General features: G+C 37.6%; 1 protein-coding gene and 1 long non-coding RNA gene across 2 annotated transcripts; one reads left to right on the top strand and one right to left on the bottom strand.

Moving 5' to 3' along the window:
• Nucleotides 1-6,778: 6,778 nt before the first annotated feature.
• uqcrfs1 (ubiquinol-cytochrome c reductase, Rieske iron-sulfur polypeptide 1) lies at nt 6,779-9,300 on the top strand. The gene is made up of 2 exons (XM_026215344.1): nt 6,779-7,079; nt 8,063-9,300. The coding sequence occupies exons 1-2, from the start codon at nt 6,869-6,871 to the stop codon at nt 8,671-8,673; spliced, it is 822 nt and encodes a 273-aa protein (XP_026071129.1). The 5' UTR covers nt 6,779-6,868; the 3' UTR covers nt 8,674-9,300.
• Nucleotides 9,301-26,657: 17,357 nt separating this feature from the next.
• Nucleotides 26,658-65,526, bottom strand: LOC113051517 (uncharacterized). Its single transcript, XR_003276912.1, has 2 exons — nt 65,060-65,526; nt 26,658-27,116 (listed from the first exon to the last, which is right to left on the bottom strand). It is a non-coding gene; the product is annotated as an uncharacterized LOC113051517 (long non-coding RNA).
• Nucleotides 65,527-72,089: the final 6,563 nt, after the last annotated feature.

Genomic DNA, 72,089 nt, shown 5'->3' with positions numbered 1-72,089 from the left:
ATGAAAGAAAAAAGCTTGCTGGAAGACGTCTTAGGTTACGAATGAAACCATGGTTCCCTGAGTAGGGAACGAGACACTGCATCCTCTAGGGGTCACTATGGGGAGCACCTCGTCGTGACCCATGTCTGAAGCATACATTAAAAAAACACCAACTTGTTGTCCGGCTACAGCCTCTGATGTCACTACCGGTGCAAACTATAAACAGGCACTGGCAGAACATGTCATTCACTTCCTCGTCTGAAACTTGCGTCCGAAGCTTGGCAGGGAGCTAGAGGACGCAGTGTCTCGTTCCCTACTCAGGGAACCATGGTTACATTCGTAACCTGAGACGTTCACTTTCAAGGGAACTTTGAACTGCGCCATTTAGGGGTCGCTATGGAGAACTGTATACCCACACCGCCATGCTGAGGGGAGTGCAGGCCAAAATCATGGCTAACACTAAGTACCAACTCTACCATTTCCACGGGAGTTGCCCCTGGGATGTTTAGATGGCTGTCTGTAACAGTACCTCTTACGGCCAAAGGCCGAAGCTACATACTCAACTTAATTGTTAGGGCCTCGGCCCAGGGTAGAGCTGGAGGCTTTGAATCAGGAAAGATTCCTTTAAAGGGATATGGCTAAGAACTTAGCATTTTATACTAAGTCTTGCCTGTCACACAGGGGCTACCGCTAGCTTTCACATAAACTTGCTGAAAGAGATGTCTCAACAGATCTCCAGTAGCAACACCCTGTTTAGATAGGTATCCGAGGTGGAGTACCATACAGGATTTCAGAAAGTGTGCAGAGTCTTGCGTGCACACTTACCACTTACATGGATTTTAGAAAGTGTGCAAAGTGTTCACGTGCACACTGAGCACCATGTGGTTTTCAGAAAGTGCACAGAGCTTAGCGTGTGTACCTAAAGGTTCCTAAGCATTGCAGAGGCACTGAATCAATTGGGAGAGGCAAGCTCAAATTTTACAAATCTCGGGCAAGGGGAGCATCACCTGAGGCAGCATATGCAATAATACTTCTGTAACTGCCAACTCCACTTCATGATGGATGCAATAGCACAACTAAGTGTCTAGGAGACCCCTCAGGTGACCTGGCTGGACATCCATGAAATTTCCTGCAGTTCTGCGCCAGGCCTGATGATCAAGGAGGCTTCCGCAGAAACCTGTGATCTAGGCCGCCTAATACTGGAACATGAAGCCGGATGGCTGGTGCTGACGAGTGTTTAGTAAACACTGTAACTGAGCACTGCAAAGGAAACTCACAGAGTTTATTAGTAGACACATAACCACCAGCAATTTAATACACATAAGTTTATACAGAAAGGGTTACATACTCACCCACCCTCCTGCGCTGGAGCCCCGCTCAAAGGGCACTTCCTTTTAGTCCCGATCTTCAGTAAGGTGGTTGCTATGAAAATGGAACCAGTCAAAAACATTATAGGTCCAGCATAGGAGACTGTTATGTGAGAGGTTTCCACTTAACCTCGGTCAGGTGGAGAGCTGGTGGTTACAGGGGAATTAGGAAGGGGAGGATAAAAGCAGAAGTTAAAAATCCCTAAAGGGAACGAGTAGATACCTTGGTATCACACTGATTCAACGAAGTATCTGAAACCAGCAGAGCGTGCCTTCGTCTCCCCGAACCTCCCGGTCACCATCTCAACGGAAATACCGAAAAGTTCAGAAGAGAAGAAAGCCTTTTCTTTTTTCCTGATGTCTGCCAGGTTCATCCACAAATGTCTCTCTACTACCACCATGGTTGCCATAGTCCTGTCCATGGCGGAGGGAGCCTGTTTGGTAGCACAGAGAGAGATTTGTGGTGCAGCGCAGCTCGGCTACCTTATCAGGAGAAAGGCTCTCGCCTCTATCCAGGTCTCTTAGCAGATCAGTCTGATATGCTTGAATCTTCACCATCGTGTGTAATAAAGCCACAGCCTGACCTGCTTCTGTGTATGCTTTGCCATTTAAGCTATATTAATTTCTTGAAGAGGCTTAGATGACAAGGAGGGAGATTAAGAGAGGATGTCTCCCCCGCAGAAAGAGTTTTCTTTTTACCACTTTCTACTTTCTACTATGGGCATCCTCCCATAGCCATTTTCGTGCATCGTCTCGATGTCGGCACAACTCTCATGCCGAAACTGATGGATGCAAGAAGAAAACGGCCTCTCTCTGTATGGAGATCATGCAGAAATGGAAGGCTAACCTGAGCTGGAGGGCTATGGTCAGAAAGATAATGTTCATCGAGGTTTTTTTTTTTTTTTTTTGCCTCACAGCGTCACCTAGTTAGCTCACTCTCATGGCAAGTCCAACTTCGCAGTGGTGCGATCCATAACCTCCAACAGCTCAACATACACAGGGCAGGAGAATTGAGAAGGCTCAGCCTCAGCTTCTTCACCATCCTAAAATATCTCCTGCTTTTCCTGGGTAAAAAACCCAGCAGAGCACTAACCTCAGGATCAGAAAATGTTAAAGATATAACATCATCCTTCTGAGGCTCTCTCTCGTCCTCCGCCATTACGAGAGCAAAAAGGGAAAGTCCATCTTTAAACCATTCAGACAGATCCACCTGTATTCTCACGAGCTCATTCTCCTCCATGCCTCAGCGGCAGCAGGTGCTAAACCGCGGGAAGCAGATGGCTGCCTTTTGTCCTTTTTATTTCTAGGAAAGAGAGACGAATGAGAGCTGAACTTTTTTCACTGGAAAAACACTCACAATGAACGCACTTTGCCTCCTAATAGACATAGTGTTCATGCTCTTTACCCAAACAAATGACGCAAAGATCGAGTGTGTCATCGGGTGTCAAATAACGCTGACATGGATGCACATATTGTCTAAACATTTGCTAGTAGTCGCCATGATGTATAGAGAAAGATCGCTCTGACCGTTTTTTTCAAATGCGTGCTTCAAACAGAACAGTCAGTGAAGACGAAGAAGAGAATGACGTGTTCTCCTGGTGCCTGTTTATAGTCGCGCCGGTAGTGACGTCAGAGGCTGTAGCTGGCCAACAAGTTGGTGTTTTTTCAATGTATTCTTTAGACACGGGTCACGGCAAGGTGTTCCCCATAGCGACCCCTTGAGGATGCAGTTCGAAGTTCCCTTGAAAAGGAATCACATTTACTGCTGCTTGGCAAAATTTCATTGGTAAAATCCAGACAATTAAATAGGAATCCACATGATCTGGAGTTCCGCATAACAACAATTACATTCCTATGTCCTACTCCCTTCAAAGGGCAGAGCACTTGAAGTGTGTTCTTTGAAGGGTGTAGGGCATTACTGTCTCGTGTAAGCATTTGAAACTCCCTTGGTGAAGAGAAGGACTAAACAAATGTTACCTTGACAACACTTTGTATGCGTGCGTGCAGCATTCAGTTGTTGCAAATAAATATTTATTCATATTCTTATATTATTTCAAATGTTGTCTAATTGTGTCTTATGTACTAATAAACGCTTACAAACTGAGCTTGCTTAAACTTGCTTATACTTAAATTCTATCACTGAGAGCACATGATCACAAATGGAATTCACTTCCGTGAAGTGGCCATCGCATGTTCTATTCGCAAACGGATGTCTGGAAAGGCCCCGGAAAAAGGCGTCCCCTTCCCGAAGTGCCCTTCAAGGGCACAAAAAAAGCCATTTGGAATTTGCCCCTAGTCCATACCTGCATCTGATGATTTTGCTAAACTATACAACAAGACAAAGCAATTTGCTAACACACATTTTAAAAAGTTGCCAGAGTTAGCACATTATCATAGTTACCACATAATAAAAAGACAGACAAACACATTATCCAGTTTCTTTGGGAATGTAAATTTCAGCAGTTTTTTACAACCAGAGGCTGTGCAACATTATGGCATCTTTGAAAATGAATTCAGTTGCACTGTGAGTAACTTTACATTAATAATTCCAATATGCTGAACAAGTCGACATTTCTGGAGAGGACGAATGTGGCATCTACCTATACATAAACTTATCTATGCAGGGATGGGTATCTATCAGTTAAGGGTTAAAAAGGGTGAGAATGTTGGAAAAGGGGAGATATTTGCTATACATGCAGGGCTGGACTGGAACAAAATAATAACCTTGGCATTTTTGGTCCAAGCAGCCCACCACTATGATCAGACCACCATATATATATATATATATATATATATATATATATATATATATATATATATATGGTGGTCTGATCATAGTGGTGGGCTGCTATATATATATATATATATATATATATGGGTGATGGTATATATATATCGTTCTGCTCAAATTATTCATACTATTGGTACATATGATCAAAGAAGGCTGTGAAAATAAATATGCATTGTATATGCATTTGATCTTTCATTCAAAAAACAAAGGGGGGGGGGTCACATTATGAAATAAATATTTTTCTCTAATACAGTAAGAAGACGTGTGTCTATATCGTCCTAATTCATGGTGAGGAGGAGAGTTAGAGTGGCCAAAGACTCCAAGGATCACAGCTGGAGAACTGCAGAAAATTGGGGTCAGAAAGCCTAAATAAATAAATAAATAATCTAGAAATAAAAACTCTCTCATCCAGAAACAAACTCCAGCATATTTATTTGCTAGACATGACTGGAACTTTAAACGGGACTTGGTTCAATGTTCAGAAAATATTCTATAAAAAAACACCAATGGATAAACTGTCTGTCCATGCTAGAAATCTTATAATGGGCCGTGGCTGGATCGTCCTACAGGACAATGATCCACAAACAAACATCAAAATCAAAACAAAAATGGGTCACTGAGAACAAAGTCAAACTTATGCCATGGCCAACCCAGTTCCCTGAGCTAAACCCTATAGCAAATGAGTGTGGTGAACTAAAGAGGAGAAGCATCAATATAGACTGTGAATCTGAATGATCTGGAGAGATTCTGGTTGCAAAAACTGTTGGATAAAAGGGTATGATAAATTGTAACCAGTGTGCTCTGCTTCTATTTTAATGTGTTTATTTTAATGTTTCCTATTATGCTTTTTATATATTGTTTTGTTGTACAGCACTTTGGTGTAACTCTGTTGCTTTTAAATAAATGTGCTATAGAACTACATTTTAACTTGACTTGATGTCTATTAAAGAAACAAATTAACACTGTATATACCAGTTTAAGTGGACCAGTGTACTCACTCGCTCTTGACTTTTAATACTCAGTCAAAGTTATGACTGTTTGAGGAAACCAGTTACCAGTATAGGCTATCTACAAAAACTAGGCATGCACTGATCATAATTTTTCTTCACAAATTCCTATTGCCATTTTTTTTCATACATATTGGTCAATTCTGATACTAATTGCTGAATATTTTATTTTTTATTAAATTATTTTTTATTAAGAGACTTAAAATAAGTAAGAAAGAATAAAATACTACATGAACAAAATGGTTACTTGCTTTATTGCTGGCTGAACTGACCTGAAATTAGAAGAAACCACTTAAACCCTCGTGTGTCAGTTAAACATTTTTTTTTTTTTTTTTACATGTCCATTGTGGACAAAAATGTACATGCCAAAAAACTGTCACAAAAAAATTTGAAGCTTGGCAACAGAGTTAAGTTTGGTCTCATTTTAAAGAAGACCCATGGCAAATTGTTGAAGTAAAAAAAAAAAAAAAAAAAAAAAAAAACAAAGTGAAACCAAAAAAGGTTAAAGAGGTTTAAGCTTATGAAAATTATTTATGAACAATATTTTATATAAAATATATATTTAATGAAACATGTTGATCCCTATACCTGCTAGAAAATCAAAGCCGTAAATCTAAACAAGTTCCAAATTTGAGGTTGATATGTCAACAAATTAGCTTTCAGTAAAATGTTGTTTGGCCGCAGTACCAAATTTTCCCTATTAGATGCCAGCAAAACTCTGCTGGTGCACACAGTGGTTGGATTTGTGATTTGCAGTAGAGCTTTTCTCTCTCCGATTTTACAAGAACACATACGCTTACACACAATTATTATTATTATTATTATTATTATTATTATTATTATTATTATTATTATTATTATATATATATATATATATATATATATATATATATATATATATATATTTTTTTTTTTTTTTTTTTTACGATATATACAAACCACTCTGACATACCAACACACCCACACAATTGTAGCTGCATTATTTATCCAATTAGCTCATTTTACAGTTAAATGGCACTGCGATTAAAAATAGCAGTTTTAATTTGTTTCAATGGGAAAACATATTTATTGAAGGAAATGGAAGTGAAATGCAATAATAAAATAATAATAATAAAAAAAAAAAAAAACACATGTACCAAAAATGTATGCAGTTAGCAATAACACAGGCAAAATAATAATAATAATAATAATAATAATAATAATAATAATAATAATAATACTAATAATACAAAAAAAAAAAAAACACTGAAAAGGACAAACAAAGCAGCACTGCACATATAAAACACTTTATTTTACTGTCTATGATAAAACACTATCATGCTATTTTAAAGAAGGCCAAGAAAAAAAAAGAGAGAGAGAGGAAATGCCTTCTGACAATTTCATCCATCTCTGTTGTGTGGAGAGGGGAAACATTTTTGTCGAATATTTTAGGTGACCTACCTTGGTCTAAAAAAAAAATAAAAATAAAAATCTATGCTGACTGAGTGGATGAGAAGAAGATTAATTAAGTTTAGTTAATTTAGCCATAACAGCAATTATAGTCAAACAGTGGCTTACAAACAATTTCGATTTTATTTCAATCCTTAAATGACGTCTAAACCTGTGAAAGGCTTTAGACGTGACGCCATCCCGTCGCTGTTACGTCGACGTTAGTGGAACGCGCGTGAGTCAGCGGCGTCGGTGGATCAGTTCGCGAAGGTCGATCGCTGCCCGTTACGACGAACATGATGTCCCTAGCTGCCCGATCGGGGGCCTTATCCCCGTACCTGCAAGCTACAAATTATGCTGTGGCTGGTCCCCTGAAGCCTCTCATACCCGGTGTCGTCATGAAGACCGATAAACTGTTGATGGACACCAAGAAACCGTTCCTGTGCCGTGAGTCCTTATCCGGTCAGAGCGCTAAGAGCGGCCTCGCCGTGTCCGTCAGCCTCAACGGTGAGTCTCAGTGCGGGGTAGAGTGAACTCGAGAGTCCCGGTCTCCTCGGAGCGAGAGGAGGCCGTGCAGCGGCGCTCTTCAAGGGCACTATGAGTTCTCATGTGTTTAATGTATATCCGAAAATCTTTAAGCCGTATGTAGTGTTGTATGTAACTAAAACTGTGTTATTATTAATTTGAGCTTAGTTTATACTTTATAACGAAATAAGTAAGAGATCACCTGCTACAACTGTTAGCATCACCGAGGACTCGCTGATGTCCTTACCGCAGCTGTTAGCATATCAGTCTGTGGCTTTAAAAAAAAAAAAAAAATAATAATAATAAAAATAAAAAACATTGCGACAACACCATAAAACAAACGCCAGCATGTGCTAGAAGGCATTTTTTGGGGGACAAAGATAGTTTCTTAAGATAGGCCTAAAGTTACATGTTGCTGACGTAGATCAATGTATTGAGTTTATATTCAACGTTAGTGTGTCAATAGATTTAATGTGCTGAATGAGCTGATAGAAGACTGACGGTTGAAAAATAATATGTATTTAATATTTACAGAGCAAGACAAGCAGCCCTGCTCTGTAAATAAGACACTTTTTATTTTATACTGTTGTTAAGAATATGAATTAACATTACTAAACTATATGATGTTTAACAGTTATTTTGCGAGGTGGAGAGTATCTAACGTTACTGTCTTTTCTTTATGTCATAAATACAGCAGTGTTAAGAATTGAAATCCAACGAGGCCAAATTGGAAATCTGTGATTATCATGCAGATGATGTTGTGTATTCTTCTCAGGAGTCAAAATGAACTTTTCCAAATATTGAGAAAGGTTATATTTACTTTTTGTATAAAGATACATTTAAAATCAGCTGCATTATCATGTCATTTGACATTGTGAATACATTTTTTTCATAAAAGTTTTTTTTTGAATGAAATATATTTATTTATTCATCTGTTGTTGTTGTTTTTTTTTTTTTTTTTGTAGCTTGCGCTTCAGTGCGTTTCGCCCACACAGACATCAAGATCCCAGATTTTTCTGACTACCGGCGGCCAGAGGTTTTAGACCCAAAGAAGTCTTCACAAGAGAGCGGCGATACCCGGCGGGCATTCTCCTATCTGATCACAGGTTCTACCGCTGTGGTTGGAGTTTATGCAGCCAAGACCGTTGTCACACAGTTTGTCTCCTCCATGAGCGCCTCAGCTGATGTGTTGGCCCTGTCCAAGATTGAAATCAAGCTATCAGACATCCCTGAGGGTAAGAACATGACCTTTAAATGGAGAGGGAAACCCCTGTTTGTCCGACACAGAACAGAAAAGGAGATTGCAACTGAGGCTGATGTCAATCTCACTGAGCTTCGGGACCCCCAGCACGACAAAGACCGCGTTCAGAACCCAACCTGGGTTATTGTCATTGGCGTGTGCACCCACCTGGGCTGTGTGCCCATTGCTAACGCTGGTGACTATGGTGGCTATTACTGCCCATGCCACGGCTCTCATTACGATGCATCTGGTCGCATTAGGAAAGGCCCTGCTCCGCTCAATCTGGAGGTGCCCTACTATGAGTTCCAAGACGATGACACCGTGATTGTAGGATAAAGGACTGTACTCTTAAAAACTGTGATCAACCCTGAGCTTGTGCTTCATGTGCTGTTTTGATTTTTGTCCATCTTGTTTCAGACTAATAATCTGCATTTTCTTGATTCGTAACAGGTTAATTGTAAGTAATAAAAGTGTATTTTATCTGATGGAAACCTTACGCAGCTCTATTTATTCAGTCTCAATTCAATGTATACACATCTATGTGTTTCATACATAATCACATGGGTTGTTAAATTGTATGCACATTCTGCATTGGTTTACTGATAAGGAACAAATTAGATCTCTACTTTGCTATAGCACATAAGTGTTTAACTGATAAAGGCAAAGTGTACATTTGAACAGCAGAAAGTCAGGTAGGTGATGTTTGCAGGGTGTAAGTGAACAAAACTGTGCACATGACCATACACAAGCAATGACATTGCTTCTGCACTCTTGTTTTGTAATAGTGTTAAAGGTGACCACTGTCTAAATGTTGTTAGGTTTCAGTGGAATCTGATAAGAACAGTGAATGTGAAATATGGACATATTAAAAATGCTCTATTCCTAATGATCTGTGTGTAAACAAAACTAAAAATGTGCTTACGGAGTTGTGAATTGAATAAAACCTAAATGAATACAAGAAAACCCTCTGTGTTGTCACTGATATTTTTAATCCCTCTTATACTGCCATTCACATTGTGTGGCACAGTGCAGTGGAATTTAAAAAACAGTCAAGGCCACTTTTTGGTTTAATTACAGCTTTTAGTCTGCTGGGATGTGTCTCTAATAACTTTGCACATCTAGATTTTGCAATATTTGCCCACTTATCTTTGCAAAACTGCTCATGTTCAGTTAAATTTGATTGTGACTGTTTATAATCCGCAGTTTTCAAGTCATTGCACAGATATTTAATGGGGTTTGAGTCTGGGCTCTGACTAGGCCATGCAAGAACATTAACCTCCTCCTTCGATCACTGTGTGCTCAGTTTTGCTTTGTGCTTTGGGTCATTGTTATGTTGGAAGGTAAACCTTCTTCCCATTGACAACTTTCTGGAAGAAGGCAGCAGATTTTACTCAGGAATTTAATGTTATTTTGTCCCGGCCATTTGTCCTTCTATCCTTACAAGTGCTCCAAAACCAGCTGCAGAGAAACACCCCCAGAACAGGGCATTACCCCCTCCATACTTTACTGGAGGAATGCTGTTATTTGGATGGTGAGCTGTATTGGATTTCTGCCAGACATATCGTTTGGTGTTGAGGCCAAATAATTCTATTTTAATCTCATCTGCCTCCAAATCTTCAAGGTGTGTTTTGGAAAAGCTCAATCTTGGCTGCATGTGGTTTTACTTGCAACCCTCTCCCATACAAGCCACATTTGTGGAGAATTTGATATTGTTGTCACATGCACACAGTGACCACTCTTTGTCATAAATTCCTGCAACTGCTTCAGAGTTGCTGTAGGTCTCTTGGTCGCCTCTCTGATCAGTTTCCTACTGCTGTTTCATCCAGTTTGGAGTGATGTCCCGATCCAGGAAGGGTCTGTGTTCAACCAAATACCTTCCACTTCTTATAATAGAACTTACTGTGCTTCCAGGCATTGATAAATCCTTTAAAACATTTTTGTCTCCATCTCCTGCCTGTCCACAACTTTATCCCGGAGACCTTTTGACAGTATCCTGCAAATCACAGTTGATTGTTAGCTTGATCCTTTTTCCAACTTCATTATTAAGGTTAACTCTGATTTGTTTGTGTGGCTCAGCAGCATTTGAAGAACTCTTAATTCAGAAATGTTGCATTGTGTAGGTTAATCTATTTTGAGAGAAGCTCTTCACATGGACAAAAACAATGTATTTTTAAGGAATATAGACTTTATCTTATAACGTTTCCTTTATTGTGCAGATATATTTGTATGGAATAAATGTATGTATGTGTTTGTATATATATATATATATATATATATATATATATATATATATATATATATATATATATATATATATATTTACAGACCATGTTCTATGTGGGTGCATTTTCAGCAAAAAGAGTAATAAAAAAGGAGTAATTGCAACAATACCAAGTAGAACAACTATGTCATTCAAACAAGACTTAGTTACAGTGAGCATTTTAAGCTACCAATTACACATGAGTATGTAAAATATAATAGCTTGCCTATTAATTGAGATGGATCATGTGGTGTTGGTAGTTCAAAAAGTATTTCCACAGTGCCCAGGGAAAGTACAGAAAATGTGCCAACATAAATGCAGTGGCGATTAAAAAAAAAGTAAAAACTGGCCGACACATCTGTCCTTATCACATTTCAGTGAATAATTGCCAGCTTTGTAGAGAAGTATGTGCTGTCACTAGATGTGGCTATAGAGAGATGGCGTACTTTATTCCCATCTTTCACTCTGTGAGCTTCAGCAATGAATAGATGAATTGATGAATCAAAATGTTCATAAGAAGTAAAGGCTCTGAGGTTTTACTACAATGTATGCTTCAGAAACGAGTTTCCAGCTGCAGTGCATTGCTGTATGCTGTAGTAATGTGCTCTTGTGAAGCAACACAATGACAGGTAAACAGTAGCATTCCTATCATCCAGATATTATTTGAATAGATGTTGCAGGGCCATATTATCATATAGAGTAGCTTTTCTTTGTGGGTGCATTTCTGTTTGAATGTATCACAGGTCTGAGAAAGACATTGGACATGTCTGCAGGTGACACAGGCAAACATCATATGCTTTAGCTGGATCATTTTAACCTAACAAATTCCAGATTCTGGTATGCCTTTCATTATTGCAGTACTGATACTACTTCTATTAGCCATTGATTTTAAAATGTCAACCTTTTCTGATTGTGTCTGAGTACATGCATTGATTTAATTTTCTGGTGGGTTTGGGTATTTTAATACATTTAATGCACAGGACCGCTGTCCTAGCTTCCTCTGGAGCATCCGCAAATTATGACATGCAAACTGCTCAGTCATCCTGAAGCCCTCAGCTCTTGCCAGGTTTTGCTACCAGCAGCTTGGCAGACATTCAGGCCTGACTGATAAAATTATGATATCCCAGGGGTTGTCAGGGAACCACTGTGTATCAGCTGAAGATCATGGAGATTCCTGGCTCCAACATATGTGTGTAGCATCCAAGAGTAACCTTTTTATTTAGCTAATGTCTAGTCAAGTATTCTATCTGAAAGGCAAATTTCTCAAATTCAGCTCAGGAGGGTTCATCAGTCACTCTGGGCTGGTTGAGATCCTTGTATATATGAAACGCAAATTCAAGTTTTCAATAAATGCATTTCAGCATAACAGACTGAAGTAGTGTAACCCATATTGTTTATTCAGTCACTTCATTAAGGGAGGTTTTTATTTGTATTTGTTTTTTACCTGTCTCAGTTGGATTCCACTAGTTTAAGATGCATACCTGCTTGTACATTTGGACTGCATAATGCACCACTTCCCTGTGGGGGCAATATAAATTAGTCCAATGTGAGAATTCAAAGGCTTGTTCGATTGCATTAGTTATTTTATTTCCCTGATGCAACAGAATGAAAGGGTTGAAGTGTCGGACAAAGACTATAATATGACATACTGCACACATACCCCAATGTTGTTTCTATGTTGATAATTTTCTCATAGTCTGAATTGATTACATCAAAGCTGGAGGAGGAAGCAAGTGATTGTTCATATGCTGCATCCGTTATCTTTGAAGAGAGTATGTGACTGTGAGGGAGGAACAATAAAATCAAGACAATTAGCTTAAAATTTTCTCTGATTTGCTCTCCTATTATCTGATGTGTCACATTAATGTTATAATCCTCCATTTGTCTCAGGGGTGATCAGATTACGATGAAAGATTTATCAGGCTCCCCGTAATTCATTTGAACTAGTTTTGCATAACTTAGCATAGTAATGGCTTTCTTTTCTTTTCTTTTGTTCATTAAGAATGGCTTCTAATGCATCTTTTCCTCTAATTTCATTTAGTCTGTTTATTAATCTGTTCCATCTTCATGACAGTGTTTTTATTTTTAGTGAACCAAAAGTGTCATAATCACAATCGATGCATACTTTTTTTTTCAACCTTATTTCAGAATTAGCTGTTATCTAATCCATCTCTATTTATTGACAGAACTTACATTTCTGTGCACTTTTTAGAAGCATTTAGCTCTCAAAATATTATGGTTCATGCTCATACTTTAATATAGATCTTTTGGCACTATTCATATGCAGTTTTATTTTTATTGAAGCTTTTAAGATTAACCCATAGGGTCTACTAACAGTCATTTTCACAAGCATGTCCTTGCTAAAGACCATTAAACCCACCACAGCAGTGACTGATTTATCAGTGTAGCAATATTATTATTATTATTATTTTTTTTCATTTTTTTTTTTCATGCATAACCTTCTGATCTCACTCAAAACAGGGAAGCCTTGGGGGAAAGTTTTTGAATTTAATAAAGCCAACACAGAAAAGAATGCTGGATTCAAAATTTATAGCAGATTGCTCAAAATCAAATTATTCTTAAATAAATAAATAAATAAAATCTTATTAGATTTAAATATTAAAAAGCCAGATCCGTTTGACTTATCTGTCTTTAAACAGGCAAATGCACTGTGAAAGTGGCTCAGTATACACTGCTTTAAAAGGCGAAAATAGAGAAATTCAGAAAGATATCCTATTGTCCTCCCCCCTCCTCTTTTCTATGTACATGAGAGTGAATTGGTGGAAATGAGACATCACATAGAAATTGTTGTATAATTAGAGGAAATCTATCTCTGCTTTCATACTATGGTGCAATGTTGCCTGCAGCTGGAGCTTTACAAGCACCCTTTAAAGCACCCTCCACATGTGGTACCACGCGCCGTACCCATATGTGCACTAAGTGCCAAGAATGGAGCATAAATGACTCTTCACTTTGGAGCGAAGCTGGGGAGTGAGGTTGATGTGAGGGACTAGAGAATAATAAACTCTAATGAAAGTCTCTATTTTCTTCCTCCTTGTGTGCCAGGAGTTTTTGTGCTCTCACAAACAGGTGCTGATCTACGGGTTGGGCTGTGAAGAGCATCATTAATCCTGTCAGTCAACAGCAAACAGCAGCTGAGTCATCCTCTGGGCAAAAGTAGAAAGACGGAAGACAGCGCCCCAGGTCACCCACCGGGCCACTCCGCAAGTGAATGCACAATCAATCTATTTGATTACTTACATTTTTCATGGTTTATTTATTTATTTAACTCTATTGAACATTTTATGCTTCAAGCAGCCATCCCTGCTATGATTTTATTTTCACTAGGATTTGCATCATTTAGGATTTGCTCCTCTTGGCCTCTTTCTTGCACTTGTGCATCCCAATGCCATATAACATTTCTCTGTCTATCTATTTATCTATCTACCTATCTGACTCGCTCTGACTATCCTTGATCGGGGATGCAAAAATGCAGAAATAAGACCTGTAGTTTTCACAAAACCCGTGGACCTGTCAAAATATTTGCTGACAAATAAACTGGGATATATTGATGCAGGTAACATGACAAATCAAGACATATTGTTCATTTACTTATACTATTAGCATTGTAACAATACAAAGCTGGTTGAAAATCTTACCCCTTTACTATGCAAAAATTAGCAGTGGCAAAATTAAAGAAATGAATACATAACGTTAAGACTGTATGCATGCAGACAACTCTTGAATATGATCAAAGAAGCAGTAGTTTCTGAGGATGTGCAGCTCAAATATGACTTTTGCTGCAACCGATGCTTGACTGTCCTCCCCCAGTAACACCTACATTTGATCTTTTTCTGACACGTTTGGAAAATGAAGTTTCAGAGGGTTTTTTTTTTTTTTTGGCTGTCTCCAATATTCCTAAACTTATGTGTCCTATGTGAACCTAATCAGTGTCAAAATAAGCACAGACATTCTTTTGAAGCCATTTTCTACTCTAATCAAGCTTGTATAATATATCACCATCAATGCTTTGACTCTGACCATGTAGATATATTCTGCCAGGTCAAAATTTCTGTTTTAGAGTTATTTTCTCTTCTGGTTTTAACTTTTGTTTGTAAAAATGGCCCAAGATGTACAGTATATGTGCATACAGTACAGACCAAAAGTTTGGACACACCTTCTCATTCAAAGAGTTTTCTTTATTTTCATGACTATGAAAATTGTAGATTCACACTGAAGGCATCAAAACTATGAACTAACACATGTGGAATTATATATGGAATTATATACATAAACAAAAAAGTGTTATACAACTGAAAATATGTCATATTCTAGGTTTTTTCAAAGTAGCCACCTTTTGCTATGATTACTGCTTTGCACACTCTTGACATTCTCTTGATGAGCTTCAAGAGGTAGTCACCTGAAATGGTCTTCCAACAGTCTTGAAGGAGTTCCCCGAGAGATGCTTAGCACTTGTTGGCCCTTTTGCCTTCTGTCTGCGGTCCAGCTCACCCCTAAACCATCTCGATTGGGTTCAGGTCAGGTGACTGTGGAGGCCAGGTCATCTGGCGCAGCACCCCATCACTCTCCTTCTTGGTCAAATAGCCCTTGATGCCTTCAGTGTGACTCTACAATTTTCATAGTCATGAAAATAAAGAAAACTCTTTGAATGAGAAGGTGTGTCCAATCTTTTGGTCTGTACTGTATATTGCGGCTTAAACATCTTTGAATTTACCCATTGCTCAAAGCTAAAGGGATCTCTCTTTGCATTCAATGCAAGACCTATATCACCAGATGCTCAAATGTTTAAGGTAGTCAAAAAGTAGGGTATTATAGAGCAGAATTTCTGAGTGTGAAGGTGTATCTCGTTTCCTGTGATCACCAGGTTGTCTACATAGTGGGGAAATTTCACTGCAGAACTGATGATTGTCCCAGAAGCACTGCTAACTCATGAATGTATAAGTTGAACACATTTAGACTCAAACTGCAGCCTAATTTACTCTTTCTCTTTCTCCCTGCCCTCATTCCATCTCTCCCCCATGCTCCTTAGTTCTTTATATCTGTCCTCAGAGGAAGAACGAAGCTGTGCTGAGTGATAGGGACAGGGGCTCTCAGCAGGACTTCATAATCTTGTTTATATCAGAGTAATTAACACTTCTTTGAACTCATTGGAGTTGGCAGATCCAATTAGTTGCCTCTCCTTTTCCACCAAATAAAAGAATGTGCTTTTTCTGCTCACATGCTATTAAACAATGGGTTGAGTACATATTTCAAGAAGTTCTCAATGTAATCTATTTGAAAATACAGAAATTTTAGGATGAAGCATTGATGTGGTGGGCCAGTTTATGTGTTCACCATAAACCTGGCTGGAGCCTCTACTGTGAAAATAAAGGTCTTTTGTATGCTGCTTTTTTGAAGTCCACAGTGTCCGTGGTGTGTGTAAAATTGTAGTTCTTTAGAGGAGATGATTTCAACACTGAGTAACACTTCAGTTTCCGCATGAAGGACAAGTAACGTTTTTGACATTCAAAGCATAGACACCTATTTAATAAATATTTGCTATGGATAACATTTTGTCATCATTATTGTTCGTTACTGATAGTCGCTCCCTGACTTATCAGTAGATAGTACAAAATGAAGCCATTAGTTATATGGCTTGAAGTTCACACTGCCCATAATTAACCTGGGTTAACAATTAACCCTTTGTATTCAGAAACTAACATTTCACACTATACGTTCCGAAACCCAGGGATGTTTTTTTTTTTAAATGTTTGTCAGTGAATGTCATTGATTTAGGTTAACACAGCACAAAAGTCTGTTTACATAAAGGTTCTAGCATTCCACATAATTTTGTTAAATATTACAGACTATACTGGTTTTCACGAATGGAGCAATTCCAGTGTTGTGGACATGACTTTCGGAGTCGAAACCTGAAGCATAAATTCTCACAGAATGTATTCATTACCAATATATTGAACCCTCTCTTGATATTTGTCTTAACCCCTGGAAATAGAGACATCTGAAAAGTCTCTAAACGTTATAATATGATGGAAATAAACATGACCAAATAATAGGGTTGTGACCAAAAAATTAATAAATAAGACCATGGTTTTGAGGAGACTACATATTTTTGCAGACTTTCTTTGATTTACAATGCACAACCCAGAAGCAACAATATACAGGTCCTTCTCAAAAAATTAGCATAATGTGAAAAAGTTCATTATTTTCCATAATGTAATGATAAAAATTAAACTTTCATATTTTTAGATACATTGCACACCAACTGAAATATTTCAGGTCTTTTACTATTTTAATACTGATGATTTTGGCATACAGCTCATGAAAACCCAAAATTCCTATCTCAAAAAAATTAGCATATTTCATCCGACCAATAAAAAGAAAAGTGTTTTTAATACAAAAAAAGTAAACCTTCAAATAATTATGTTCAGTTATGCACTCAATACTTGGTCGGGAATTCTTTTGCAGAAATGACTGCTTCAGTGTGGCGTGGCATGGAGGCAATCAGCCTGTGGCACTGCTGAGGTGTTATGGAGGCCCAGGATGCTACAATAGCGGCCTTAAGCTTATCCAGAGTGTTGGGTCTTGCGACTCTCAACTTTCTCTTCACAATATCCCACAGATTCTCTATGGGGTTCAGGTCAGGAGAGTTGGCAGGCTAATTGAGCACAGTAATACCATGGTCAGTAAACCATTTACCAGTGGTTTTGGCACTGTGAGCAGGTGCCAGGTCATGCTGAAAAACGAAATCTTCATCTCCATAAAGCTTTTCAGCAGATGGAAGCATGAAGTGCTCCAAAATCTCCTGATAGCTAGCTGCATTGACCCTGCCCTTGATAAAATGCAGTGGACCAACACCAGCAGCTGACATGGCACCCCAGACCATCACTGACTGTGGGTACTTGACACTGGACTTCAGGCATTTAGGTATTTCCTTCTCTCCAGTCTTTCTCCAGACTCTGGCACCTTGATTTCCGAATGACATGCAAAATTTGCTTTCATCCGAAAAAAGTACTTTGGAGCACTGAGCAACAGTCCATTGCTGCTTCACTGTAGCCCATTTCCTGCACACGCCTGTGCACGGTGGCTCTGGATGTGTCTACTCCAGACTCAGTCCACTGCTTCCGCAGGTCCCCCAAGGTCTGGAATCGGTCCTTATCCACAATCTTCCTCAGGGTCCGGTCACCTCTTCTCATTGTGCAGCATTTTTTTGCCACACTTTTTCCTTCCCACAGACTTCCCACTGAGGTGCCTTGATACAGCACTCTGGCTACAGCCTATTCGTTACCCATTATTGCGGTGTTGAATAATGAACCAGGCTGTGAGTTTAAAAGCCTCAGGAATCTTTGCAGGTGTTTAGAGTTAATTAGTTGATTCAGATGATTAGGTTAATAGCTTGTTTAGAGAACCTTTTCATGATATGCTAATTTTTTGAGATAGGAATTTTGGGTTTTCATGAGCTGTATGCCAAAATCATCAGTATTAAAACAATAAAAGACCTGAAATATTTCAGTTGGTGTGCAATGAAACTAAAATATTTGAAAGTTTATTTTTTATCATTACATTATGGAAAATAATGAACTTTTTCACAATATGCTAATTTTTTTTGAGAAGGACCTGTATGCCAGATGCAGAAAGGTTGGCTATTCACAACACACACATACAGATTATAAAAGTATAAAGTGGCTTATTCTAACACGCCCCCACATCTACGTCATAATGTAGGAAGATTTGCATAATATACCCCAAATGTCCACACAAAGATTCAAGGCATAACTTTTATTCCCACCATAGTATTTCTGTTGGTGCCTTCGTGCCATGTTGTGGGGAGGCTGTGTGATTCATTGTGAAAGCGAAACTATTTGTTTGGACTTCCAAAAGAGGACGATATCTGCTTTGTCATGCCTAGAGCTGATCCGTCCTGATCACTGAGGAATACATCGACTTTACACTGTGGATCGCCGGATCGGCTTTCACCATGGAAGTGGAGTCTAGCCCACGGTCGTCACATGTGGTTACCACAAGCCCCCAGCCACTACTTTGTCGAATACACTGGCTTGTTGTTCTCAAGCCCACCACCGCTCACTCTAGCCTGCAGTGTGTGATGCTGTGTTTCATTGTGAAAGCAAACCTACTTTGTTTGGCCTTCCAAATGAGGACACTAGAAATCAGTTGTATTTTCAAAACTGTTCCAGAGCAGTTCAACCCAAATAGTCAGATATGTGTAACGCATTTTATGGAGGACTGTTTCCTGATCCTGGAAGAGAGGACTACAATGCCGGCTCTTCTTACTCACAGACTACATGTAAGTTTTTTTTTTTTTTTTTATATATATTTGAATAATTTGCCACTGATTATTTAAAAGAATAGAGCAGTGTAAAGTAGTACTTGTTGTTAGGGATTTCACAAATGCAGATGAGGTTTTATGTTTACGTAGCGTGATACTCAAAGCAACGTGTACAAAAACAGTATAAAGCCAGGGTAACACTAGACGTTGAGCATCCAAAGCAATGGTCGTGAAATTATGTCATGCTCTGCTGTAGCAGAAATGAGTCGAACCAGACAAATTAAAGTGTCTATCAAAAGTGTGTTTGAAACACGGAGCCGAATTCCTCAGGAAGTCAAAACATTCTGTGCCACAAGTCCCAAGCAAGATGAGCAACCAACTTGTTAAAACAACAGCTTTCAACATTAACACCACTAGAACAATTATTTACAATTTCAATTCGAAGAAGAGAAATTTGGTGTCAAATGTGTTGCTGTAACATGTAACATGACATGTAACATGACATCACATGTAAACCCATGAGATCGAGTTAAACACTTCCATTGACTTCCCCCCACCTAGCAGAACCAGACTGAAATTCCTAAGGGGGAAGGGCTTTGTTCTCCACAGAAGTCTTTGTCATGAGAGTGGCAAAGAAACTGCTTTTTGCACATATATAGGGACCAGAATGAACTCAAAAAGACTTATAAATGAATCAGTCCATCGCTTCACTCCATATTCATTTATTTGTAACCCACACATTTGACTATCATGTTATAATCACTTATTGTGTATGTTTTTGTTTTTTTTAATAACTATGAGATAGCTTAACGATTCATAGTTATGTTTGGTATGTGTGTGATCGAATCTGCTTGCTTGATATTGTCCTGACAATCATTTATTTGTCAAATATATCATAACCTGGTAATAGGAATCATGTCCAAAATTAGACCCTGCAAGGCAGGAAAATTCGGACCACATGCTATAAACATATGATTTATGATACCCCCGAGCCAAGACAATATCTGATTGGTCAAGACAACATTTGAGGTGTGGCCAACAGGCCAGTTTAAATACTTAAGACACCATAAAATCTTTGCTTTTAGTCTCTAGCTATGCTGCTGCTATTCGTCATGTGGCTTTCTAGTCTCTAGCTATGCTTCTGCTAGCTTGTAGCTTCTAACCATGCTGTTAAGTCATCACTGTTCTTTGAGCGCGGTTCCAGCGTGCCTGTCTGCTGCTACTTAGCCGCGGTGAGAAGAAACACCACCTTAGTCTTGCCAAACTTTATTTCTTTTCTTTTCAATTTTGAGAGTTTCGTGTTCTGAGTTAAGTTTTGTAACGTCGACCTCATCTGCGCGTTCAACTTCAACCAGCCACACAACTCCATTTTCAGCAAACGCCCCACCACGGGCTCCCCAAGACATCACTTCAGCGACTGAACTTCCAGCCAATCAACGACCTCGGGATAGCCCTTTCAACTGGACTCCTTTTTTACAGGAGACGCAAGTAACTTTACCTCCAGACTGTGACCTTTACTTGTGTATCTAATATAATTTTAACCTCACTGAGGAACTCAATGCGAGGGCTAATTACGTGATTGATGGTTGTTCATGTCTATGCAATTTAACGTATTGATGTAAACTTGGAATTCCATATTTCCATCTTAAACTCACCTTTCCCTAATTTTCGATCTTCCTGCAACTTGTGTGAATGTGTGAGTGCGTGCGTTTATGTGTTAGATTAGCTTATATGTCTTAGATTTATCTAATAAAGCCTTATTCATATTGAAAAGAGAAGTATCTTGTGTTTTGTGCTTACAAGTTAATGTCTTAAACTGCCGATCTTGTTACTTTGCTAATTGATAGTGTTTTCACTATAGTTTGGATATTAGTATCCAGAGCAGATTTGATGTTAAACGGCTTGTTCAGTTAATCGCAGGGCGTCTCAGTGATCAGCCGTGAAACAGTGATTCTGTTCAAATTCCCTATAAATTATTAAATGATTCCCTTTGAGCTAAATTGACCTGTTTCCGTCACTACAGTGTCTTTATAAAGACTTAAATTCAACACATAAACAATAATAATACACCTAAAATGTAAAAACATACAGTCTACTTTGCTGCAGCGCTGCAGTTTTACATTTTAATTCAGACAGGAGGTCGTGCTGTGATGCATCGATCTGCCGTTGGTCATAGAATGTCACGTGATGCGAATTCACAGGCCAGAGTTCACCAAGTTTGAACTTTGGAATGCAGCAAAATGTGAAGACTTTTCGAACGGACTTGCATTTCCGGTCTGATGCATTTGCAAGTCAGTGAAACAAAAATTGTAGTGTGACCGCGGCTTAAGGCATTATGATCAGTTATTATGTCCCCACTGGATGCGACAAATGCCTCGTTTGTAATGGGTTTTTATTGGTTTCATTCTCATGCCGGGACACACGGCATCACAGTATGGTAAGAGGCGGAACATTTCCGCCAACACGCTTGAGGTATTTAGCTAATCACAATGCACTTTACAATAAGACTTTACAATATCAATATCAATATCACTTTACAATAAGACCTCATTAGTTAACCTCAATTAATGAATTAATTTTCACAATAAGCAATAACAATCTTTGTTGAAAAAAAAAATGCAAGTCTTAGTCCATGTTAGCTCATTAAATAACACAGTTGCAACTTTAAACGATTTTAACAGTGTTATTATATTAAATATTTGAACACCTAAGATTTATGAATGTTCAGAAGAATTTTGCATTGGCATGTGATGTTAACTAATGCCCTAATGTCAAGTGTGAATGAACAATAAATGTTGTAGTCCAGATTAAAATGTAATAAAAAATAAAAAAAAGTTTGAAAAAGAATAGCCTATTTAGTCTTAATATTTAAGTATTTGGCGCTGTAATGAAGAATAGCCTATTTAGTCTTAATATTTAAGTATTTGGCGCTGTGATGAACACTATCAAATCTACAAATCTGTAGCATTTGGACCAATCAGACACACAACTAATTGTTATATTTAACAAATAATATCTAACGCCTCCTCATCTTACCAAAGGGTCTATGGACCCTTCCCCCAAAATGCAACTATCACCTCAAAAAAGCCAGAACAGGCCTCTGATTCCATAGCAACCAAAGGCACTGTAGCGTATCAGACCTGAACCAAACAAATTAAAGAGTCGAACAGGACTCTGGTTGAAACAGTAGCCAAATTCCTCAGAATGGCAACAGGAGTTTGTAAATCACTCCTTTGTTTGAACTTTGGAACGCAGCAAAATGTGAAGACTTTTCGAACGGACTTGCGTTTCCGGTCTGATGCATTTGCAAGTCAGTGAAACAAAAAGTGTAGTGTGACCGTGGCTTAAGGCATTATGATCAGTTATTATGTCCCCACTGGATGCGACAAATGCCTCGTTTGTAATGGGTTTTTATTGGTTTCATTCTCATGCCGGGACACACGGCATCACAGTATGGTAAGAGGCGGAACATTTCCGCCAACACGCTTGAGGTATTTAGCTAATCACAATGCACTTTACAATAAGACTTTACAATATCAATATCAATATCACTTTACAATAAGACCTCATTAGTTAACCTCAATTAATGAATTAATTTTCACAATAAGCAATAGCAATCTTTGTTGAAAAAAAAAATGCAAGTCTTAGTCCATGTTAGCTCATTAAATAACACAGTTGCAACTTTAAACGATTTTAACAGTGTTATTATATTAAATATTTGAACACCTAAGATTTATGAATGTTCAGAAGAATTTTGCATTGGCATGTGATGTTAACTAATGCCCTAATGTCAAGTGTGAATGAACAATAAATGTTGTAGTCCAGATTAAAATGTAATAAAAAATAAAAAAAAGTTTGAAAAAGAATAGCCTATTTAGTCTTAATATTTAAGTATTTGGCGCTGTAATGAAGAATAGCCTATTTAGTCTTAATATTTAAGTATTTGGCGCTGTGATGAACACTATCAAATCTACAAATCTGTAGCATTTGGACCAATCAGACACACAACTAATTGTTATATTTAACAAATAATATCTAACGCCTCCTCATCTTACCAAAGGGTCTATGGACCCTTCCCCCAAAATGCAACTATCACCTCAAAAAAGCCAGAACAGGCCTCTGATTCCATAGCAACCAAAGGCACTGTAGCGTATCAGACCTGAACCAAACAAATTAAAGAGTCGAACAGGACTCTGGTTGAAACAGTAGCCAAATTCCTCAGAATGGCAACAGGAGTTTGTAAATCACTCCTTTATTTGAACTTTGGAACGCAGCAAAATGTGAAGACTTTTCGAACGGACTTGCGTTTCCGGTCTGATGCATTTGCAAGTCATTGAAACAAAAAGTGTAGTGTGACCGTGGCTTAAGGCATTATGATCAGTTATTATGTCCCCACTGGATGCAACAAATGCCTCATTTGTAATGGGTTTTTACTGGTTTCATTCTCATGCCGGGACACACGGCATCACAGTATGGTAAGAGGCGGAACATTTCCGCCAACACGCTTGAGGTATTCAGCTAATCACAATGCACTTTACAATAAGACTTTACAATATCAATATCAATATCACTTTACAATAAGACCTCATTAGTTAACCTCAATTAATGAATTAATTTTCACAATAAGCAATAGCAATAGCAATCTTTGTTGAAAAAAAAAATACAAGTCTTAGTCCATGTTAGCTCATTAAATAACAGTTGCAACTTTAAACGAATTTAACAGTGTTATTATATTAAATATTTGAACACCTAAGATTTATGAATGTTCAGAAGAATTTTGCATTGGCATGTGATGTTAACTAATGCCCTAATGTCAAGTGTGAATGAACAATAAATGTTGTAGTCCAGATTGAAATGTAATAAAAAATAAAAAAAAGTTTGAAAAAGAATAGCCTATTTAGTCTTAATATTTAAGTATTTGGCGCTGTAATGAACACTATCAAATCTACAAATCTGTAGCATTTGGACCAATCAGACACACAACTAATTGTTATATTTAACAAATAATATCTAACGCCTCCTCATCTTACCAAAGGGTCTATGGACCCTTCCCCCAAAATGCAACTATCACCTCAAAAAAGGCAGAACAGGCCTCTGATTCCATAGCAACCAAAGGCACTGTAGCAAATCAGACCTGAACCAAACAAATTAAAGAGTCGAACAGGACTCTGGTTGAAACAGTAGCCGAATTCCTCAGAATGGCAACAGGAGTTTGTAAATCACTCCTAGTCAGAAGCAGGATAACCAACCATTTCCAAGAACAGCTTTCAACATTAACACCACTAGAACAATTATTGAAAATTTCAATTCGGAGAAGAGATTGTCAAATTTGCGGCAAGTAATTAAGATGCAATGCCGGACATCACATGTAAACCCGTGAGAGTAATAAACAAGATCCTTGGATTTACTTTTCGATGCTTCAACAAATTCTGACTGTCACAGTTGGTAGACCGTGATCTCGGGGGGGTTTGCACTTTGTGGTGAATTCTGTGTGTTCCGTGTCTGCACTGATTAGCTTGTGGGCGTCTCCGTTAATTGTCATCAGCATCAGCTGCCACTCATTACTCATCCACTATATATTGGCTTGTCTCACGTCTTGTGTTTGTGAGATCGTTGTCATTTGTTTGATGTGGTTTCCCTGTTCGTCTGGCTCTAGTGTTGTTTGCGTTTGGATGTCTGTGGTTTCCCTTGAACCTCATCCACTCTCCACACGTTCACTCAGCCACGGACACTTACCTTCGGCTCTATTCCCCGCAGTTCCTGTGCCATCCCCTCTTGCTGCCTACACGCCGTCATCATCCGGATTACTCACCTTCTCTCCACCATCATCTGGATTCCTCACCTTCTCACCACCACCACGGAGTGTCGTCGTCTCATCATCATTGTTTGTTTGTGTATTCATATTCCTCTCTTCTCATTAAATCTGTTAACTCGCTTCTGCTTCCAGACTCTCCTTTATCCACCGTCACACTGACCCTCTGATGTCACATGGACTACTTTGAAGATGTTTTTCTTACCTTTTTGGACATGGACAGTATAGACAGTGTCCCGAAGATGAACGGAGGTCTTATGGGTTTGGAACGACATGAGAGTGAGTTATTAATGACATAATTTTCATTTTTCAGTGAACTAACCCTTTAATAAAGTATTACTTGTATCACACTTGAAGTTGTTCATTGTTTGCTCTTAAGTGAAGTTCCTAATCCTTCAGGGGTTTCCAGGGTAAGGACTGCATTTTATGCAGTTTAGCGCCATCTGCTGTCAGAGAGTGCATGTACTTTCATTCAGTGCATCTCTCACGTGCTCCCCCATGTGCTTCTCATACATGTTTGTTTACATCAGAGTGCACACACCACTTTTAAGCAGCATACTGTGCATTTTGACCAGTTGATGGGAAAAGTATTTTTAAAATGCATCCCATGCATGTGCATGTATAATTATTCAAGTTATTTAGAAGTGCCCACGATAACAGTACCGTGCATATTCATTACCATGATATATCACATTACAGTATAACAGCATATGTACAGTATGTCGAGAATTTTATTATTATTTTTTTTTTATTATTATAATTTTTTTTTTTTTTTTTTACCTTAAACCACATGAACATGTTTCATTACACCAAATACACAAAATAATGTTATTTTTAGCAACATCACATTACCCCTTTAAGTTTATTGGCCCGGACCTCTGCAACCACTCCTGTTTCTCATGTGGCCCGTTTTAGATCCTTTGATCCTATATACAGTATAACAACTACCTTACAGTGTAACAACTAAGCAATTTAGGATTTTATTGAGACAAAAATCATGGTAATAGTGACAAGTCCACAAACTGAAGTGTGACCTTTGCTCAACATTCTTATACCATTAAAACTCCATTACAAAAGGTTTTGTTTTCATGTATAGAAAACATTAGTTGTCCCTATACCCTTCAAACCACTTAAAATTCTGAAGAAATTGTACAATACAATTATGTTTATCTTAACACTGATGAGGAAAAGGAAACATCTGAGGTTGACAAAGAGAGACATGTAAGCAGAGGGCAGATAGATGAATGAGGCGAAGGGTTTCAAACATCTGCTGGCACTACACTGATGATAGGAGGCTGAAATATATCTGCCTGTATGGAGGCTGGCAGGGCCAATCTGCTTCCTATGAACCCAGCCAGATTCATCACAGAGAGGGGCTGTCTCTTTGCCTTTGCTTAGACGAGCAAGTTTGTTCGACAGTTCATGTGGACAGAGCAAAGAGCTCCATATGCATTCAAAGAGATGCTCCTGCTCTGAGACTAGGGTCATGATATTATATGATTTATTCTGTATACTGAGATGGAATTGTGTAGTTTATCTTCCTGTTGGTAAAAAAAATGCTAACTTTTTGCAAAACACTGAGAGAGTTCTGTTCTAGGGAACTTACAGAAAATGCTACAAAAATGTATTCTATTACTTTGAGGGTACAGAAACGCAATGCATTCTATTTACACACACACACTTTTTTATAATTAAGTTCAGCTGAGAAAAGTTTTAGGACAATTTCAGGGCTTCAATTTCAGGAAGCTGAGTTCAACACATATTAGGAGGTGGTCATACTGCACACAAACTTTGGATCACACAATTGGTCATTGATTCTTGTGTATTGTGACGTACCAAGTTTGGAAATGTGAATGTTTTCGAGAGCTAGTGATGGTTGGAGGAAATCAATCAATCAATCAATCAATCAATCAATCAATCAATCAATCATCAACCTATCGATCTTTAAGGTGAGAATGGGTAAGATACCCACCAATTATTTATTTATTCATTTTATTCTTGACCTCTTTATCATAGGTGGCAAAAAAATATAAAAATATTTTTAACACTTGTGATGAAAAGCATCGCCATGGCAGGAGAATCCCTTAACGCCGCCTCCAACCTCTGCCTTGGCCCATAGACCCAGCGGCTCCACCTCGGCTCCTAGCTCCCTCGCCCCTGGCTCTATGCCTCGGGCTCCTCTGCCACTGTTGGTAGGCCCCCTGGAGAGAGTGGCCATTCCTCCTTCAGAGCTCTTCCCTCCGTCGGCTCCACCTTGGGCTGACATTATGGCTGAGCCTGAGAGCCTCCAGCTCCAAGTCCCTCCTTTCTCCTCCCCGGACTTTAACTTCCGCCTGCTTAGTAGTGCCATCCACCCCTGCAAACCCCCTTATCGTTGTTCTATGGTGTGAGGACGCAACTTCCTGGAGGAGAGCAATATGACAGAATTATGGACCTATTTTGTTTTGCTTTGCCCCTGTCATTGTGCCTGATTTACCTGATTTGGTCTCGCTCAGTTTAATTATTCATTCAGTGTACCTGTTTGTAATTATCCTGTGTTTAGACGTTGACTAGCACAAAGTATTTTATTTATTTTGAAAATACAAAAATACACATTTAAACAAAAAATACATTAGATTTTTTCCCCAAAGGCTTTTAAATGCAATATACAAAACAGTATTTTGTATTTCAAAAAAATATATTTTAAATACATGTAAAAAGACAACAGATAGAATAGAAAAAGAATAGAGCAAGCTGTGTTGGAGGCCTTTTTTTTTTTTTTTTTTTTGCTTTTGTTAGTTGTATGATAAATAAAAATAAAACAATCAGTTAGTAAATGAATCGAGTGCAAGTCTAAAAGGGCAAGTTTTTTAAGAATACAGTTAGAATAGAGATGTGTTTTAAGCCGATTCTTGAAAATGGCTAAGGACACAGCTGCTCGGATTGAGGTCATTCAAATATTGAAAATAGTCATTACTTGACGCATGTTCAGGATGATCCCCTATGAAAAATCACAGGGGTGTGATCCAGGGCCATTAAACATATTGAAACAGCACACTGAGGACATGAAAAGAATACATGTTCTTATTGAGATTAAACAAATGTTCCCAAAGCGAAGTAAGCAGGCCACTTAAAAGGTGTTAAATAAAACCTTTCCCTTTAACTGGTGAATTCTGATTATAATTCTAATACATCCTTCACCCATTTAACAATGAATGCTCTTTTATTAAACTTCATTGGCCAGGTGCCTATTCAATTTTAAGTGGGAGATGCCCTACATCCTGTCTCATCATATCTGTCTTCTGTTGAAGAACAGCAGCTAATCATCTGAGAGCTTGTCTCTGCCATCAACAAGTCAAGTAACCTAAACTGCTAACAGGTTTAAATGAGCCCACTCAAGTCACACTATATTAACCCAGCTGTTTTAAGACATTTCTCAGTCCTTCTAAAGGGGCGGTCACACTGCACTTTTCGTTCCATTGACTTCCATTCATACGCATGTGAATGTGTCAGACTGTAAACGCAGGCTCATACGAAAAATGTCACATTTGGCTGCATTCGAAAGTTCAAGTTTGGTCAACTCTGACCTGCGAATTCGCATCACGTGAAGTCGTGTGACGATTAGATGATCGATATGTCACTGCGTGACGTCTCTGTACAGAAATTAAAAAATGAAGGAAGTGCAAATTTTAGCCATAGGGCAGCAATAATACATATTTAAAAGATATTAAAAAAAGAACCTGCATGGTTCGCAGTGTCAATGGAAATGGTACATTTGAATGAGGACACGTTCTATATTTTTTATTGTTTAGTGTGTATATATTTATAGAGAGAGAGAGAGAGACAGAGAGTACAATATAATAAGACGCTTTTGACGCCTTCGCAAAAGACACCGTACAAGCACAGATTAATCCATGTTGTGATAAGTGATGGGAAACCGTTATATCTTGCTCCCGCCCATATTCACAGCGGCGTCCTAAATAATTTTGCACGTTCAAAGGCTAGTGTGACCAAACCTTAAGTCTTTATATTTTCAATTGTCAATTATTTATAGCCACATAATTCTGATTTTAAACTAAATGTACAAAACTGTTGGTGTAAAAGTCGAAATGGCTCCTCAGCGATGCATTATGCATTTTATTATTACTATTATTTAAATTTAAATAAATCATCCTTGCTTCAGCAGTTTCCAAACTCCACAAATTCACTTCTTGCAGAACTTCCTTGTTTCTGCTTAAAAAAAAAACATAGCTTAGCAGCTTAGCTACAACGTGACTTAGCACTTACATTAGTAGCAACTGCAGCTTAGCATTTTGAGAGACTTAGCACAGCACGTCAACAGCAGCTTAGCACACTTCTTTGTCTTGAAGGGAACCTTTAAATCTTTCCCGAGAAAGTGCCACCATCGTACAACTGTTGTCTGCAAATGCAAAATAGACTTCATGAGGAGTTCAGGTTCTTTGGTTGCTGTTCTCATGTCAAGTTTATACCCTGAGAATCTATATTTTACAGCACAGGGGTTTTGGGAATAGTGTACTACTGAGTCTAATGCATGCTACTAAAATCCCCAAATAAAACTTTTCAGAGTTGGCATCATTCAAAAAACTTCAAATTGCTTTGCAAAAATGGAAATAAATAAATAATTCACTGTCCCTCTTTCCTCCTTGTCCCTCAGCCCTCCTCTTTCTCTCTTTCAGAGAATAGACTTGGCTTCAACCTTTCAAGAATTCAGTGCATAAGATGGAGAATGAATATGCCCTGCTCTCTATCTCTGATGAATGAAGGACAGGGCAACTTCAGAAAAACATTTGGAAATCCAGCTACTTGATGAATGTTTTATTCTTACAAGTGCTGAATCAAAAGCACATTCCTGGCATTTCAGATCATTGTAAAGGGTTTTCGTTGACTATGATGAAATAAATATTTCATATGTGCAATATCTTCAAAAAATAATACATGCCAATATATTTTTTATAATAGAGATGGCTGGGCTGCATTTGATGGGTTTACTGATGTAGTTACTTTGGTCAGGCTTACTTTGTACACTCTCAACTGCTAAATGTTACATAATAAAGTGTCAGCACAACTTGTGCCATCTGCTACCAGCTCAGAAATATGGTCCCTATGTTCAGAGAAGCTTTAGAACAAAGCAGATTTTCTGTGTAAGTACAGATTTGTATTCGTAAGCCATCAAAAGGCAAATATACTCTGTATGATGTTATTTTAATGAGGATGAATGGTGATAAAAGGAGTGAAGGAGGATAAAATTCAGAAGGAGGTGTGCACCCTTCTCCAAATTACAATCATCTCTGGAATAGCTGTGCATTATTGTTTTATCAGGAAAGCATAAAAATGTGAGAGCGCTGTGACAGATGTAGAAGGATAATAAAAATATCAGTCATGTAACTGCAAATTAAACGTCATTTTGATTTTGCATACTGCCTGCCTGACATGCAACCAATAGGCAGCTGGGTAATTATCAAAATACAGATGAGGCTGTTCGTCAAGGGCCATATCGTAATTCTCTGTTTCAGCTCATCTTTTCTCTCCAAAAGACATCCTAATTAGTAAACCCTCTGTGCTCTCAAGATAAAGCAAAGGCAGCAAATGCTTTCTGTTCAGCAAGGCCATACAAGTGAGCCAGCCCTTCCCTGGAAGATAGAGCACAAGCATAAACAACGACAAGGGGGAGAATTACGTTTACTTAAATAAGTGTGAATCTGACAAAGTTAAACATTGCATGTGAGAAAAACTGATCAGAAATTAACTCTGTGTGCGTGAGATGTCGCACAGAGACAGCAAGCACCACACGCTCATAATATATTATCTTGGCTTGATACATCGGCATCGTATGTTATTATTATTGTTATTTATTTATTTTTTGGTCTTAGCAGATGTTGAACATGCTGTGTCATTTTGTACACAAGAAGGATTTTCTGCACAAAAAAAATAAAAAAATAAAAAGCTGGCATGGTGGTTCATCAGAGCCATCTGCCATAGTGTTATCAAATGTGGCACTACTTCTGTGCCTCTATTTCACCTGGCTTCAGCCTTCAGAATGCAATAAGGAGAACAATTCAGTGTTCAGAAAGCAAGTTGATGCAAAAATGTATGTCATAATATGTCGTCACAAGATGTCAAAAGTCTCAAAATCTGCTCTTTTGAACTGACAGGAATCCCTTTATTCTGTCCTTATTTTGCTTTCCACATGGGAGACAGTAAGTGCTTCACCATTCAGTCAGAAACAGTATGTCTTTTAGTAATTCATCTGTTCATTAATCCTCTAAGAAAACTTACAGCTAACATTAAAGGCTTTTTTTTTTTTCTTTGATTGAAAGGGAGTTAATTGTGAGATGAAGGCTCAAGACGAGCGCAGGGTGTCAGACACAGAGGGGAACATATTAACAATGGTAGGTGAACGTATTAACAATGTTTATTAGAACAGAGGTTTCAGACACAGGTGAAGCAATGGGAAAAATCTTGACACGAAGAGGGTTGTGACTTAGCTCTGGTCGTGATGTATCTGACAGGATTGGAAGAAGGCACAGAGGAACTGACAAGGAAGATGAAATATTTTAAATGTAAATATGTAAAAAAATCTTCTGGACTTTCTCTTTATGCTATTATGGAGGTTGTCAGTATATGTTAAAGGTACAAACACATTTAAGCAATACTGCGGCTTTTTTATTTTGTTTGTTTTGTTAAATATCATTTTAAACTGTACAGGTTGTTCTGTAGCTATGTTTTACATTTTTGCCATATTTGTCTAGTTAATTACCAAACAAACCTGAAGTCTCACACATTCACAAGAAACTGTTTACTTCCATGTAGGAAAACAAGGTGAAATAAAAAAATACTCCCCAACAAGGTGGATAATGCAGAGATAAAAGCACACTGTATAAGGCAGAGGAAAATCCTTGAATTGAGGTTATATAATGAAAACAAGAATAAAACAATTTGATGAATGTGCTCCTGATTTTGTGTATATATTTTAAAAAACCATCCACATCTATGCAGGGAACTTCCAGCTAAAACAGCTGAGTTCAATGGAGATATGGTCAATCCCTAAATTAACTTATTTCTTTAGCAATTAGTCACCTGTGCAAGCTCTGGACCTGAGAGGGTAAGCAAGGGCAAATTGTCAGTCTCCTATGTCTCCTGCATACTAGATTAAACTAGTGGCCTGTGACACCCATGAGGTCACACGGTGCTTTGGAACACATGTAGGGGATGCTGCCTGGTAGTTGTGTGTTTGCGGTGGCAGGGAGGTGGGGCTCAGTTGGGTTTTTTGGATTTATGTTTGAACATAATGTGGCCAGAGGAGAAACTTTGGTAAAATAATAGCTTAAGCCCTGCAGATAAGGAGAAAACTATTTGCTCTATAATGATAGGAAACGCCTAAAGCCTCTCTATCTCCTCCTTTCTAGTCTCTCAGTAAGGGTCTGCAGTTCTGGATATATTTTTTTTGTATTACAGCATAAATGGAGGGGGTGGGGTGAAAAGATTCAAAGTGTTTTTATTTTTTGTATGATTACACTACACTTTATCTTCATAAGACATCAGTTATCATTATAATATATCTATTATTCTCAAAGATTCACAACCAATACATTGTACACAATACCAGAGAATTCAAGCTGACATCAAAAAGCAATTAAGGTCCCTCAAGCACTAGTAAGAAAAAAGATGAAGGTGTGTATTTATTTAAATGTACAATAAGTGTCTCTTTTGTTCTTGTGAATTATACTTATATGCTTGATTATATCATTGCTCTTGATGAGTAATATATGGCATATACCGCATGTCAGAACTCTTCAGAGAATTCAACACTGGCTCTCTCTTTCTATATATCTGTTTAAATGAATGTGACAAATTAGAGCAGCTTGGTATAGTTGGCAGATTTTTTTATGCTGATTACAATCCTGACCTGCTGCTTGCCATGTATTACACTATAATGATTATTGCACAGAACATAGTATCTTTGTTTCTCTGACTCTAGCTGACTACACTAATGGGGTGCTGTTTCTATATGTACACTGCCATTTTCTGATTATTATGAATGATGCATGTTACACTGCATTGTCTCTTTTAAATTATAAAATGTGAGCCTGACACTTAACTATTAATACATAGTGCCAACTTGTGGCCATTTCTTAGATATTATGAAAATCAATAAATATTTTGTCAAGTTTGTCAAGTTTGTAAACATTAAAATGTTATTATTAAAAAAAAATAATATATATATATATATATATATATATATATATATATATATATATATATATATATATATATATATATATATATATATATATATATAGCACTGCACTAGCAAGCAAGCAAGCGCAAGGTTGGGGGTTCGATTCCCCGGGAACACATGATATGTAAAAATTGATAGCCTGAATGCACTGTAAGTCACTTTGGATAAAAGCATCTGCTAAATGCATAAATTTAAATTTCTCGGTTTGAAAGTCACGGTTCAGTTAATTTTCGGTACAGTAAGGGAATGAAATGCAAACATTAAACTTCAGGTTGTTTATTCCTACACACTTTTTTAAAAATACTTTTTAATAAAATATATATAAAATAAAAAAAGAATAAGAAATAAAATACTGCTGCAAAGTTCTCCACTTAATGAAATACTCTCAGTCTCAAAGCAATATCATATAATAAAATATAATGAAAAATATAAACTAGAAAAAAAAGTTTGTTGAGACAAACTTTAAGTTGGCTTGAGAAAGCCTGACCAGAAAGTTTGAAGTTTAAAGAAGTTAGAAGTTTATAGTTTAAAGTTAGATTGATAGATTAGTTGAAAGAAAGAAATATATATTAGTTAGAAAGAATGACAGATAGATTAGTTAGAAAGAATGATATGGAAAAAATGGAAGATAGATTAGTTTGACAGAAAGAACGCATGCGACTAACATGTTTCTAGCATGATTAGCAAGTTACTAGCATTTGTTAGCATGACTAGCATGTCGCTACCATGTTTCTAGCATGTTTCTAGCATGATTAACATGCTGCTAGTATGTTGCTAGTATGTTTCTAGCATGATTAACAAGTTACTAGCATTTTGTTAGAATGAATAGCATGTTGCTAGCATGTTTCTAGCATGACTAACATGTTTCTAGCATGATTAGCATGTTAATAGCATGTTGCTTACATATTGTTATCATGACTAACATGTTGCTAGTATATTTCTAGCATGATTAGCATTTGACTAGCACGCTGCTAGCATGTTTCTAGCATGATTAACATGTTGTTAGCATGTCACTAGCATGTTTCTAGCATGATTAGCATGTTGTTAGCATGTTGTTCGCATTTTTCTAACACAACTAGCATGTTGCTATCATGCTTCTAGCATGATTATCATGTGACTAGCATGTAGCTAACATGTTTCTAGCGTGATTAGCATGTGGATAACATGTTTCTAGCATGATTAGCATGTTGTTAGTATATCATTAGCATGTTTCTAGCATTATTAGCATTGTTGTTAGCATGTTGCTAGCATGTTTCTAGCATGATTAACATGCGGCTAGCATGTTGCTAACATGATTAGCATGATTTTAGCATGTTGTTACCATGTTTCTAACATGATCATCATGTGAATAACACGTTTATAGCATGATTAGCATGTTGCATGACTAGCATGTGACTAACATGTTTGCTAGCATGATTTTAGCATGATTAGAATGTTTGCTAGCATTTCGCTAGCATGTTTCTAACATTATTCGCATGTTGCTAGCATGACAAGCATGCGACTACCATGCTGCTAGCATGATTAGCATGTTGTTAACATTTTTCTAGCATGACTAGCATGCGACAAGCATGTTACTAGCATGATTTTAGCATGATTAGCATTTTGCTAGCATGTTTCTAGCAAGCGACATACATGTTGCTAGCGTTATTTTAGCATAATTAACATAATGTTATAATTTTTCTATCATGATTAGCATGCAACTAGCATGTTTCTAGCATTATTAGCATGTTGCTAGCTTGTTTCTAGCATGGTTTGCATGTTGCTAGCATGACACTAAGATGTTTCTAGCTTGATTAACGTTGCTAGCATGTTGTTAACATGTTTCTAGAATGATTAACATGGGACTAGCATGTTGCTAGCATGATTTTACCATGATTAGCATGTTGCTAGCATGTTGCTAGCATGTTGCTAGCATGTTTCTAGCATGCTTAGCATATTGCTAGCATGTCGCTAACATGTTGCTAGCATGATTAGCATATTGCTAGCATGTTGTTTGCTAGCATGATTATACTATGATTAGCATTGTTGCTAGCATGTTTCTAGCATGATTAACATTGCGACTAGCATGTTTCTAGCATGATTAGCATGTTGTTAGCATGTTTCCAACTTGATTAGCATGGGAATAGCATGTTGCAAGCATGATTTTACCATGATTAGCATGTTGCTAGCATGTTTCTAGCATGATTAGCTTGTTTCTAGCATGAGACTAGCATTTGCTAACATGACTAGCATGTTGCTAGGATATTTCTAGCATGACTAGCTTGTGACTAGCATGTTGCTAGCATGATTTTAGCATGATTAACATGTTGCTATCATGTTTCTATCATGACTAGCATGCGACTAGCATGTTTCCAGCATGATTTACTATAGTTTACCACGATTTACTATAGTTTACCATGATTTACCATAGTTTACCATGATTTACTATAGTATACCACAATTTACCATGTTCAAGTATGATTTACTGATTCTAGCATGATTTATCATAGTTTACCATACCACTATTTACCGTAGTTTACCATGATTTACTATAGTATACCACCATTTACCATGTTCAAGTATGATTTACTGATTCTAGTATGATTTACCATAGTTTACCATGATTTACCATAGTTTACCATGATTTACCACGATTTACCATAGTTTCCTAGAATTTTCTATAGTATACCATGATTTACCATGTTCAAGTATGATTTACTGATTCTAGCATGATTTACCACAGTTTACCATGATTTACCACGATTTACCATAGTTTATCATGATTTACTATAGTATACCACGATTTACCATGTTCAAGTATGATTTATTGATTTTAGCATGATTTACCATAGTTTACCACAATTTACCATAGTTTATCATGATTTACCATAGTTTACCACTATTTACCACAATTTACCATAGTTTAAAATGATTTACTATAGTATACCATGATTTACCATGTTCAAGTATGATTTACTGATTCTAGCATGATTTACCATAGTTTAGCATGATTTACCATAGCTTACCACGATTTACCATGTTCAAGTAGGATTTACTTATTCTAGCATGATTTGTCATAGTTTACAATGATTTACCATAGTTTACCATGATTTACCATAATTTACTATGATTTACTATAGTATACCACGATTTACCATGTTCAAGTATGATTTATTGATTCTAGCATGATTTACCATAGTTTACCATCATTTACCATGATTTACTATAGTATACCATGATTTACCATGTTCAAGTATGATTTACTATGATTCTAGCATGATTTACCATAGTTTACCACGATTTACCATAGTTTACCATGATTTACCATAGTTTACCATTATTTACCACGATTTGCCATAGTTTACCATTATTTACTATAGTATACCATGATTTACCATGTTCAAGTATGATTTACTATGATTCTAGCATGATTTACCATAGTTTACCACGATTTACCAAAGTTGATCATGATTTACCATAGTTTACCACTATTTACCACGATTTACCATAGTTTAAAATGATTTACTATAGTATACCACGATTTACCATGTTCAAGTATGATTTAAATATTCAAGCATGATTTACCATAGTTTACCTTGATTTACCATGATTTACCATAGTTTACCATTATTTACCACGGTTTACCATAGTTTACCATGATTTATGATCTATGATAGATAGATAGATTAGATGAGTTTGAATGAGTTTAAATTGATTAGCATCAAAGCTTGATTGAGTCTAATGGGATTTGGAGCTTGGGTCATCTGAACATCCTGTCAATGAAAGTCTATGGGCATTTTTATGATTTTTAATATACATTTTTAAGAAAACCGTAACTCAAACCAGTCTAAAAAGATATAGCACAACTAGTCAGAACAGTATGAAGGTCTGACCCGAGTTTGGAGTATGTAGCTTGAACGGTCTAGGAGGAGTAGGTGTCCAAAAATATTCCGGCAAGAAGAAGAAGAAGAAGAAGAAGCAGAAGAAGAAGAAGAAGAAGTTTAAATAGGATTTCAGTAAATTGGCTTTCTCAAGCCAACTTAATAAATAACTATGATTACAGTGCAGCATTACCAATCCCAGCTTGTAGGCCTGCTTCACCAGAACCGTGCCGTGCCTGCTGCTGTAGGTGACGGAGACCGCCGACAGACCAGGCTCTTGTCTCCATGACAACAATATCTATACTTCATGTTGAGCATAAATATAAAGCCTACTGATAAAGGACAGCGTCAACAGTATTGACCGCAAAATAGACTATGTTTGACAGGTGCAATATTTGAAAATCGATAATAGTATTAATTAATTTTTTTAATTACATTTATATCTGAATTTATGTCAACTTATAGACTTTCAAACATCAACGTATTATGAATTAATATGTATTTGTGTACAAAATGACATGTAAACCTATTTTCCTATTCTATTTTGCCTGGAAACGCTTCCAACACGCACGCGAGTCGCGTGAAAAATAGGCGTCGGTTCTATTTCTAGCTTGCACGCATTTTCCGCGCGTCTCACTCAGGCAGTCTGCAAGCTCTAACTTGTTAACATGGGAGCCAAATTAAGAACGGACACGCCACGCAGCTGAGACGCTTGCGCCACGCAGCCAGTGTGTCGCCGGCAGCTGCAGGGCGGGATTTGCGCTGAACGCGGAGAATTCCGCCACTTTATAATGTTCGTTTGGAAACACGAAAATGTTCCGCGAACAAAATATTGCATTCCGTTATTCGGTACACACGTGCACCATACCGAAAGCCCTGTACCGAAATGGTCCGGTACGAATACACGTACCTTTACACCCCTAATATATATATATATATATATATATATATATATATATATATATATATATATATATATATATATATATAGAAAATGTATGCTTCTTTTATTTATCTAATGTACAAATCCTATATTTCCTCTTAATTTGAGCGAGTGAAATTCATGTGAAGATAATGGAGATTGAATGATAACCGAAGGATACAACAATGGGGTTAAATGGGGATTTTGTCCTCTTCCAATCTCACCAACTATCTGATTCAATCTTTTCAGGGAGAAAATCAATAGAAGGACACTTGTTTAGGGTCATTTGGAGAGGTTAGCTGACAGTTCCTTTAGCACCAGTTACTTGTAGCTGCAACTGCCTCTTATCTGTTTTATTTGAACTCATTTTACACAGGGAAGGTTTTGTTGTTGAATGGGAAATAGTATGAGCAACAAGAAAAATAAAGATCCATATAATCACTCATTGAGCTATCCATAATGGCCTCATAAAATCGAACTGAAATGATTGGGGTACTTGCTTGCTTTAAATTATGTCACTGTAATAATAGGCTACTGTAAATCACTTTAGATTAATTAGTTGTTCTCTGTCAGACCCAGAAATGGGTCACAGGTGTACTTTGGTAAGATTGTGAACAGCAACCAAAAACAATTCTAGACAAAAATTCTAACAAACCATTTGATGGCCTGTGCAGACATTTTTGTTCAGTTTTGTATGAAACACATTTTTGGCACTGTGTCGGTTTGTGAAATCTGGGTCTTTAAAGGGATCATATGATGCAATTAAATTTAATTTTTTCTCTTTGGAGTGTTACAAACTCCAAAGATCTGGAAAGTTGCAAAGGCAAAAGTCTCAAATCCAAAGAGACCATAGTTTACCACGTTAAGATTCAACCATGCCTAAAAAAAAAACGGCTCGTTCTAACACGCCACCACATGTCTACAGTATGTCATGATGTGGGAAGATTTGCATAAAGCCGCCCAAATGTTCACGCAAAGAAAGAAGTCGTAACTTTGATTCTCGCTGTAGTTTTGTTGCTGCCGGCACCATGTTGTGGAGATGCCGTGTTTCATTGTGAATGTGAAACTATTTTGTTTGGCCTTCAAAATGAGGACACAACTAGAAATCAGTTGTTAAGTTGTATTTACAACACTGTTCCAGGACAGTTCAACCAAAATATTCAGATGTGTAAAATGCATTTTACGGAGGAAGTGGACTGTTCCCTGTGAGAGTAGCCGACAATGCTGGCGTCTGTTTCTATAAAGTGAGGCAGTTCCAACTTTGCATGGACAGTCTGGCACTTCTTACTAACAGTCTGTAAGTACGCTATTCATATATAAAGAATTTGGCACTGATGATTCAAACGCGAGCTTTGAGCAGTTTAGAGTTGCTCTTGTTGTTTGTTGTTTCTCGCGATAAGCGATGCAATTCGTAAAAAAAAAGTAATTCTAATCAGTAATCATGTCCACACTGGATGCAACAAATGCCTCTTTGTAATGGGTTTTATTGTTTTTGTCTCGGCTCACCAGGAGACACAGCATGAAAGTATATTACATTTCCATCACACACTTGAGGTATTCGGCAAATCACAATGCACTGGATACCTGGCAATCAGCACACACTTCACTTTTCAGAACGATTAGCTTTGTAAAAATATATGCGTTTCAGTGAGGCAGGGCATAAAGGAGCAACAATAATGTACAGTATGTGGAAAACAATGTTTTCTTTTAAAACTTATACTGCATAAACACATTTCATTACACAAAATACACCACATAATGTTCTTTTTAGCAACGTCATTAAAATAACCCCTTTAAACAAGACCAGTAAAGAACCACTGTGCTAAACAATAGCGTGCTGTTTTCTTTAACTGAACTTGAATGCAATATTTAACATTATGTACGTAATAATATACAGAAAATTACATGGCAATTTGGCAACTATACCTTTTTATTCAAAAATGGATAAATAGTAGCAAACTAAATCTGGAATCTTAAATCTGAACTGTAATTCATATTGAATCAAATATGGTGTTATCTAGAGTTCCAGTAGTCAGTGTGTTCTGTTGACTTTTATTAGGCACAGATATTTTGAACAACACATATTTAAGGTTTATTTGTCACCATGGTGATAGCAGTTAGTTACCCCACTACAGTCTGCTGTCAGCTTGAACCACAATAGGCAGGTTTCTATGATCCGCTAAGTGTGGTATCAACCTGCTGTTACCCAATTGTCATTCAAATACCCAAAGGTTATTTTAATCACAAGCCAGAATCCTGAAATCGCTGTGTTATTATCAATGAAATAAACATATCATCCGCGATGACAGTGAGTGATGAATAACAAGCCATTCAAAACCCAACATTTCTGTAAATGCTATAGCTTCATCTTGTCCAAAAGTTGTCTGTCAATCTTACCTTAAGGGAAGAAACTGAACCTCCTTATTAACACCATACAAAAAAAAAAAAAAAAAAAAAAAAAAACATAAAGCCCATGCAGGACTCTCCTCCTGCATTTCCACACATACGCAAGTGGACTGTTTTTAAATATCTCACTGCACCGGCGGCACCAGGTAAGAGAGAATGCCACACAGATTTCCTGGTTGCATTGTGCAGAAAATGCACTCCAGTTCATGACACCTAATTTACATAAAAGAACAAAAAAAATTAAAGCAATATTTAAACAACCTGGAATGATGAAAAATATGGGGGCTTTTGGTACACTAGGTTAGGATTCACTCAAAGTCTTTGCTTTCTCTGTTGATCTGAGAGAAAGTTTCGAATGAGTCATTTCTGTCTGTGTTTCGGGCATGTGATGTGCTCTTTGAGATGGCTGAAAATGGAACATTGCTCATGGTGGCCAGATGCTCACCCCAATCACCATCGGAGGCCCAGGAGAGAGGAGAGATCCCATTCAGTCTCATGGGGGAACCATGATTCTGGAGTTTGGCAGCATAGTTTGTGCTCTGTCCATCTGATGCAGATTTGCTGTTTAGACATGTATAAGACAAGTTTACATAGAGGGACCATACAGAGTTCACCTTGCACTGTAAGCTGATTGTGTGGTGTTTCAATTTATTGAACTGGGGGAAATGAACTGAACTGAAATTAATAATAATAATAACAGACAATTCTACAAATACAGTAGATCATTTCAAAGGCTAAACATGCAGGTACTCCTTGAATCTATGTAAAATGAACCGTTTGTGGTTTTCATATTTAATATGGGATATTTCATTATTTGTATTAGTCTGCTTGTCAGTCAGTTTACAGTATTAAGAGTTTTATAATTTTTTCTCTCTTCTAAAGATTACATTGTTATGCCAGTAGGGGGCAACAAGTGACTTTCTTTGAGTTAATTGATGATTCTGTCAGTTCATTTAAAACACTGATTCATTAAGGAACAAAGAGCTAGCCTTTATGAATTATTGAATCATTCACTACACTGCTTTGTTCATTGATTCATTTTGGAATAAAAAAAAAATAAAAAAATGACTGGCCTAATGAGTGAGTCATTCAGTTTTAGCCAACTGATTCATTCAAAACACTGATTTATTCAGGAACTAAACAAATGACTGTATTTAAGAGTGAATCATCCATATCTTCTTCTTCTTCTGCTTTAAGTGTCCTTTCGGTCATGACCCACAGCTCATGACTATACGTAGATCGACTGGTAAATCGAGAGCTTCGCTTACAGCTCAGCTCTTTTACCATGACAGACTGGTACATAGAAAGCATCACTACAGAAGCTGCACCTATCCACCTCTCCATCTCCCACTCCATCATTCCCTCACTCGTGAACACGACCCCAAGATACTTGAACTCTTCCCCTTTGGCGGGGGGGTTATATAATTCATTCAGGAATGAAATATTTGAATGACTGTTGTTTGTTTTGACTGTGTAGATTGTTAAATCATTCCCGCAAATTATGCATGCAATACTAATTTCAGTTTAATGCATTCATGTCAACTCTGAAAAGTATGTATAAATACACCTAAATGTCCACCAGATGCAGCTTCTATAAAAACAATGTTATGGTAACATTATACCCTTAAAAAGTTTTTGTGTAATAAGTTGGATCTAAATACTGTATGTACTTTTAAAGCCACTTTCTTTCTCCAAAATGTATTAAAAATAAAAAAATTTTTTTGAGTTTAGTTATTTTTTTATTTATTTTTTTAAAATTCATGTCTGCAATGTAGCTATTGTTTGATGTTTTTCATTGATGCAGTAATAACATCTTCAAGGGTCTCCTTTTTTTGGCTAAATATTCTACCTAGTAGTGATATTGCTGTGAATTTCATGTGTTTCTATATTGGTTTTCTAAATGTACTTTAAACAGCATCGTCTTGTCTTTCTGAAAATCCTGCGTCGATTTGTGCCTTGTTTGTAAACAAATCCAAGGTGAAATAAAGCAAAACAAAGGACCAAGTTCCCACTGACATGGTCTGGAACTTCATTCATTAATTTCTGCGTATGTACGTCACGTATATGTGTTTACCGCCCATGCACAAAGTGACGTAAGGTATGTCTATAACATGCATGTGTGTTAACGTGGTGACAGCGCATGTGTGTGTAATTTACATTGCGTGATGATGTTAGCTGTTTTCACATTGTGCGTGCATTAGAACACATGCATATACTTAACAGAAAACTCTAATAAAATATAAAAGTATTAATATTCTTTAAGGTGTAAAAAAAGACAGGAAAAACAACAGTAAAATATAATAATGCAAACAACACATATACATTATTTTAACCATGTTTCATCTGTGGTAAAATTATATGGAATTTATTCTGTAATATCTGTGTAGTATTTTATTTACAATATATTAACATTCTGTTGCACTTTAATTCACCCTTATGAAACAAAACTATATTGCAGTATATAGGAAAATATCATGTATAATATTAGGCATATATTCTTATATATATTTATTTTTTCCAATATATTTCAATATATTGAAAGCGGCAATCATTTGTATATTTTGCAATATACAGTATTGTTCAAAATAATAGCAGTACAATGTGACTAACCAGAATAATCAAGGTTTTTAGTATATTTTTTATTGCTACGTGGCAAACAAGTTACCAGTAGGTTCAGTAGATTGTCAGAAAACAAACAAGACCCAGCATTCATGATATGCACGCTCTTAAGGCTGTGCAATTGGGCAATTAGTTGAAAGGGGTGTGTTCAAAAAAATAGCAGTGTCTACCTTTGACTTTACAAACTCAAAACTATTTTGTACAAACATTTTTTTTTTCTGGGATTTAGCAATCCTGTGAATCACTAAACTAATATTTAGTTGTATGACCACAGTTTTTTAAAACTGCTTGACATCTGTGTGGCATGGAGTCAACCAACTTGTGGCACCTCTCAGCTGTTATTCCACTCCATGATTCTTTAACAACATTCCACAATTCATTCACATTTCTTGGTTTTGCTTCAGAAACAGCATTTTTGATATCACCCCACAAGTTCTCAATTGGATTAAGGTCTGGAGATTGGGCTGGCCACTCCATAACATTAATTTTGTTGGTTTGGAACCAAGACTTTGCCCGTTTACTAGTGTGTTTTGGGTCATTGTCTTGTTGAAACAACCATTTCAAGGGCATGTCCTCTTCAGCATAGGGCAACATGACCTCTTCAAGTATTTTAACATATGCAAACTGATCCATGATCCCTGGTATGCGATAAATAGGCCCAACACCATAGTAGGAGAAACATGCCCATATCATGATGCTTGCACCTCCATGCTTCACTGTCTTCACTGTGTACTGTGGCTTGAATTCAGAGTTTGGGGGTCGTCTCACAAACTGCCTGTGGCCCTTGGACCCAAAAAGAACAATTTTACTCTCATCAGTCCACAAAATGTTCCTCCATTTCTCTTTAGGCCAGTTGATGTGTTCTTTGGCAAATTGTAACCTCTTCTGCACATGCCTTTTTTTTAACAGAGGGACTTTGCGGGGGATTCTTGAAAATATATTAGCTTCACACAGACGTCTTCTAACTGTCACAGTACTTACAGGTAACTCCAGACTGTCTTTGATCATCCTGGAGGTGATCATTGGCTGAGCCTTTGCCATACTGGTTATTCTTCTATCCATTTTGATGGTTGTCTTCCGTTTTCTTCCACGTCTCTCTGGTTTTGCTCTCCATTTTAAGGCATTGGAGATCATTTTAGCTGAACAGCCTATCATTTTTTGCACCTCTTTATAGGTTTTCCCCTCTCTAATCAACTTTTTAATCAAAGTACGCTGTTCTTCTGAACAATGTCTTGAACGACCCATTTTCCTCAGCTTTCAAATGCATGTTCAACAAGTGTTGGCTTCATCCTTAAATAGGGGCCACCTGATTCACACCTGTTTCTTCACAAAATTGATGACCTCAGTGATTGAATGCCACACTGCTATTTTTTTTAACACACCCCTTTCAACTAATTCAACTAATTGCCCAATTGCACAGCCTTAAGAGCGTGCATATCATGAATGCTGGGTCTCATTTGTTTTCTGACAATCTACTGAACCTACTGGTAACTTGTTTGCCACGTAGCAATAAAAAAATATACAAAAAACCTTGATTATTCTGGTTAGTCACATTGTACTGCTATTATTTTGAACAATACTGTATTGTATAATATATGTGTCATCAATATATTATTAAATGTATTCAAACATATAAAATATTAGAAAACAAAAATGGAAAATAAAATATTAAAATATGTCACAATATATTTTAAGAAATATATTGGTAAATATATTTTCCTTTCGTAATGGCACTGTGTGTATTGTGATACACTTTAATGGCACCTTATATATTTCGTATTGGGCTACTCAAAACTACAGTAGATAAAGTGCAGTTGTAAGCTATAATGGTGCAGATGGTAAAATGTGTATTGTTCACAATTTGATGCAATCGACCTATTGTTTATCTAAATGCTAATAATTATAATTTTGGACATTTTTTTTCTTTTGCTTTGGCAATTCTGAATGTGAAACATTTACCTTAAGCCAATTGAGTTCACTTAAGTTTTGATAACAGTGATTTTTTTATTTATTTTTATTTCAAAGAACAAAACAGAAAATATAAATGTATATACAAATATAGATTAAGACTACAGGTGCAACACAAGAAAGAAAAAAACTACTCATTCTGAAAATCATCTCCATCTCTGAAAAGACAATGAGCCGAGCAGTAGCATTCAGATTATCTGAATGAATAAAGCCCATGCAGGACTCTCCTCCTGCATTTCCACACATACGCAAGTGGACTGTTTTTAAATATCTCACTGCACCGGCGGCACCAGGTAAGAGAGAATGCCACACAGATTTCCTGGTTGCATTGTGCAGAAAATGCACTCCAGTTCATGACACCTAATTTACATAAAATAACAAACAAAATTAAAGCAATATTTAATAATTTTGAAGAAAGACAGAAGAGCCATACAAGCAAAAGTTTTAAATGTCTTTTTAAATATATTATAGGATGGTGTTTTTTATTTGCTTTGTATGTAAAGTACCCAATATATTTAATTTATAACCAGCATTACCATTAACTATATTAATAAAGTTTGTCAAGTCAAAATTCAGGTTGGCTTGGCTTGAGAAAGTATAGCCCGAAAGTTTGAAGGATTTTCAATTTGAAAATTTTACAGTTGAGGGCAATATATTCTATCAGAGAAAAACAAAAATATAGAATTTAAGAGGTAACACTTTACAATGAGGTGTCATTGTCAAATGGACGTGGATTTGCGCAGCTTCTCAGTTAACAATGGCTCCGTGTAGTAACAGCTGCTCTATGTGAAATCACGCACCTGATGGAATTTACTGCTGATTAGAGAACCGGCTTTACTGATGAGATGTGCATAACGATCAGCCGATCGTGATCGGAGCACCCCTAAAATACATATAGTATATACGTGTTGAACATACTAGATGTCACCGTACTACAGTCTGCAGCGAGGAGTACTTGCATAGACCTGCCTCTGCCTCTCTCGCTATTTAAACTAGAAGTGTGAATCAGCGAGCGAGGCAAAACAGGCAGTAATGCAGAAGCAAGTGTTGATTTTGGCAAACTGGCTTCAGTATAAACAAAATATTGAGTGAATTTTGATTCCTCAGTTTATGACCTCTTTAAATTGTTTTATATTCTTTAAATTCCCTTATTCATTGTTCTTCCTTAGGTTATGCCTCAGCCACCTGCAGAGTGTTCCGATAATGCTGTTCTGATCTGGCTGCATCAAGGTAATCAGCATTCAGCTTTACGCCACACTCTGCACAGTCAATCATGACAAAATGCCAGTGTTAGACAACAATTCTGGCCTAATAGTTAGAATTGGACTTCTAACCTGAAAATCATGAGTTCTATTATCAGTACTGACAGGAAAACTGGTGGTTGTGAATGAATAGTGATCTCTTCCACACTCAGTATCCTTGAGCAAGGAACCAAACCCCCCAAATGGAACAATCTCTGTGCGTATGGGTCAAGGCCAGGAAACCATACTGGAAGCCCATGATCTTCAAGCCCTTAGACAGCACTGCATCACATACAGGAATGGTACTGTAATGGAAATCACAACATGGGCTTAGGAATACTTCCATAAAACATTGTTGGTGAACACAATCCACCGTACCATTTGCCGTTGCCGGCTAAATCTCTATAGGTCAAAAAAGAAGACATATCTAAACATGATCCAGAAGCGCAGGTGTTTTCTCTGGGTCAAGACTCATTTAGAATGGACTGTGACAAAGTGGAAAACTGTTCTGTGTTCAGACGAATCAAGTTCTTTTTGGAAAACTGGGATGCCATGTCATCCGGACTAAAGAGGACAAGCAAAACCCAAGTTGTTATGAGCGCTCATTTCAGATCCTTCAGATTCACAGATCCATGTTGTTGCTTTTTCTCTTTAGTTCACCCCACTAATTTTCTATAGAGTTCAGGTCGGAGAACAGAGATGACCATGTCAGAAGTTTCATTTTGTGTTCAGTTAGACATTTTTGTGTTGATTTTGATGTTTGTTTTGGATCATTGTCCTGATGGATGATCCAACCATGGCCTAGAGACAGTCAGGTTTAGATTTTGTTTGTTTGTTTGTTCCCTTTCCAGGGAACTTCGAACTGCGTCCTCTAGAGGGCACTATGGGGAACACCTCGTTGTGACCAGTTTCTGAAGCATACATTGAAAAAACTAACCAAATTGTTGGCTACAGCCTCTGACGTCACTACCGGTGCGACTATAAATGACTATAAATAGTTATATCTTTAACACTATCTGATACTGAGGTTAGTGCTCTGCTGGGTTTTTACCCAGGAAAAGCAGGAGATATTTGAGGAGGGTGAAGAAGCTGAGGCTGAGTCTTCTATATTTTCCTGCCCTGCATATGTAGAGCTGTTCGAGGTTATGGATTGTGCCATGGCAAAGTTGGACTTGCCATGAAAATGCACTAACAAGGTGACACTATAAGGCCAAAAAAAAAAAAAAAAAAAAACCTTGATGAGCGTTATCTTTCTGACCATTGCCCTCCAGCTCAGGTGAGCCTTCCATTTCTGCATGATCTCCATACAGATATCAAAAAGAAATCAAAGAGACGGTTTTCTTCTCGCATCCATCGGTTTCGGCATAAGAGTAAATCTGCCAACATTGAGGTGATGCGCGAAGGTGGCTATGAGAGGATGCCCTCTGTAGAAAGAAATAAAAAATAAAAGTTATTTCTGCTGGCTAGACATTCTCTCTTAAGCTCCCTCCTTGCCATCTAAGCCCCTTCAGAAATTAATCTGGCTTAAATGGCAAGGCATACGCAGCAGCAGTTCATGCTATGGCTTTGTTACACATGATGGTGGTGCTTCAAGCATATCAGGCTAATCTGCTAAGAGACCTGGATTGAGGCTAGGGCCTTTCTGATGATCAGGTAGCCACGCCGCATCACGGACCTCTCTCCATGCTACCAGGCAGGCTGCCTCCGCCATGGGCGGGACTATGGCGGCAATGGTGGCAGCGGAGAGACATCTGTGGATGAACCTGGCAGACATCAGGAAGAAAGAAAAGGCTCTCTTCTCGATACTCAGGTTTCGCCTTCAGAACTTTTTGGCATTTCCGTTGAGACAGTGATCGAGAAGTTCAGGGAGACGAAGGTGTGCTCTGCTGCTTTCAGATCCTTTGTTCCACGAAGGTCCAGATCCGAGCCCGAACAACATAGGGGTCCTGGCCTGTCTCGATCTGAGGATCAAAGACTGGCACAGAAGGCTAGGGCAGGGGTAAGAGGAATCGTGGGTCACGAGGAAATAAGCAGAACCTAAGGGATGTGATCCCGATGAGGCAGCATTCTCATCCGAATCAGAGTGATACCGAGAAATCTACTCATTCCCTTCAGGGATTTTTTAATTTCTGCTTTTATCCTCCCCTTCCTAATTCTCCATGTAACCACCAGCTCTCTACCTGATTGAGGTTAGGTGGAAATCTCTCGCATAACAGTCTCCTATGCTGGACCTATAATGTTTTTGGCTGGTTCTATGTTCATAGCAACCACCCTACTAATGGTCCGGACTAAAAGGAAGTGCCACTTGAGCGGGGCTCCAGCACAGGAGGGTGGGTGAGTATGTAACCCTCTCTGGTTGACTTATGTGAATTAAATTTCTGGTGGTTATCTGTCTACTAATAAACTCTGTGAGTATCCTTTGCAATGCTTAATTGCAGTGTTTACTAAACACTCGCCAGCACCAGCCATACGGCTTCATGTTCCGGTATTAGGCGGCTGAGATCACAGGTTTCTGCGGGAGCCTTCTTCATCATCAGGTCTGGCGCAACACTGCAGGGAATTTCATGGATGTCCGGCCAGGTCACCCTGAGGGGTCTCCTGGCCGCTCAGTGGTGCTTTTGCATCTAGCAGGGAAGTGGAGGTGGCATTACAGAAGTCTTCTTGTATATGCTGCCTCGGATACCTATCTAAACAGGGTGTTGCTACTAGAGAAGTGTTAAGAAAGCTCTTTCAGCAAGCGTATGAGTAAGCTAGCGGCAGCCCCTGTGTTACAGGCAAGACTTGGTATAAAATGCTAGGGTCTTAGCCACATCCCTTTAAATGAATCTTTCTTGTTTCCAAGGCTTCAGCTCAACCCTGGGCCGAGGCCCTAACAATTAAGTTGGGTATGTATCTTAGGCTTTGGCCGTAAGGTGTACTGTCACAGACAGCCGTCTAAACGTCCCAGGGGCAACTCCCGTGGAAATGGTAGAGTTGATACTTAGTGCTCGCCATGATTCTGACCTGCACTCAACTCATCATGGTGGCATGGGTGTACTGTTCCCCATAGCGCCCCCTAGAGGACGCAGTTCATCACCGGTTACGGATGTAATAATGGTTCCTTTAGTAGGGAACAAGACACTGTGTCCTCTAGCTCCCTGCCATGCTTCGGACGCAAGCTTCAGACGAAGAAGTGAATGACGTGTTCTCCCGGTGCCTGTTTATAGTCGCACCGGTAGTGAAGTGGAAGATAGAATTTTTGGAATTTGTTGAATGAAAGATCAAAAGGATTAAAAATGCAGATTAATTTTTAACAGACACCTTTGCTCATATTTACCAAGGGTGCCAAAATTTGTGTTTGGCACTGTATGTGTGTGTGTCAGTTTTACTGTGTTATATATATATATATATATTACATTTTTTGTATAAATAAATAAAAAATGTTTGAGGGACTCAACAGAGCTCAACATCAACCTGAGTGTTCTGGAGCTTTGCTTTGACGGGATTGGCTTTAAACAACACTGGTGCTCACATCTCTTGTCTGATGACTGTAACAAGGGCATTGTCAGCAAAAAGTCTGAGCCCACTGTGCAACCACAATCTGACTGCAGGCAAAAGCAGCTCAACATCATAACAGCACACACAATAATATGACAGGAGGAACAAAACAAAAAAGAAAATAAGTCTGTAAACTGTAGGCTAGGTCCTGTTTTAGCTCATGTCTCCACTGTCTCGCCTTTCTCTGTGGGAGGTAATCTGCAGGGGAATGAAAGGAGTAATAATAAACGGCTCTGACCACTTGTCTCCTCAGTCTAGTTGATATATCAAAGATGAAGAGAGACAAATTTCTGTTGATTTACAACGAGGTTGAGCTCCTTTCAACATTGAGATCACTGTGTGCTTGGCAATGACTAAGTTGAAACAAACACTGAACACTTGAATTGCTTGCACCCTTGCTTATTTTTTCCTACACTGATGATGGATGCTGTGAACATCTTTGCTGTCCTAGCTTTCAGTGTCTTGCTTGATCACATATGCTCTTTTACTTGCAAAGGCTGTGCCCCTGATTGGATTTCTCTGGCTTTGAAACAGCTTTGTAGTTGCATACAAAGCTTTATATTGAGAGAAAGATGCACTCTTCAAGCAAATGTATTAATAATGGATATGGGTTATGCTGAGAATTCAGGTTTGTGCTATCCCACATTCACATATACTGTAGGTGACCTGGGAGACTTTCTGCATTGCTTCTCATTTTTTGAAGCCTGTATCAATTAAGCAGCTGACTCCACTCACCTCTCCCTTGGCACTGACACTGGTTTTCCACTGCGGGCGTGTCACCTTCCCTCGCCACTGTCTGGCTGATGCCAGTGAAGTCTCCCAGATGGTCTCCCTGACGGAGTGCTGGCGGTTTCATTATTCGACTAATTAGTCGTCAGAGTTTTCAGTGTTAATAAACTTTCTATTCATTCATTTACAGTTGGATCCTAGTCTTGTTTATGACAGTACAAACTGACCAGAGATAGAGCCATTAGGTGAGGAGTTTTTCCAGTCGGCTATCCCTCATCAAGGCGCTCTCTTTGGCCACCAAGCCTGCCAGCTCTCGTCCTCCACTCAGGAGGTGGAGACCCTCACTGCCCAAAAGGCTGAGTTAAGTGTCCACTTCTGCGAACTGCAAGAGGTTCTGTCGTCCACCACTTCGGTGGTTCCCCAGCCTCTCACTCAGCAATCCGCCCTTGTATGATGGAGATCCAAATTCATGTTGGACGTATCTCTCTCACTGTGCACTGGTATTCGCGCTGCAACCACATCGTTACGCTACAAAGCATCTGAAGTTTGCTTATGTCATCACACTGCTGACAGGAAAAGCTCGCGAGTGGGGGAAGGCCATTTGGGATTTGAGAACCTGCTTCTGCTTGGATTTTGAGGAATTTCGCTGTGATGACTAAGCAGTTTGATCGCTCTGTAAAGGGGGATGAGGCTGCATCTAAACTAGCGCGGCTTCATCAAGGTGGATGTTCTGTGACTGAATACAATCCAGTTTAAGAAACTAGTGGGCTCTTGCATTTGGAATGAGGTGGTGCTGTGGGCTATGTCTCGGGAAGGGCTTAACTTTGACATACAGGATGAGATTGATACACGATTTACTGCAAGACCTGGAGGGCGACTTCGATTATCTGCCCACAAGAAACAACATAGGTTGGTGCAGGGCCTCTGCCTCTATTGTGGGAAGCCAGGCCACTTTGCTCAATCATGTCATTAAAAGCCAAGGCCCACTAGTCAACCGGGGAAGTTCTGGTTGGCGTTTCTCCCCTTATTCCCCCTCAGTCTAGTACCCAGCTCTCTGCCACCATCATGTACCAATGCTCCGCCCATTCCTGCATGGCCCTTATTGATTCTGGCGCCGAGGCCAGCTTCCTGGACTGCAGCACTGCTAGGGACTGGGGCATTCCTGCCATTCCTCTTTCTTCTCCTGTCACTGTCTGGGCCTCTCTGGTCAGCCTGTAGCCACTATCACCAACACCACCCCTCGTATAAGTCTTGTTGTCTCTGGCAATCACCATGAGTCAACTGTGCTGTTCCTCCTGGAATCCCCTCATGCCAGTCTTGTTCTGGGGCACCCTTGGTTGGTTCAGCACAGCCCTCATGTGGATTGGTCCCACAGTCAGATTGTGTCTTGGAGTCAGCAATGTCATGCATGTTGCCTTGGTGCTGCCTCTCCTTTTGTGTCTGTGTCTTCTGTGTTGCAGATTGAGGCTGTTGACCTCACTGGGGTTCTGGGGCAGTATTGTGATCTGTGTCTGGTTTTCAGCAAGTCCTGGGCCACCTCGCTGACTCCTCACCGGCCATTCGATTGTGCCATCGACCTCCTCCCAGGCACTTATCCGCCCCGGGGTCGTCTTTTTTCCATGTCATGTCCTGAACGAGATGCTATGGACACATATATTCAGGAATCATTAAAAGCCAGGCTCATTCGCCACTCCTCTTCCCCTGCTGGCACTGGTTTCTTCTTTGTCAAGAAGAAGGATGGCTCTCTGCATCCTTGCATTGATTACAGAGGTTTAAATGACAATGATAAAGAACAGGTACTCCTTGCCGTTAATGTCATATGCCTTTGAATTTTTGCAGGGAGCCAAGGTCTTCACTAAGTTAGACCTCCGCAACGCCTATCATCTCATCCAAATTTTTGAGGGTGATGAGATGAAGACAGCCTTCAATACCCCCATGGGACACTATGAATACCAGGTAATTCCGTTTGGGCTTACTAATGCTCCTGCTGTCTTCCAGGGCATGGTCAATAGCGTGTTGAGAGACATGATTAACCGATTTGTCTTTGTGCACCTCAATCCTCGACGGATCACAAGAACTTGGAGTATGTCCATTCGGCCAAGAGGCTGAGTCCATGCCAGGCTCGCTGGGCACTCTTCTTTGGTCGCTTCAACTTCACCCTTTTGTACTGGCCTGGTTCTAAGAACATTAAGCCCGATACTCTATCCCGTCAGTTAGAGCAATCGGGAGAGGAGGCCCCTGCTGAGACTTCTGGTGGCCCTTTATGGGCCAGGATGTCAGGCAGTTTGTATTGGCTTGCTCCATTTGTGCCCAAAACAAAGTTTCTAACAATCCCTCCGTTGGTCCCTCCATTACTTCAATCCCTGCCTATTCCTTCTCGTGCCTGGTCACACATTGCCTTAGATTTTGTCTCTGGCTTGCCCCTTTCGAGAGGTTACACTGTTATTCTCTCGGTGGTGGATCGGTTCTCTCAGGCGGTACATTTTGTGCCCCTACCCAAACTCCCCTGCCAAGGAGACAGCTCAACTGGTGATTGACCACGTCTTCCAAATCCATGGTCTTCCGGTGGACGTGGTCTCTGATAGAAGTCCCCAGTTTGTCTCCAATTTTTGGCAAGTGAAAATACTAACATGCCTAAAACTTTTGCACAGTAGTGTATGTATAAAGTACGTATGATTAAATTAAGTATATTTAAATAAGTGTAATTAAACTATGTGTTCGTTCATATGTGTTAAAGGCTAGATTTTCGCTGGAGGAAACTGCTGGTGTGAAATCAACTTTACAGTAGATGAGAAACCGACTACTCCCTCGTGACCTTTTATAAAATGTATTTATGACAAATAACTGCACAGATACGGATATTCTAACAATCTATCGATAAACACAAACAGTACCTTGTGTCCTCTGTTTGTGTAAAACTCCAGGTGGCATTTAATGATGCGCTAAGAATTTAGCTTAAACATCCAAGGTGGACAAGTGCAAGCCAATTGTTTGTATCTAATAATGTACCTACTTTCCATGCTGTCTTAAGGAAGTGTATGTATAATTTCATATGTCGGTTGAATGATTCAAAAAATGGTATCATAATGGTCTTAAATGATGTTACATTAAGTGATACAAGGTATTTTTCCAGTTTGCGGAAGCATTGGAATGCAAGCTTGTATGTCTTTTAAATTCTCTGTGTGTATTTTCCTCTTCATTCTTTCTTCTTTTCATATGGACCATGAGTCTGAAATAAAGAGTAATAATAATAATAATTATCTGGATTGTTTTTTTGTTTTTTTTTTATGATGACAAGCTGATATGAAATGTCAGTAATTCATCTATTTTTAAAATGTAAGGAGTATAAAGTACAGATACTTTAAGTATAGAAGTAAAAAGTCGCCTGAAAAATAATTACTCATGTAAAGTATAGATACCCCAAATTTATACTTAAGTAAGGTAACAAATTATTTGTACTTCGTTACTTGACACCTCTGGTTATAACACTCATTGCCTGCTCTAGTGCAGCTGAACCAGGTTTAGTCCCATTCATTTGTATTTGTGATATCACAAATCCCAGAAAATATGCAAATAGTCCAAACAAGTTGTTTGTTGTAGTTTTTGAAAAGTGATATCTGTTAAATAAAATATTTCCTTTTGAATTAGACTTTGAGCTTTGAAATTGTGCACATATTTTCTTATGCTCAAACAGCAACATTACAGACTAACTAAAGTTAAAAAAGTGAAAAAGCATAACAGGACCCCCTTAAAGGACACACAACCAATTTGTTATTTGTTTATTTTTTTATTTTTTTTCAATTTGCCACAATCTTAATTTTTTTTTTTCAATATGTAACACAATCTTAAAATAAAAATAAAGAAACATTAAGAAAACTCAAAATCCAAAATATTAATAAATACTATAATTGTATATAAATAACATTAAATAGCACTGCTGTACACTCAAAACAACAAATATAAAATTTGTGAAAGTTTAGGCTGGCATGGCACGTGTACTCAAGCATACTCAGTTGCATTGTCTCTTTTGTTCGTCTATGCCTCATAATTGTGTTCAATATGGTGTTGTGAGTTTTAGGCTGAAATGTAAATCTATGTTATTGTCTAAAATGTTCAGAATGAAGAGTTAAGAAAGGAACTCTGTTCAGTGTTGTGACATGGGATCAGTCATTCACTTTCAAATTCTGATGCCCTTCTCATATGCACATACATTTATAAAGAATAAGTCTCGTTCAAACAATAAAAAATCAGCTAGGATAGATAAAGCAAATCAAATGGAAACCTGGAGCAGTGATTCCTTTGCTTAGCAAACTGTCATAGTAAAAGGATAAGTGCAAATGTTGGCAAAATAAAAAAGGACTCCATTTTCCAGGTCCAGTTAAGATATCCAAGGATGTTCATGATGGGACATCATACTGTTCATGATCCTGAACATGTGAGATCCACAGTATGACAGAGGCTTTAACCGCATTGGTTAATCTGAGCCTCAGCTTGCTGTCAATTGAGTGAAACCAGTTTCTCTCTACACGATCGGAGGTCAGATCACTGAACTGAACTGTCAATCTGCTCCACTGGATCACAGAGCTAGAACATGCCAAAACCACCACATTGAGGATTAGTAAAGTTGAATATATGGAGTCAGACTGAGAGGTCAACGACTGTCACTTCCTGTTCAGCCACACCCTCAGGTAACATCACCTTTAATCTCAGAGGTCTTGCATCTCCACCTGAGCCACTAAATGGGGTCAGCTTAAATGACACTAAGAAATACAAAACTTTTAACAAATTATCTTTGCATAAAACAGTATTTTGGCTCCTGTGCAATTTTTTTATCAATTGGTGTTCTTCCTATGGTGTTCTTCTTATTCTTCCTCACGTTGTCCTGAGACCCCAAACTGTATATATGCCCAAGGTTCTCACCATTCCTTTTAGAGATCAGGTGGTAACCTTTAAAAGCTACCCAACACCCCGACCCCCCACACACACATACAGGATAGAAGTGCTACGCATCTATTTGGAACACATACAGAGTTCAAACTGTCTGAACAGCTCTTTGTCTGCTTCGGAGGTCAGTAGAAAGGGAATGCTGTCTCCAAACAAAGAATCTCCCACTGGATGCGATCCTTACAGCCTATCAGGCCAGAGGCATACATCAGAGGTGTTTGGACTTCCAAGTGTGACCCTAAGTGTCGGAACTTCAACACAGCTTCTCCATTCCCTCCATCAGACATTTTTCTTTTTGCTGTCTGTCTCCAAGTCTTTTTAAAAATAACTTTCCTCTGATGTGCTTTCTATACCGTCACAATATACAGGCAGACAAGCCATGGTGTTTTTTATTATTATTATTATTTTGACTTCCATGCAACAAAACCCACAATGTAATTTCAGTCAACTTTGAATAAGAGTTTCTTTGTTTCTTTTACATGTCAGCCCCTGATTTTCATTCTGGTTTTCATTCTCTTTTTAATTGTAATTTGTTTTTTTTTGTGTAGATAACCAGGTTGATTTAAAAAATAAACATATAAATAATTATAATTATAATATTCAAAAGGTAGTTTTTAAGCATTGCTCCAGTTATATTATACTGCATTATAAGTGAAGCTGTGCCACTAAGCAGAAACATGTTATGTCCACGTGTTAAAGTGTAATTTTTGTTCGCATCAGCGTCCACAACTTCTAATCCAACAGACCAAAGTACATCTGTGTTCTCCTGTTGTTTTGGAAGAAACAGATCAATAACAATCTCTCTCCAAAGTAGACCTGCCTGATTAGGGCAGCCTGTAGCATGGCTTCAGACTAGACAGCACAAAATGAGTTTTCATGTTCATGGTTTGAAAAAAAAAATATTTATATATTTTTTTATATACAATATATATATATATATATATATATATATATATATATATATATATATATATAATATTTTTCTTTATTTTTTTTTTATTTGTTGAAAAACTAAAAGGTAAATCCTTATTAGAAACATAGCAATATAATTTCACATAACAATACACACTGGAAAAAGAGATCAGAGTGGCAAAGAGGAATTATTCTGAAAAAAATAAGGATTCACTTCTCTTCCAGTCAGTGTTAATTTTGACACGAAATTTTAATTTAGTTTTAGTCTTAGTCTTTTGACTATAATTCTTTTTAGTTTTAGTCAAGTTTTAGTCATCTGATTTGTTTTAATTTTAGTCTTATTTTAGTCGACTAAAATTGCTTGGTATTTTAGTCGACTAAAATTGCTTGGTATTTTAGTCGACTAAAATAAGACTAAAATCAATAACAGATTTACTAGACAATTTTTTACAGCTGGTATAGGAAACAAACTTAAACAAAATATATAAAACACAAATTCAACTTTATTTCAACACAACTGTGTCTTTATTTCGATTCAAAAGCTTTTATGCAGCAACAAACACTGTCATGATAATGTATACAATAACTAGCTGCCAATTGACCATCAATAAAAGAAAAATAACGTTAGGTCCAGGACCTTAAAGCTTACAGCTGAGCTGAACAATAAGTGCATACATTTAAAGTAAATATTTAATAAGTTGGCAGCCAAGTGGATAAAAAAAGTAACAAGATTTTATAAGGTATTCATTTGTCTAGCAATATTGTATGTTTTAAATATACTATAATACTACAATATTGCTAGATTTGTATGTATAATGATAGGATGTGAACATTCATGTTTCACATGACTAATATAGAAATATTTGTGATATTGTCAACAAGTAGAACATTATAAAATATACTAAACATTAGTATTAATCAAATGTATTTATCATGATATTACGTATTAGTATTGTGCTCGCATCTAATTTGAAGAAGGGACTATTTTACAGTACTTTTCAGTTCGTAATATTTAATGCTACCACATCTACGCACTGCACTATTCCAATTTTGCTTAGCTCAATAAACAAAAGAACATCGTTGTAAAATTACATTTGAGAAAATGTCCGGGTGGCTCGTCTGTAAATGTCTTTTCAAATTGGTTGTGTTCTTGCCACGAATGAGCGCTCTGCGTGCTTTACACTTTGTTCGTCGTCAAACGTGAAGCAACAGCTGCGAATGGAACGGCTACAGCGACCGGAAGTTTGCCGTCACACCGCTGTAGCCAAGAACGTAAAAGTCACTAAGCAACGGTAAAACAGAACAGCGCAACGCAGCATTAATTCATTTATTGAGATCCAAAAAAATATATAATTTAAAAAAGCAAGAGAAGGATTGCTTTTGGCGTTAAATGACAATCTTTTGTCAGAAGAGGAGTTTTTAATATTGTATGATGTAAATAAGTCTAAAAACATAACATTTATTTACCTAACCTCTCACGTTGTAGCGACTCCGGCAAATCAGCTGTTCTCCCTTAGTAGACCGTTAAATTAGAACGTCACAAAGTAGCAGTTAAATTCGCGCAGGCGCAATACAACGCCAGAATGGCGTTGCCGTTCCAACAGAGGCTGTTGCTTAAAGTCCCTATCACCTCTTCGAATGCCGACTTCCCGGGAGCTCATAAAAACTGAAAACCTTCGCTTCACGTCTCAATAAGTCAGGCTCTGATTGGTTCTCTTCTCTCATGCAGTCTGTTCTGTTTTGCCGGTTCTTTTGCTCATTCCTCGCATCTCTGCCGTCTGCTGATTTGATTTTCGTCACAGTCTATTTTCGTCTCGTCCTTTATTCGTTGACGATAATATCAATCAATTTAGTCATAGTTTTAGTCTCCATCAGTGCCTTCTATTTTAGTTTTCGTTTCGTTTTCGTCGGCAAAAATATATTCGTGACGAAAATAATGACGAAAATATTTAGTCAACGAAATTAACACTGCTTCCAGTGACTCTTGCAGAGCATTACTGTGGAAAGGTCTGAAAGAGATCACCAATTACAAGACACCATCCCCCAGCACTGTAGAGAATGAGTTTGAAAAAACAACCCACACCCGCCCTGAAAAACACCCAAAAAGCAAAAAAAAAAAAAAACGAAAAAAAAAAAGCCCCAGGACCAGATTGTTTCACACCATTCTGTCTGAAATCCTGTGCTGACCAGCTGGCCACCATCTTCTCACAGATCTTCAACAGAACACTGGAGCTGGGTGGAGATGATCTTGAGAAATAACAGCATTGCAGGAGAAATGCCCCAGCTTTCCCACCTCACTGTCATGAACACCATTGTAACGACAGTGGAGTCATTCAGGTTCCGGGATTCTACCATCTCCTAGAACCTGAAGTGGGACATTCACATAGACATTGTGAAAATGGCCCAGCAGAGGTAGTACTTCCTTCATCAGCTGAGGAAGTTCAAACTGCCACAGGAGCTGCTCAAACAGTTCTTCTCCACCATAATTGAATCTGTCCTCTGTACTTCTATAACTGTCTGGTTCAGCTCAGCCACGAAATCTGAGCTCAGAAAACTACAGAGGGTAGTCCGGACTGCTGAGCGAATCATTGGTACAACCCTCTCCGCTCTCAAAGAACTGTACCCATCCAGAGTGAGCAAAAGGGCTAACAAAAACCCCCACCTTTCTGAAACACGTCATTTTTTACCAAGCCCATCGTTCTGAATAGCGAGGTGTGCTCTGATTGGCCACCTATCCAGTGCATTGTGATTTGCTGAATGCCTCAAACGTGAGAACACCAGCGTGACAGGACAAAAACACTAAAACCCATTACAAACGAGGCAGTTGTTGCATTCAGTGGGTACATAATTACTGATTATAATGACTTATACTGTCTTTTTACGCATTGAGTTGCAAACGATGCCATCATTTATGGTCGAAGAAACGACAAACAACAAGTGCTACTCTACACTGCTCAACATACACATTTGAAAGATCAGTGGCAAATCCTTTAAATATGTAAATGTACTTACAGACTCTGAGTCAAAATCGCCAGACTTTCCTTGCAAAGAGTGAGGAATGGTCGGCGGCTAGAGTGAGGAAGAGTAGGGGGCTTGAGTGAGGAACGGTCTGCGGCTTGAGTGAGGAATGGCCCATGGCTTGAGTAATGAACAGCTGTGGGCTTGAGTGATGAACGGTTCACAACACGAAGCTGATGTATTTCCTCAGCAACAAGCACAGATTAGCTCTAGACATGAAGAAGCAGATATCGTGCTCTTTTGGAAGGCAAAACTAAATAGTTTTGCTGTCACAATGAAACACACAGCTTCTCCATGGCATGGCTGTAGGGTTTCAGACCCAAATCAGACAATTAAAGATTCGATCGGGAGCATAGTTGAAACATGAGGAGCCGGATTCCACAGAAAGGCTCATGACACAGGATGTTGTTAATCAAATCTTAGCGCCACAAGTCAGAAGCAACCCACTAACTGGCAGTTTGAACAGCTTTCAACATTAGTACAAAAGAACTTTATTATTATTGACCATTCCAATTCGGAAAGGAGATCGTCAAATTTGGGGCAAGGTATCAAGATTCATGCACAGCATGACCATCACATGTAAATCCATGAAGGTAATCATGATCACAGGCTCTTTGGATTGACTTCCCCCACCTAGAAGAAAAGAACAAGACTTAAATTCCTTTAAGGCGACCTTTTAGCCTCTGGTCTCCACAGCATGTCCTTATGTCAAATAATGGCACAGAAACTGCCGAAATACGATATCTAATTGGTTAAGACACCATTTGGGAGGTGACCCACAGCCTGCTTTCTGTTTTAGCTCTTAGCTTTACATTTTAGTTTAAGCTTTTAGCATAAGCTTTGAGCTTTTGCTTTTAGTCATCGTTTGTAGCCATGCTTTTTGCCATTACTTTTAGCGCTCTTTGAGCACCATTCCAGCGTGCTTCGGCTTGCACGCCCACTGCTACTTAGCCACAATGAGAAGAAACACTACCTAGTATTGTCAAACTTTACTTCTGTTCTTTTACTTTAGTTTATTTTATTTTCCTTTGAGAGTTTCGTGTTCTAAGTTAAGTTTTGTAATGTTGAGTCTCTGAGTCTGACCTCGAGTGCCTACCTAAAACTTCAACCAGCCCACAACTCCGCATCTTCAGACAACTCCCCACCACAGGCTTCCCAAGACTGCACTTCAACGACTACTGAACTTCCAGCCAATCAGCAATCTTTTCTGCGACAACAAAGGGAACCCCTTTTACACAGGCAACCTCTGTGACTCTGAGCTGAACTTGTGTATCTAATATAATTGTAACCTCATTGAGTAACTCAATGCGAGGGTTAATTAAGTGATTGATGGTTGTTCATGTCTATGCAATGTCACACATTGCTGTAAACTTGGGATTTCAAATTTTCAGCATCTTTAACTCATTCTTTCCTAACTTTCTCTTTTACTGCAACTTGTGTGAGTGTGTGAGTGCGTTTGCTTATGTGATAGATTAGTTTATATGTCTTAGATTGATCTAATAAAGCCTTATTCATATTGAAAAGAGAAGTATCTTGTGTTTTGTGCTTACAAGCTAATGTCTTAAACTGCCAATCTTGTTACTGTGCTAATTAATAGTGTTTTCACTATACTTTGAATATTAAAGAGCCAGTAAGATGAAAATTCTAAGCTTCCTATCACTGTTTATAAGTACTGTACAATAGGTTTAAATCCATCCAAGGTTAAAAAACATTGTCATTTTGTCAAAATATCATTTTAAAATTACTTCAATTCTCAGAGATCCCCAAACGGTTCGCGCGAAGCTGTTCAAAAGATTCAGTTTCCTTAAACCCCACCTTTCGGTAGCATACTGTGTTCTGATTGGTCAACTAACATAGTCATAGTTAACATAGTTTTGATTGGTTGTTCCGCACACAACTTCATGGTAAACAATGCGTTACCATCTTTTTGGGGTGAATTGTGTTTTATTCCTCTCATTGCGAAGCAAACAGTAAAATAAAAAACTTGAACAGTCTCGCTGCTTTTTCTTCTGTGTGTGCGTATTCAAGCCGTACACTTCAGTTTGAATCTGAATAGCGCATTAGATATAATGAAGGGAGACGTGAAAAACGGACATCGCGTTGTTTTCATATGGATTACTTTATCACAGAATATCTGTTAGCAGCACTTGTTACACTTCATTTTAATGACGTGTTTGAAAATGAAGTTCAGCACAGACAAAGGCTGCAGACAGCACACATACTGATAAGACGCTCGGGAGAAAACAAACACATAACTTCATAATCATACTTCGCGTTGTGATTCGGAGATGCTTGTTGGTCTAAATAAAGTTGGTAATGAACCCTCTTTTATGGCCAAACGCTTTGAAAATCCTGCCTTGTACTCACCGAGATTAGAAAAGCAGTCATCATTGAAATGTTGTGAACACAACAAAAGGGATTTGTTGTACTGGTCTGTTATTGTGGTAAAAATGAATTTTAGCCATTGGTTCTTCTGATCTTCATTCTTTTGCAGTGAAAATAAAACTAACTTGCCTTTACAATTAAAATCACACTGTCTCCTCGACATGATGCCATCACACCAACCAGAGCGTCTGTGTGGGGGGGTGGGGCAGGTCAGAGTTTTGTTTCTCCCACGACGGTAGGCGGAGATTATTATGCAAAGTGTTCCTAGTGACGTACATAGAGATGGGCAAAAGATTTGAAATCTATAACGACTCGTTTTTAGTTTTAGATTTTAGTCTTTGCAACTTTATCGATCTTTTTTATGCACCAAGAGCTTGTAAATTAAATTAACATCATATGGCCCCTTTCTTACAAAAAATATGATAAATGTTTTACTTATTTTAAAATGTATTAACAATATAGTTAAATTACTTGTCATTACTGTCAGCTTGTAAAAATAAACAAATATATAAAATAATATATTAGCTTGGTTGTACACTGCTTGAATTGCTGTTCATCCATCAGTGTAAACTAATATATCACATTCTAATTAGCTGAAATACACTTATTGTTCACACCAATTAAGCACATGTTATCCACATCACAGAACTTGTAGCTCAAATGTGATGATGAATTTCCAGGGGGAAAGATATCTTTCAGATGGATGCATCATGCAGTTGCATTAATCTGATAAGTGAACAATTGTTTGATTCTTGAAGAAATTTGCGAATGGAAATGAGGGTCTAAAATGTACTTTGCTGTGATTTGGATTAGCATACATGATGATGCATGCTTGTTAAATGAGCAGCAATGTGATTTATCTTGCATGTATATCAGTACTGGGGAACATAGTCCATTAAGATGTGGGATCAATTTTATATCTAACCACTTTACTATGCACTTATCCAGCAATAAATATCTTAATGTCTGGATTAATGGAAGAAGAGTGTATAATATTGCATATTTAACAATAATATTTCAAGCGACTTCTTTTGCTAGTCATTAGTTTCACAACATGAAGTATCATCATGAGTAACCCTATTGCTTTATTTTCTTTCATTAAATACATTTTGATGATCAAAGGATGGAAATAAAGATAACTTCTAAAATATCTTAAATAACTTTAAATGATTTATTTTCAGTCCTTTATTGAATAACCGAAGGCAGTTGTTTGTTTTTGTTGTTAGTTTGATTTTGGTTTATTTCTCAGATTACTAATCTATTAAGGTTTTTTTTTTTTTTTTTTCACACTAGGACTACACAGGCTTCTACCAGCACATTCCATCTTTGAGATACAGACTTCTGAATTCAGTCACATCATGTGAGATAGTCATCACCTGCCGAACTAAGTGAACAATCATTAAATAACTTGAATACAATATATTTTATTTCACAGGACTTGCTTCCATTTGTCCATGCATCGGCTTGCCTGTTTCATTCACTGTTAAACTAATAATTTTATCATATTCACTCTTCAAAAACACTGCTTGCACATAGCTGAAATATTAATGTACCCTGACAAAAGGGCCATTACCTTCTCTGTGCTAAAAAAGTATTGTGCTCCTGAGCAATAATGCTCCATATGACCCATGCCACCCCCCCACCGCCCCACCCCCCCATCTCTCTCTCTGAATCAAAGCAGTATAAAACGAATCATGTTGGTCAAACTGTCCCGCAACAAGGCCAAGTGTTAGCTTTTCTATTCTCTTCTATATATATATATATATATATATATATATATATATATATATATATATATATATATATATATATATATATATATATATATATATATATATATATTAATTCAGCAGTATATCACTTGCTAACCAATGGATTATTTGTGGCCATTAGAATAAGAGTCCTAACGGCTGATAAAAACATCACAATAAACCTCAAGTAATCCACACAACGTTAATCCATCAATTAAGTGAAACAAATCTATCCTTGATTAGAGTATTTAACTTGTGGTGGAGCTTATTATGGATGGATGGATGAGAAATGTGAAAATATTCACAACTACTGACTTATCGTGTATATGAAAACAGAATTCAATTATTGCTACTACCAACTGTATATTGAGAGTTTGGCATTACTGTCCCCCTTTTGTATGCACTTCTGTGCCTCCAGAATTTTTCATCCATCTAAAAAATTAAATGGCAGTTTTATATTGGTTAAATAAATTGCATTGGTACATTGTCCCAGAATTGCAGTGCCTTTTCCATTTTCTAACCTCCTCTTTTTATTATTACTTCATTTTCCACTCAAAAACCTTTGGTAAAAACAGCAATTATCCTCATCCCCATTTTACATTATGAATTGCTGAGGCCTCCAACCATGAAGGAGTTGAATAATGGCCAGTGTCAGTGGGTTCAGCTGGGACTAGACCATCTGGATGGCACTCAGGCCCTGGAATGCTAAACTCAGTCCAGATTTGTAAGCTTTTCTGACGTAGGGGTCATAGAAGTCACTGGTTCATATCCAGACATGTGATGTGAATGGGTCTCGATCACCCTGGGCAGTGACCCACAGATAATGTATGATGGATGTTCCAATTTGACAGGGCCAGAACACACATACATGCAACAGCCTGGGTAAATATGGAGCTAATAGCTCTGTTGTATTTTTGTTGGGAAATACTGAAAAATAGATGGTTAGTCCCAGAAAGTGGAAGATAACCTCCTTTTATTGCACATGTGTGTGTGTGTGTGTGTGTGTGTGTGTGTGTGTATATATATATATATATAATTATATGTAATATATATATATGTATATATATATATATATATATATATATATATATATATATATATATATATATATATATATATATATATATAATTATATGTAATATATATATATATATAATTATATATATATATATATATATATATATATATATATATATATATATATATATATATATATATATATATATATATATATATATATATATATATATATATATATATATATATATATATATATATATATATATATATATATATATATATATATATATTTAGTAGATTAATTTGCAGAGATTATTCACATCAAGATTAGCAATGTGCACTAACAAAGTAAATAAGTTTTTATTTAGGCATAATTTAAAACAAAACACAATTTTAATTAAACAAATGCCTATGATTTAATTTGAATGAGTTTTTTTCTCCTACTGTTTCATGATAATTTTATGTTTGGGTCTCAGAGAACCCAGTGCCAAAAAACATAACATTATTTCAAGACTATTACACATATGACAATTATTATTATTTAGTTTCAGAGACACATATAAAACATGAAATAATGAAATTAAATTTATTAATCAAATTTTGTAACTGGATCGTACACTGAAAGCAAAGCAACTTTAGAGAAAATAAATGTTCTATAATATTTAGTACTAGCTTAAAAGTGGTGACTTTATGTACATATGGCAGAAATATATGGAAAAATCAATTAAAGACATAATCAAACAGATGACAAACACTTAACAACAATTAGTATTATTATGTATTATCAAACTTACAAGAAAATGTGGTGGTTGTGTATGTTGTTTCAGGGTTGGCATCATCTGAGGTCCTCTGAGGGGTTGCCATCATCTATTCTCAGGTATTCTGAATCCAGACTGAAGCTTGTGTAAATCCCATGGAAGGCTATTCCAGAGCCAAATCGTCCCCTTGGAATTATAAGGTTCTATCTGCATTCCAAGTTGTTTTGAGATATTGAGCTTCAAAGTTTTTGTGTTCCATTTGACTGTGTACATAGAACCTTATATATATATATTTTTTTAAATAAAAAGTCCCATAATGTACACAACATTAAAAAAATCTTGACACAGAATAAGAATATGTGAACAACTAAATTTTGTCAAAAATATCAGATAGAACCATACAATTTTAAGGGGACAAAATGCGTAAAAAAGCTCCACCACCTTTAGTTAAAATGCTGCAGTGGTCTGAAAGATGCTGCTGATAAATTAGTGCAGGAAGAGATGTTTTCTTGGACTGATGGGCTTCATTTATACTGCAGTACAGCACCGTTTCCTTCATCTATCAGAGTGTTTCTACACAACTGACATTCAGCAGGCCAAACTCATATAGGATGTGATGTAACAATCATTTAGAATTCTATGAGAGCATTTTTTAAATAGATAATTACATTGATTGTTTAAACACTTTCTTTAAAGCAAGTGCTCAAAGATTTTCAAAGGGAAATAAACTGATCAGCTTATTTTAATAGCCATCACTGCATGTTACACAATGTAGGTTGTCTCATGTCAGCCCATCATCTCAGCAAAGTGACTGCTTAAACACAGGACAGGGCAAAAGAGCAGTCACACAAAAAGGATGTCATATCCCAAGATCACAAAGGTGAGTGATGAGTACACTGTCTTCTCACTATCTTCTAACTGTCACTATTGATTCAAATAATGTCCAACCTCCCTGCTGTCTTTGAAATTATATCAAGTGTTGTTTGCCATGAGACAAGTCTGTCCTTTTATCAAGGTTAGCCCTGAAGGACACTGCAGAGGCCATTGAGATTCTTGAAGTCTCCTTCAGAGTGCTCCCAGTCATCCATTTATACTCATACACATTTATATGCACACACAGAGACAACACACTCATGTGATGTGACTTGATTAAAGGTCAGCCTCTTCTTTGTGGAGACTCATACCTACACTGAGTTTATAGGGAAAATGAAGGGGTTATTTCCATACCTCCAGAAACTGCTGAATAATTCTCAGCATTACCTGTGTACTCCAAGCAGCGCAAAATGTGCTGCAGCATTGTTCAAGCAGCCAAAATAAGAGAGTGGAAGGATTGCATGTATTACATCAGCCTTGTTTCACTCCACATTATTTACAAATGATGCATTACAAAGATATTTTTTGTAAGTATGTATAAGTATATATATATATATATATATATATATTATATATACACACACACATACCAGTGCCATTAAGTTCTACAGAAGGTGGCACCAGCACCTGACAGTAAAGCATTCACTGTAATCACACATGTACATCTCAGATATGTCTATTTGATGTCTGCTTTTACATATGCAAGATGTATTTTTAATAGTGCTTGCTCATACATCTCTAACATGTTTCCTGTCAGATGTCAAATGTAAAACTGCTTCTGAGAAGATATCATATTACCAAGCAGATGTTTCCCAGATCCTACAGATGTACTTGTGCTGTCTGCGTAGTTGAGATGCAGATACAATTAACTTTTATTACTGTGATTCATAATGTCTAAATATACTTTAATAAATACATACTGTACATACACACACATTCAGTAATACATTAAAGCTTTGAAGTGCTGGGAAAAGTTAAAAAGTAAGGAAAAAATTTGACCATTTCTGCCACAAGTTGTTCCTATGTGCACAGGCCTATTTAAAGGGTTAATGGTCCCACCTAGTGATCAACTGTAAAAATACTTTTTTTTTTACCTCTTACCAAAAGGGAAAACCACAAACAATCAAGAATGCATGATTACATAGTGTCATGGCTTTGAAATAAAAAAAAAAATGTCATTATAATGGAAGTCACTGGGGCAAAAACAGCCACCAACAACAAATTAGGAAGAAAAATAAATAAATCTAATGCTGCACAAAAACTAAAAATGCATCAAAGCCAATGTTGCTACTAATCTTTGACATGCCCAAGATGGTATAAAAAAAAAAAAAATCCAGCCACAATTACTTTTATATTGAAAATAAGTCATGTTGTGTGTGTTTTTTCCCCCCAAATCAGTGACATCATTTATGAACTTGGCAATTAAAGAGTTAAGATCTTGGATTTTTTAAAAACATTTGGTAGTTTTGATCAGGACTGAGGTTGATTAACAGATTTTTGCAAAAAAAAAAGAAAAAAAAAATATGAATCTGATAAATTTTTACAGCAGTTTAATTGAGTGGATGTTTTCATCCCGAACAACTCGAAAGGGTAGTGAATTTGAACAATCCACAAGGGTTAAATCTTTTTTTGTGGTGGGCCGTGGAAATTGCTTTACAGTCTGGACCTTGGCATCCATGGGACAGACAAAACTCTGAACAACAACGTTCCCTAGGTATGTGACCGTAGCCTTGGCAAACTCACACTTTGCCAAGTTAATAGTCAACCTGGCAAACCAAAAGGCATCACTGTATAAGAGAACAAACCAGATGGAGTTATAAAGGTAGCAATTTCACAAGCTCTTTTGGTAAGGGGTACTTTCCAATAACCTTTTAGAAGATAAAATTTGCTAACATACTTTGCTGACCCAACTTGATCAATACAGTTCTCCATCCTAGGAAGAGGATAAAGGTCTGCTTTAGTAACATTGTTAACTTTTTCTATAATCAGTGGAGGGTCTGAAAGTGGAATCAGACTTTTTGACCAGAAGACATGGTGAAGCCCAATTCGAACAGCATGGCTCAGCAATACCATTGTCCAACATATACTCTATCTTTGTTTCCAATTGCAGTCTCTTCTCCTCAGATACACGATAAAATCTCTGTTTGATAGGCTTAACATCTCATGTCAATGCCGTGCTCAATTAAATGGGTTTGCGATGGATTATCAGAAAACAAAACAGGGTAGTTTCTGATAAGTGCTACCAATTCATCACGCTTCTCAGAGTCTAATCTACCAAAACCCCAAGGTTTTGCAATGTCTGGGAATTTTTCAACCGACCTTGCAAGACTTCATCAGAAACCTTAACGACCTCCTCTTCTCCCCCCTCCACAAAGCTAAAGCCACAAGATGCAGTGAAGGGAGCAGCAGTCAACGTCGACCTCACCACTGGAGTGTCTTCAACTTTGTTTTGATCATGGGAGCAGTGGTGGACGAAGTACACAAATCAAGTACTTGAGTAAAAGTACAGATACATATGGTAAAATATTACTCCAGTAAAAGTAAAAGTACTCCTTTTTCAATTTTACTCAAGTGAAAGTACAAAAGTACTCAATTTTTTATGTACTTAAGTAAAAAAGTACTGCAAGATAAATGTTTGCAATTTTATATAGGCTACTTAATTTAATTTTATATTAGCACATTTGTTTTATAATCCTACTGCTCAAAATACCTTGGATTTTTTCCAAAATAACCACTATATGGAGTCAAGATATTTTTTTTTTGTTTATATGGACTATGCTGATGAGAGTAATGCTCACTGTGAAGCTTACACTGTGATGTACCTGAGAGAAAACAGAGATGACCATCTGATTTTCACCAGTAAGAAAAAAGTATTTTAAAGTTAGTTGTTTTACAGAACATCAAAATTACAGTACAGACCAAAAGTTTGGACACACCTTCTCATTAAAAGAGTTTACTTTATTTTCATGACTATGAAAATTGTAGAGTCACACTGAAGGCATCAAGGGCTATTTGACCAAGAAGGAGAGTGATGGGGTGCTGCGCCAGATGACCTGGCCTCCACAGTCACCGGACCTGAACCCAATCCAGATGGTTTAGGGGTGAGCTGGACCGCAGACAGAAGGCAAAAGGGCCAACAACTGCTAAGCATCTCTCGGGGAACTCCTTCAAGACTGTTGGAAGACCATTTCAGGTGACTACCTCTTGAAGCTCATCAAGAGAAAGCCAAGAGTGTGCAAAGCAGTAATCAAAGCAAAAGGTGGCTACTTTGAAGAACCTACAATATGACATATTTTCAGTTGTTTCACACTTTTTTGTTATGTATATAATTCCACATGTGTTAATTCATAGTTTTGATGCCTTCAGTGTGAATCTACTATTTTCATAGTCATGAAAATAAAGAAAACTCTTTGAATGAGAAGGTGTGTCCAAACTTTTGGTCTGTACTGTATATATGACATGATAATAAGGCCTGAAGTTAGGAAGAACATTTTAAGGAAAAAAATAATAAAACAAATTTCATAATGATTTTTTCCTTCTCAAATCTTGTCTGTGGTTTAAAAACACCCCTAGCCAAACGGGGTGCATCTCTTCCCACTGATAATTACTGTAGTTACCATGTTCTGAACATTACATCCTTTCTTTTCTAACCAGATGTAATCTATATATATATATATATATATATATATATATATATATATATATATATATATATATATATATATATATATGTGGCTGAATAAAAATATTTGGACATTATAAAAATTACATCAACTTAGCACTAACAAGCTTGTTAGCTAGACAGTTAGCATCAGCTAACAATATTTACTTATTTTCAGTACGGTGAACATTCATGTCTGTGTACTCGTCTATTTAATCCAAACAATATACATAACGTTACTGTCGATAAACAATATAAAAACAGACGTAACATAGGACATTTTAATAAAACTGTTAACATTACGGCAGCGGTGAATTTGAACGTGCATGAGTTATTGTATTTAATCTGTGTTAGTTTGTTTTTTTTTTTTTTTTTTTTTTTTTTTTTTTTTTTACGTACAATTGATGTGTCTGCATCGTCTGCACTCGAGCATTTCAGTGGGCTTAAATAGATCACTCTTTACAGGATTCAGTTTTGACCTAAATATGATTTTCAGTTACAATAATTAATCCAAAATTTCGACACAACTTACTTTTAGCAACATCAGACGCACGCGCGCTCACAAGATCTCCCGGTTCTTACTTCTGGAGACTCGCACTAAACGGTTCATTTGAATCAGTGAGTGGTCGACTCCAGAACAGCTGCAATCGGATCATTCTAATTCGTAAACGAATCGTTTGGTGCGATTCGCGATCCGATTTAAAAGTTTATTTTGAAAAGACTCAGTTCCTTCATGATGAATCAGACACCGCTTCTGCGTGTCGGAGCACGTGATATATTATAGGGAGTAACGATATGTTTTATGAAATGTAGTGAAGTAAAAAGTACGATTTTATGCTTTGGAATGTAGTGAAGTAAAAGTAAAAGTTGCTCAAAATAAAACTACTCCAGTAAAGTACAGATACTTGAAAAATGTACTTAAGTACAGTAACGAAGTAAAGCTACTCCGTTACTGTCCACCACTGCATGGGAGTGATAACATTTTAACAGGTCCACATTGCATAATTTAGAGGACTTCCCTATGACCAGGGGTTTCAATAAGATAGTTCAAATCTGACACTTTGCGCAACACAGTGAAAGGACCACAGTATTTTGGCTGGAAAGGTGAACTTACAAGAGGCAAAAGAGTGAGTACACGATCAGTGGGACTAAACTCGCGCAACTCAGCCTGTCCATCATATTTCAGTTTCATTTTCTTTTGAGAAAATTTTAGACTTTCCTTTGCTAGTTCACCAACCCTATAAAACTTCATCCTAAAAACATTTACATAGTCAATAAGGTTCAGAGGAGGTTCCTCAGGCAAACAACCATCCTTATTGAGATTGTATTGCAGCAACCTGGTCTCACAGAATTCCGTGAAATGTCCACGGGTCCTTAACTCAAAATCCGTGAAGCCATCACGGAATTGCCCCAAATTCCGTGACCCGGCCACGGATATTTCTCCAACGCAAGTCAATGACACTGACCTCCCGTGATCCACACACGGATACCCGTTTCAATGAAGGAGTACAGAACTCGCTGAACGGACGTGCTTTCTCAGTTGGAAACTCAACATTTGACGTATTTGTTTCTTTTCCAATATCAAATGCCATAATGACATTAACCAGACAGCTGTTGTAGTTATTGCATTGTCCTGTCATCATAAAAATTACGTTTGTTTCAGTTACAAAAGTCCCGTGATGGCACGGACCTCCACAACCTGACCTCACTCACTTGTTTAGGAACTTACAAGCTTTTCGTCGACACTGTTGCAATGACATGTAATTAACTTGCCATTTTTTCTCGTCCTGTCATCATAAAATCCAGTTTGATGGCGTTTTACACACATTTTGTCTATAGTCAGAACTAAAATCTGTGATAGGAGCACGGAGTGAGTCTGTGCTTAGATCACGGATAACTCTAACGCAAGTCAATGACACTCATCTTCCGTGGTCCGTACACGGATCGTTTCAGTGATGGAGTACAGACCTCACTCAATGGACGTGCTATCTCATCCAGAAACGCAACATTTGAAGTATTTATTTTTTTCAACACCAAATACCATGACCAACCTGACTGTTATTGTAACTATTGCATTGTCCTGCCATCATACAGATTCACTTTGATTCTGTTAGCCTAACTAAAATCTGTGATACGAGCACGGAGTGAGTCTGTGCTGAGATCACGGATAACTCTAACGCAAGTCAATGACACTCATCTTCCGTGGTCCACACACGGAAACCCAGTCTCACGGCAGTTCGTGATTTTGTCACGTAATTTAATCTATTTATTCGTGGCAGGCACACGTTTATTTCCTTATTTTCATGATTGCAGCACGTTTTTTTAAACTAATGCATTTCAACTGGAGGCATCTTTCGTGCATCAGCACAATATTTTCTGATTAATTATTATTATTATTATTTATTTTTTTCACAGGACAACAGAAGAAACTCACTGAAACTTGAAAAAAAAAAATCGGAGCTTAACTTACTGTACAAAACTGAGCAACATACTGTATTGCTGGTGACAAAAACACATTAAAACTTTTTTAGC

The sequence above is a fragment of the Carassius auratus genome, chromosome 32 (genome assembly GCF_003368295.1).
Source record: "Carassius auratus strain Wakin chromosome 32, ASM336829v1, whole genome shotgun sequence".
Classification (NCBI taxonomy): domain Eukaryota; kingdom Metazoa; phylum Chordata; class Actinopteri; order Cypriniformes; family Cyprinidae; genus Carassius; species Carassius auratus.
The sequence above is the reverse complement of the archived record's forward strand: the minus strand, read 5'-3'. Positions and strand labels throughout refer to the sequence as shown.

What these genes read in the sequence shown, in the direction of transcription:
- uqcrfs1 (XM_026215344.1), top strand. Translation starts at nt 6,869, where the DNA reads ATGATGTCCCTAGCTGCCCGATCGGGGGCCTTATCCCCGTACCTGCAA. An exon ending in CGTGTCCGTCAGCCTCAACG is followed by an intron (nt 7,080 to 8,062) that starts GTGAGTCTCAGT and finishes TTTTTTTTGTAG; the next exon opens with CTTGCGCTTCAGTGCGTTTC.